The sequence below is a fragment of the Pseudophryne corroboree genome, chromosome 10 (genome assembly GCF_028390025.1).
Source record: "Pseudophryne corroboree isolate aPseCor3 chromosome 10, aPseCor3.hap2, whole genome shotgun sequence".
Taxonomy (NCBI): Eukaryota; Metazoa; Chordata; class Amphibia; order Anura; family Myobatrachidae; genus Pseudophryne; species Pseudophryne corroboree.
In genome coordinates this window covers 367,524,888-367,596,976 of record NC_086453.1, presented here as the reverse complement: position 1 = coordinate 367,596,976, position 72,089 = coordinate 367,524,888, and the positions used below count along the sequence as shown (strand labels likewise).

At 45.3% G+C, this 72,089-nt stretch overlaps 1 protein-coding gene across 1 annotated transcript; it reads left to right on the top strand.

Moving 5' to 3' along the window:
- Nucleotides 1–25,142: 25,142 nt before the first annotated feature.
- LOC134965682 (nicotinamide N-methyltransferase-like) lies at nucleotides 25,143–54,666 on the top strand. The gene is made up of 3 exons (XM_063942002.1): nucleotides 25,143–25,442; nucleotides 26,496–26,703; nucleotides 53,208–54,666. Exons 1-3 carry the CDS (start codon nucleotides 25,292–25,294, stop codon nucleotides 53,626–53,628), a joined length of 780 nt encoding a protein of 259 aa, XP_063798072.1. The 5' UTR covers nucleotides 25,143–25,291; the 3' UTR covers nucleotides 53,629–54,666.
- Nucleotides 54,667–72,089: the final 17,423 nt, after the last annotated feature.

Genomic DNA, 72,089 nt, shown 5'->3' with positions numbered 1-72,089 from the left:
AGGCTGTGGCGAGGGTGGTTAGGTGTAGGCACCCCCCAGGGAAGGTTAGAGTGAGGCTGCAGGGGAAAATTAGGTTTTGGCTGCAGGTAGGAGGGATAGGTTTAGGCACCACAGAGGAGGGTTAGGGTCAGAGCCGGCCATAGGCATAGACAAACCAGACAATTGCCTAGGGCATTTGATATGCCTAGGGGCATCAGCAGCTTCTGCTGATTAAAATGATATGCGGCATGCCTATATTCTGTGTGTAGCATTTCATATGCAGATACAGCCACAGTCTCACACAGTATATAGGCATGCTGCATATCAGTTTAATCAGCAGAAGCTGCTTGTGCATCCTAGCCACACAGCAATGCAAATAAGATGCATTTTCATAAAAAAAAGGTGCCCGCCATTAGCATTGAGGCAAGATTTATGAGGACACATCCATATCCAAGCAGAGGCAGAGGTCACAGTGTTAGTGGCAGTGTAAGTGCTGTGTACATGTGAGTGGGTTGGTTGTGCAGTAGTGTTCAGAATATGTGTAAGGAGCATTATGTGTGTCATGTAAAAATGCATTAATAACGTGCAACGTATGTGTAAGGGGCACTGTGTGTCATTATGTGTATAAGGGCATTAATAATGTGCGGCATAAGTGTAACAGGGTACTACTGTATGTGTGTCATTATGTGTATAGGGGCACTAATAATGTGTAGGGGTCACTATGTGTCATTATGTGTATAAGCGCATTAATAACGTGCCGCATATGTGTAAGGGGCACTATGTGTGTCATTATGTGTATAAGGGCATTAATAATGTGCGGCATATGTGTAACAGGGTACTACTGTATGTGTGTCATTATGTATATAGGGGCACTAATAATGTGCAGCAAATGTGTAGGGGGCACTGTGTGTGTCATTATGTGTATAAGGACATTAATAATGTGCGGCATATGTGTAAGGGACATTATGTGTAAAAGGGCATTAATAAAGGTTGTCATAATGTGTAAGGCGCATCATGTTTATAAGGACATTAATGTGTCTCATATGTATAAGGGGCATTACTGTGTGGAATTGTGTATAAATGCATTACTAATGTGTGGCATTATGTGTATAAGGTGCTCTACTATGTGGCGTTGCATATAGAAAGGTCACTACTGTGTCGTCTAATGTGAATAAAGAGCAATAGGGTGTGATGCAATGTGAATAAGGAGCAATTCATTGTGATGTAATGTGAATAAGGGGCTCTACTGTGAGGAGTAACATTTATAAGGTAAAGTGATACTGCTCTGGGATGTAATATGAATTATAGACACTATTACATGATAAAATGTGAATAAAGATGCAGTACTGTGTGGCATAATTGGAATTGGGGTTACTATTATGTGGCATGCCCCTTGCCAGCAAAAACACACCACTTTCTGGGTTGTGCACCAAATGTGCGAACTGCTCCTATTTAAAATATAGGGGGCACAAACACCAAAATAAGGACTGCTATGGGTAAGGGGTGATGGTGCTGGGAAAGAGGTGCAAGGTCAGAGGCGGAGCCAGCGGTGGTGCTAGGGGGCACCAGCCAAAATCTTGCCTAGGGCATCATATTGGGTTAGGGCCGGCTCTAGTTATGGTTAGGCTGCAGGAGTGGGAAGGTTTGGTTTATGCAGCTAGAAGGGTGGGTTAGGGTTAGTGGGCCAGAGGGGGAAGGTAAGTATACTTTTCTTCGCCTATCAGGAATCTGATCATAGGTATGCAGCAATCGGTATTATGACCGCTGGCATCTTAATCACTGGCATTTCAATCCCATCCCATGCATGAGAAGTGGAAGGAAGAACAAGTGAAGAAAGGCTATGGGACACACCAATTCCCCAGCACCAATCACAAGGGACCAACAGAGGACCAACAGGAGAAAATACTATAGGTGACAAAAATGATTTACAGGTGATCAGTCTTACTAGGATTGTGTTTACTCCTGGCCACATATCAGTCTTCCGAAAGGGACACATTTTCTCTCCTACTAATATATTTCATCGATTAGAAAGGGAAAAGGACCTACACCTGTTTGGAAGGAAATTCCTGCTTACTAAATTCTTTGTGAATCATAAGAAGGAATTTACAACCTCAGCACCTATGAACACTGACCCCCTCAAGGAGACAGACAGAACCCTGAAGTATCTGGGGACTATGGGGCAGATGTATTAAGCCTGGAGAAGTGATAAAGCAGTGATAATGCAGTGATAAGTGGAAGATGATAACACACCAGCCAATCATCACGGGTTGAAGAATGACAGAAGCTCATTGGCTGGTGCAGTATCACCTTCCACTTATCATCATTATTATTATTATTATTATTATTATTATTATTTATTTTTATTTCTATGGCGCCACATGGGATCTGCAGCGCCCAGTTACAGAGTACATAAACAAATAAGTCATCCAAGAAAACAGTTACTTATACAGGACAATATAGGACAAGTACAGGGTATATAAACATAGCTGCATCAGCAGACAATACTGAAATGAATATCAGGGCAGCAGAGAACTGGGGGAATTGGTGTCATCAAAGGGAGTATTGAAAAGAAGATAGGTTAAGTCAGAGATGGAAAAGCTGTTAGGAAAGAGGGCATTGCTCGTGAAAACTTACATTCTACAAAGGAGGGGCACACATACAGAGGTGATACAGATGGGGCCAAAAGTGAATGTGGGACAGAGGGCTTAGGATGAGAGAGATGGGTTTAGTGCAGAAGTGGGTTTTGAGATCCCGTTTGAAGTTTTGTCGAGAGGTGGAGAGTCTGAGGGAGAGAGGTAGATAATTCCAGAGAAAGGGAGCAGCACGTGAAAAATCTTGGCGGTAGAGAAGCATTACCAGAATGAAGAGGACAGGTGGGAGCAGTGCCAGATTAAGGTCCACATGGGCCTGGAGCTGAAATTTACAAAGGGCCTATTATATGGGGCCGCTGAGGGTGTGGCTAGTGATGTGGAGGGGCACTCACAGCAGCACACTAACAGCAGCACCTATTACTATACTCACACAGCTGCACCTGTTGCTACACTAACCCCGCAGAACCCGTTACTACACACATACAGAAGAACCAGTGACTACACTCACACAACAGCACTCGTTACTACACACACAGCAGCACCCCCTACTACACTCACACAGCAGCACCCTTTACTGCACACACACAGCAGCACCCCCTACTACACTCACACAGCAGCACCCTTTACTACACTCACACAGCAGCACCCGTTACGACACGCACACACCAGAACCTGTTACTACACTCACACACAACAGCACCCGTTACTACACACACAGCAGCACCCCTTACTACACAAACATGGCAGCACCCCTTACTACACACACATGGCTGTACGCCTTACTACACACACACGGCAGCAGCACCCCTTACTACACACACAGGCCGTACCCCTTACTACACACACATGGCAGCACCCGTTAACTACCCTCATCTAGCAGTCATAAGCCATTCATTTATCAATTTCAACATCACAGTGCCCACTAACACATTCACCTCCCCACATATACAAACACACAGTACACACACACACACACACACACACACACACACACACATATATATACACACACACACACACAGCATACACTAGACACACAAAGTACATACACCCACAGTACACACTATACACATAAGAAGTATACATGCCCCCACCACGTGTACACACTCAGTACACACACACCACCACATATACACACACAGTACAAACTACACACACACACACACACACACACACACAAAGTACACACACCTCCACCACCACATATACATACACACAGTACACATTACTTCCACACACAAAGTACACACAAACAACCCCACCACACCATATACACACAAACACAGTTTACTTTTAAAATCTGGTGTAATCCAGTTTATTTATTAGGATATAATGCAGAAAATCTCCATATTATTTAGTTTATATGGTTTATATAATGCTGATGGTCCTACTACCGGTATACATAGACAGTACAATACAATACACGACAAAAAAACAAGAAACATTTAAAATGACATTTGAATAATGCGATGACAAGAAGAAATATTTTTGCTGTCCTATTTGATTGGAGAAAAATCTGAATACAGGTAGATACGCTTTATGCGGTTTACTCTCCCTTCAGTGCTTTTGTATCTCTACAAACAGGTAAAAATGGGAAAAATGTATTCCTTAGGTTGAATTGCTTAGGAAAAATAGGGGAAAACAGGGATTTTTCTCCAATCAAATAGGTCAGCAGAAATATTACTTCTTGCCACTGCATTATTCAAATGGCATTTTAAATGTTTTCATGTTTCTTGTTTTTTGTCATGTATTGTACTGTCTATGTATGTATACCGGTATTAGGACCATCTACTCTGAGTCCCTACGCAACCACACGACACCCCTCCCCGCCCCCCCCTCGGACAACCAGAAGTGGACGGACGTTTAATAGCTCCAGGTAACGGGTCTATGAGCTGAGCCAGCAGCATGTGTAGACCAGGAGCATGTGCGGTGCCAGCAACCACTCCACAACACACCCGGTGACTCCTAGCCTGCACACCAAAGTCACAGCCTTCTCCCCAGATCCATCGGGCAGGTAGGAGGGGCGAGTCACCCGCTCCCCCGGCTCCTATAAACACTATCAGCTTGCTGCATCAATGGAATCTCAAATTAGAATTACACTGAATGGAAGGTCAGTTGAAAGTGCACATACTATTAGACCAGGACCTAAAGAGATTCCTGGTACCATTATTATGAGATATCTCAGTTCATAAAAGACTGCCTATATATCTTTATTTCATAACTTCATTATTTATTTCCCTGCCTGTGTATGAGTTATGTCCCTTCACCAAGAACGCCACGCCCCTTTTTTTGCATAATGTTCTTTGTTAGAAATGGGGGCGAGCACACCAACACACTTTCAACCACTACCCGTATATTAAGCGAACAGAAGATGTACAAATGTTGCTATTTATAATAAACACGGGGCGGATGTAATGACGCCTGAGTTTGGCGGCCGTGCAGGATACCGGCTGAACTCAGACTTTTATTTTTTAAAGGACAATCACTTGCAAGGCAAAACTATGCCTTGCAAGTTATTGCCCCTTTAAAAAGAGTCAGAGTTCAGCCAGTATTCCACACGCCCGCCAAACTCAGGCGTCATTATATCCGATCCATGATGTCAGTAAGGAAAGAGCCACTATATGATATGACCTTATCTATCTTGGTACATACAACGCAGGATGTCAGCTATGAATTATGCAAGCTTACATTTGATGTGCAGATTGAATCTTGTAGATTATCAATTTTCCATTGTGATCTGTTAAAATGGATACACACTATAAGAAAATTGATCACTATCCAAAAAAACACTCCAATACGACGAGTGATTATTGGAATTGAGCGCACCAATTTCTTACTCAGTGTGTACTCTACAATGGGATTGGGAGGTCGGGAAGGAGATAGCCTGTGCAACGCCCTATACTCCGCTCCCCTGATCTGACCATTGCAGGAGCGTTTGAAGCCATTTATCAGCTACTGCTTCTGCATACAAGCCATGCAATTATTGGGCCAATCAGACAATTATTAGCTGATCTGCTCGAATTGGATAACGTGTACTCGGCTTAGAAGCAGATTTCTTTATAATATCAAGTGTAACAATTACTAGTAGATTATTGCAAACACACATTGTTATATATTCTCCAAGCTGTACAAAACACTAAGAACACATTAAATTACCACAATAATTTGCATGTGATTCAGCGGCAGATTTATTAAGCCTAGCGAAGTGATAAATTGCACCGAGATAAAGTACCAGCCAATCAGCTCCTAACTGCCATGTTACAGGCTGGGTTTGAAAAATGACAGTTAGGAGCTGATTGGTTGGTGCTTTATCACCTTCCACTTTATCACTTCACCGAGCTTAATAAATCTGCCCTAGAGTTGCTAAATTACAGTTAGCCCAATAAATTTAACTAAAGCACTGACTTCAGAACCAGACTGTAAATCTGAATGTTCCCAATTATGATATATGCTAGATAATAACTGATTGACCACATTACTTGTCAGTATTCTCAATTATCTATACCATTACTCAGTTTTTTTTATGTTTTGCAGCTTTCTGGATATAACAAAAGTTACATAACCACATTGCTGCATGACAGGCCCTTTATACAATACTTTCCTTCTTCAGCTAAATATTTGCTTAAATTTCTGACTGCTGCTCAGTTGGTCATCCCCACAGCAAAGGATGAACAGAATGTAGGGCACTAAAGTAGTACTGTACTCGCATTCATGTATATTTAACTATAGCTTCCCATCCACTTTTTACCTTAATGGACAGACAGCTGCCAACAGAAGAAACACCCATACCACCACATATAAACACTACACACACACACCTCCACCACATATATATATATATATATATATATATATATACACACACACACACACACAGTACACACCCACCACCTCATATACACACACAAAGTACACACCTCCACCACCTCATATATACACACACACACACACACACTACACACACAGTACACTACACCACCCCCCCACCCTCACATATATATACACACACACAGTACACACCCACCACCACCTCATATACATACACACTACACACACTCACCATATACACACAGTACACTACACACACCTAATGTACACACACACCCCCACCACCACATATATACACACACACAGTACACACCCACCACCACATATACACACACACACCATATACAGAGTACACTACACACACCTAATGTACACACACACACCACCACATATACACACACTACACACACACACCCACCATATACACACAGTACACTACACACACCTAATGTACACACACACACACACACACCACACAAACTGTATACATACATTACTCAAGAAGCCATCACTACACTTGCCAGGCTTCCTGCAGCAGCAGCTCTCAGTCTCCGTGCAGTCTGGAGGGGCGGAGCTTGGGCCTGTGAGTGAGAGCAGGACCCCGGAGGAGAGACTGGAGAGGGAGGGTCGGCCAGCACACTGCCTGCACGGCTCCGTTACGTCTCTCAGGTGAGAGCGCTGGAGCCGGAGGAGGAGGGGGCATGGGAGAGAGGACGCTGCTGGCAGTCTGTGACAGGAAAAAGTTTTTTCCTGTCGATGCTGTCAGTTTGCTGTAGAGATGAGCGGGTTCGGTTTCTCTGAATCCGAACCCGCCCGAACTTCATGTTTTTTTTCACGGGTCCGAGCGACTCGGATCTTCCCGCCTTGCTCGGTTAAACCGAGCGCGCCCGAACGTCATCATGACGCTGTCGGATTCTCGCGAGGCTCGGATTCTATCGCGAGACTCGGATTCTATATAAGGAGCCGCGCGTCGCCGCCATTTTCACACGTGCATTGAGATTGATAGGGAGAGGACGTGGCTGGCGTCCTCTCCATTTAGATTAGGGTTGAGAGAGAGAGAGAGAGATTGACCTGAGGCTGTGATACTGTAGAAGAGAGTGCAGAGTTTAGTGACTGACGACCACAGTGACCACCAGACAGTGCAGTTGTTTGTTTTATTTAATATATCCGTTCTCTGCCTGAAAAAAACGATACACACAGTGACTCAGTCACATACCATATCTGTGTGCACTGCTCAGCCCAGTGTGCTGCATCAATGTATATATATATCTGACTGTGCTCAGCTCACACAGCTTATAATTGTGGGGGAGACTGGGTAGCACTGCAGTGCCAGTTATAGGTTATAGCAGGAGCCAGGAGTACATAATATTATATTAAAATTAAACAGTGCACACTTTTGCTGCAGGAGTGCCACTGCCAGTGTGACTAGTGACCAGTGACCTGACCACCAGTATATATAATATTAGTAGTATACTATCTCTTTATCAACCAGTCTATATTAGCAGCAGACACAGTACAGTGCGGTAGTTCACGGCTGTGGCTACCTCTGTGTCGGCACTCGGCAGCCCGTCCATAATTGTATATACCACCTAACCGTGTTTTTTTTTTCTTTCTTTATAGTCATACTAGTTACGAGTATACTATCTCTTTATCAACCAGTCTATATTAGCAGCAGACACAGTACAGTGCGGTAGTTCACGGCTGTGGCTACCTCTGTGTCGGCACTCGGCAGCCCGTCCATAATTGTATATACCACCTAACCGTGGTTTTTTTTTCTTTCTTTATACATACATACTAGTTACGAGTATACTATCTCTTTATCAACCAGTCTATATTAGCAGCAGACACAGTACAGTGCGGTAGTTCACGGCTGTGGCTACCTCTGTGTCGGCACTCGGCAGCCCGTCCATAATTGTATATACCACCTAACCGTGGTTTTTTTTTCTTTCTTTATACATACATACTAGTTACGAGTATACTATCTCTTTATCAACCAGTCTATATATTAGCAGCAGACACAGTACAGTGCGGTAGTTCACGGCTGTGGCTACCTCTGTGTCGGCACTCGGCAGCCCGTCCATAATTGTATATACCACCTAACCGTGGTTTTTTTTTCTTTCTTTATACATACATACTAGTTACGAGTATACTATCTCTTTATCAACCAGTCTATATATTAGCAGCAGACACAGTACAGTGCGGTAGTTCACGGCTGTGGCTACCTCTGTGTCGGCACTCGGCAGCCCGTCCATAATTGTATATACCACCTAACCGTGGTTTTTTTTTCTTTCTTTATACATACATACTAGTTACGAGTATACTATCTCTTTATCAACCAGTCTATATATTAGCAGCAGACACAGTACAGTGCGGTAGTTCACGGCTGTGGCTACCTCTGTGTCGGCACTCGGCAGCCCGTCCATAATTGTATATACCACCTAACCGTGGTTTTTTTTTCTTTCTTTATACATACATACTAGTTACGAGTATACTATCTCTTTATCAACCAGTCTATATTAGCAGCAGACACAGTACAGTGCGGTAGTTCACGGCTGTGGCTACCTCTGTGTCGGCACTCGGCAGCCCGTCCATAATTGTATATACCACCTAACCGTGGTTTTTTTTTCTTTCTTTATACATACATACTAGTTACGAGTATACTATCTCTTTATCAACCAGTCTATATATTAGCAGCAGACACAGTACAGTGCGGTAGTTCACGGCTGTGGCTACCTCTGTGTCGGCACTCGGCGGCCCGTCCATAATTGTATATACCACCTAACCGTGGTTTTTTTTTCTTTCTTTATAGTCATACTAGTTACGAGTATACTATCTCTTTATCAACCAGTCTATATTAGCAGCAGACACAGTACAGTGCGGTAGTTCACGGCTGTGGCTACCTCTGTGTCGGCACTCGGCAGCCCGTCCATAATTGTATATACCACCTAACCGTGGTTTTTTTTTCTTTCTTTATACATACATACTAGTTACGAGTATACTATCTCTTTATCAACCAGTCTATATTAGCAGCAGACACAGTACAGTGCGGTAGTTCACGGCTGTGGCTACCTCTGTGTCGGCACTCGGCAGCCCGTCCATAATTGTATATACCACCTAACCGTGGTTTTTTTTTCTTTCTTTATACATACATACTAGTTACGAGTATACTATCTCTTTATCAACCAGTCTATATATTAGCAGCAGACACAGTACAGTGCGGTAGTTCACGGCTGTGGCTACCTCTGTGTCGGCACTCGGCAGCCCGTCCATAATTGTATATACCACCTAACCGTGGTTTTTTTTTCTTTCTTTATACATACATACTAGTTACGAGTATACTATCTCTTTATCAACCAGTCTATATATTAGCAGCAGACACAGTACAGTGCGGTAGTTCACGGCTGTGGCTACCTCTGTGTCGGCACTCGGCAGCCCGTCCATAATTGTATATACCACCTAACCGTGTTTTTTTTTTCTTTCTTTATACATACATACTAGTTACGAGTATACTATCTCTTTATCAACCAGTCTATATATTAGCAGCAGACACAGTACAGTGCGGTAGTTCACGGCTGTGGCTACCTCTGTGTCGGCACTCGGCAGCCCGTCCATAATTGTATATACCACCTAACCGTGGTTTTTTTTTCTTTCTTTATACATACATACTAGTTACGAGTATACTATCTCTTTATCAACCAGTCTATATATTAGCAGCAGACACAGTACAGTGCGGTAGTTCACGGCTGTGGCTACCTCTGTGTCGGCACTCGGCAGCCCGTCCATAATTGTATATACCACCTAACCGTGGTTTTTTTTCCTTTCTTTATACATACATACTAGTTACGAGTATACTATCTCTTTATCAACCAGTCTATATATTAGCAGCAGACACAGTACAGTGCGGTAGTTCACGGCTGTGGCTACCTCTGTGTCGGCACTCGGCAGCCCGTCCATAATTGTATATACCACCTAACCGTGGTTTTTTTGTCTTTCTTTATACATACATACTAGTTACGAGTATACTATCTCTTTATCAACCAGTCTATATTAGCAGCAGACACAGTACAGTGCGGTAGTTCACGGCTGTGGCTACCTCTGTGTCGGCACTCGGCAGCCCGTCCATAATTGTATATACCACCTAACCGTGGTTTTTTTTTCTTTCTTTATACATACATACTAGTTACGAGTATACTATCTCTTTATCAACCAGTCTATATATTAGCAGCAGACACAGTACAGTGCGGTAGTTCACGGCTGTGGCTACCTCTGTGTCGGCACTCGGCGGCCCGTCCATAATTGTATATACCACCTAACCGTGGTTTTTTTTTCTTTCTTTATAGTCATACTAGTTACGAGTATACTATCTCTTTATCAACCAGTCTATATTAGCAGCAGACACAGTACAGTGCGGTAGTTCACGGCTGTGGCTACCTCTGTGTCGGCACTCGGCAGCCCGTCCATAATTGTATATACCACCTAACCGTGGTTTTTTTTTCTTTCTTTATACATACATACTAGTTACGAGTATACTATCTCTTTATCAACCAGTCTATATTAGCAGCAGACACAGTACAGTGCGGTAGTTCACGGCTGTGGCTACCTCTGTGTCGGCACTCGGCAGCCCGTCCATAATTGTATATACCACCTAACCGTGGTTTTTTTTTCTTTCTTTATACATACATACTAGTTACGAGTATACTATCTCTTTATTAACCAGTCTATATATTAGCAGCAGACACAGTACAGTGCGGTAGTTCACGGCTGTGGCTACCTCTGTGTCGGCACTCGGCAGCCCGTCCATAATTGTATATACCACCTAACCGTGGTTTTTTTTTCTTTCTTTATACATACATACTAGTTACGAGTATACTATCTCTTTATCAACCAGTCTATATATTAGCAGCAGACACAGTACAGTGCGGTAGTTCACGGCTGTGGCTACCTCTGTGTCGGCACTCGGCAGCCCGTCCATTATTGTATATACCACCTAACCGTGTTTTTTTTTTCTTTCTTTATACATACATACTAGTTACGAGTATACTATCTCTTTATCAACCAGTCTATATATTAGCAGCAGACACAGTACAGTGCGGTAGTTCACGGCTGTGGCTACCTCTGTGTCGGCACTCGGCAGCCCGTCCATAATTGTATATACCACCTAACCGTGGTTTTTTTTTCTTTCTTTATACATACATACTAATTACGAGTATACTATCTCTTTATCAACCAGTCTATATATTAGCAGCAGACACAGTACAGTGCGGTAGTTCACGGCTGTGGCTACCTCTGTGTCGGCACTCGGCAGCCCGTCCATAATTGTATATACCACCTAACCGTGGTTTTTTTTTCTTTCTTCTTTATACATACATAGTTACATAGACATCTCTTTATCAACCAGTCTATATTAGCAGCAGACACAGTACAGTACGGTAGTTCACGGCTGTGGCTACCTCTGTGTCTGCACTCGGCAGGCAGTCCGTCCATAATTGTATACCACCTAACCGTGGTTTTTTTTTCTTTCTTCTTTATACATACATAGTTACATAGACATCTCTTTATCAACCAGTCTATATTAGCAGCAGACACAGTACAGTACGGTAGTTCACGGCTGTGGCTACCTCTGTGTCTGCACTCGGCAGGCAGTCCGTCCATAATTGTATACCACCTAACCGTGGTTTTTTTTTCTTTCTTCTTTATACATACATAGTTACATAGACATCTCTTTATCAACCAGTCTATATTAGCAGCAGACACAGTACAGTACGGTAGTTCACGGCTGTGGCTACCTCTGTGTCTGCACTCGGCAGGCAGTCCATAATTGTATACTAGTATCCATCTCCATTGTTTACCTGAGGTGCCTTTTAGTTGTGCCTATTAAAATATGGAGAACAAAAATGTTGAGGTTCCAAAATTAGGGAAAGATCAAGATCCACTTCCACCTCGTGCTGAAGCTGCTGCCACTAGTCATGGCCGAGACGATGAAATGCCAGCAACGTCGTCTGCCAAGGCCGATGCCCAATGTCATAGTACAGAGCATGTCAAATCCAAAACACCAAATATCAGAAAAAAAAGGACTCCAAAACCTAAAATAAAATTGTCGGAGGAGAAGCGTAAACTTGCCAATATGCCATTTACGACACGGAGTGGCAAGGAACGGCTGAGGCCCTGGCCTATGTTCATGGCTAGTGGTTCAGCTTCACATGAGGATGGAAGCACTCAGCCTCTCGCTAGAAAAATGAAAAGACTCAAGCTGGCAAAAGCAGCACAGCAAAGAACTGTGCATTCTTCGAAATCCCAAATCCACAAGGAGAGTCCAATTGTGTCGGTTGCGATGCCTGACCTTCCCAACACTGGACGTGAAGAGCATGCGCCTTCCACCATTTGCACGCCCCCTGCAAGTGCTGGAAGGAGCACCCGCAGTCCAGTTCCTGATAGTCAGATTGAAGATGTCAGTGTTGAAGTACACCAGGATGAGGAGGATATGGGTGTTGCTGGCGCTGGGGAGGAAATTGACCAGGAGGATTCTGATGGTGAGGTGGTTTGTTTAAGTCAGGCACCCGGGGAGACACCTGTTGTCCGTGGGAGGAATATGGCCGTTGACATGCCAGGTGAAAATACCAAAAAAATCAGCTCTTCGGTGTGGAGGTATTTCACCAGAAATGCGGACAACAGGTGTCAAGCCGTGTGTTCCCTTTGTCAAGCTGTAATAAGTAGGGGTAAGGACGTTAACCACCTCGGAACATCCTCCCTTATACGTCACCTGCAGCGCATTCATAATAAGTCAGTGACAAGTTCAAAAACTTTGGGTGACAGCGGAAGCAGTCCACTGACCAGTAAATCCCTTCCTCTTGTAACCAAGCTCACGCAAACCACCCCACCAACTCCCTCAGTGTCAATTTCCTCCTTCCCCAGGAATGCCAATAGTCCTGCAGGCCATGTCACTGGCAATTCTGACGAGTCCTCTCCTGCCTGGGATTCCTCTGATGCATCCTTGCGTGTAACGCCTACTGCTGCTGGCGCTGCTGTTGTTGCCGCTGGGAGTCGATGGTCATCCCAGAGGGGAAGTCGTAAGCCCACTTGTACTACTTCCAGTAAGCAATTGACTGTTCAACAGTCCTTTGCGAGGAAGATGAAATATCACAGCAGTCATCCTACTGCAAAGCGGATAACTGAGGCCTTGGCATCCTGGGTGGTGAGAAACGTGGTTCCGGTATCCATCATTACTGCAGAGCCAACTAGAGACTTGTTGGAGGTACTGTGTCCCCGGTACCAAATACCATCTAGGTTCCATTTCTCTAGGCAGGCGATACCGAAAATGTACACAGACCTCAGAAAAAGAGTCACCAGTGTCCTAAAAAATGCAGCTGTACCCAATGTCCTCTTAACCACGGACATGTGGACAAGTGGAGCAGGGCAGGGTCAGGACTATATGACTGTGACAGCCCACTGGGTAGATGTATGGACTCCCGCCGCAAGAACAGCAGCGGCTGCACCAGTAGCAGCATCTCGCAAACGCCAACTCTTTCCTAGGCAGGCTACGCTTTGTATCACCGGTTTCCAGAATACGCACACAGCTGAAAACCTCTTACGGCAACTGAGGAAGATCATCGCGGAATGGCTTACCCCAATTGGACTCTCCTGTGGATTTGTGGCATCGGACAACGCCAGCAATATTGTGTGTGCATTAAATATGGGCAAATTCCAGTACGTCCCATGTTTTGCACATACCTTGAATTTGGTGGTGCAGAATTTTTTTAAAAACGACAGGGGCGTGCAAGAGATGCTGTCGGTGGCCAGAAGAATTGCGGGACACTTTCGGCGTACAGGCACCACGTACAGAAGACTGGAGCACCACCAAAAACTACTGAACCTGCCCTGCCATCATCTGAAGCAAGAAGTGGTAACGAGGTGGAATTCAACCCTCTATATGCTTCAGAGGTTGGAGGAGCAGCAAAAGGCCATTCAAGCCTATACAATTGAGCACGATATAGTAGGTGGAATGCACCTGTCTCAAGCGCAGTGGAGAATGATTTCAACGTTGTGCAAGGTTCTGATGCCCTTTGAACTTGCCACACGTGAAGTCAGTTCAGACACTGCCAGCCTGAGTCAGGTCATTCCCCTCATCAGGCTTTTGCAGAAGAAGCTGGAGACATTGAAGGAGGAGCTAACACGGAGCGATTCCGCTAGGCATGTGGGACTTGTGGATGGAGCCCTTAATTCGCTTAACAAGGATTCACGGGTGGTCAATCTGTTGAAATCAGAGCACTACATTTTGGCCACCGTGCTCGATCCTAGATTTAAAGCCTACCTTGGATCTCTCTTTCCGGCAGACACAAGTCTGCTGGGGTTGAAAGACCTGCTGGTGACAAAATTGTCAAGTCAAGCGGAATGCGACCTGTCAACATCTCCTCCTTCACATTCTCCCGCAACTGGGGGTGCGAGGAAAAGGCTCAGAATTCCGAGCCCACCCGCTGGCGGTGATGCAGGGCAGTCTGGAGCGACTGCTGATGCTGACATCTGGTCCGGACTGAAGGACCTGACAACGATTACGGACATGTCGTCTACTGTCACTGCATATGATTCTCTCAACATTGATAGAATGGTGGAGGATTATATGAGTGACCGCATCCAAGTAGGCACGTCACACAGTCCGTACTTATACTGGCAGGAAAAAGAGGCAATTTGGAGGCCCTTGCACAAACTGGCTTTATTCTACCTAAGTTGCCCTCCCACAAGTGTGTACTCCGAAAGAGTGTTTAGTGCCGCCGCTCACCTTGTCAGCAATCGGCGTACGAGGTTACATCCAGAAAATGTGGAGAAGATGATGTTCATTAAAATGAATTATAATCAATTCCTCCGCGGAGACATTGACCAGCAGCAATTGCCTCCACAAAGTACACAGGGAGCTGAGATGGTGGATTCCAGTGGGGACGAATTGATAATCTGTGAGGAGGGGGATGTACACGGTGATATATCGGAGGGTGAAGATGAGGTGGACATCTTGCCTCTGTAGAGCCAGTTTGTGCAAGGAGAGATTAATTGCTTCTTTTTTGGGGGGGGTCCAAACCAACCCGTCATATCAGTCACAGTCGTGTGGCAGACCCTGTCACTGAAATGATGGGTTGGTTAAAGTGTGCATGTCCTGTTTATACAACATAAGGGTGGGTGGGAGGGCCCAAGGACAATTCCATCTTGCACCTCTTTTTTCTTTTTCTTTGCATCATGTGCTGATTGGGGAGGGTTTTTTGGAAGGGACATCCTGCGTGACACTGCAGTGCCACTCCTAAATGGGCCCGGTGTTTGTGTCGGCCACTAGGGTCGCTAATCTTACTCACACAGTCAGCTACCTCATTGCGCCTCTTTTTTTCTTTGCGTCATGTGCTGTTTGGGGAGGGTTTTTTGGAAGGGACATCCTGCGTGACACTGCAGTGCCACTCCTAGATGGGCCCGGTGTTTGTGTCGGCCACTAGGGTCGCTAATCTTACTCACACAGCTACCTCATTGCGCCTCTTTTTTTCTTTGCGTCATGTGCTGTTTGGGGAGGGTTTTTTGGAAGGGCCATCCTGCGTGACACTGCAGTGCCACTCCTAGATGGGCCCGGTGTTTGTGTCGGCCACTAGGGTCGCTTATCTTACTCACACAGCGACCTCGGTGCAAATTTTAGGACTAAAAATAATATTGTGAGGTGTGAGGTATTCAGAATAGACTGAAAATGAGTGTAAATTATGGTTTTTGAGGTTAATAATACTTTGGGATCAAAATGACCCCCAAATTCTATGATTTAAGCTGTTTTTTAGTGTTTTTTGAAAAAAAACACCCGAATCCAAAACACACCCGAATCCGACAAAAAAAATTCGGTGAGGTTTTGCCAAAACGCGTTCGAACCCAAAACACGGCCGCGGAACCGAACCCAAAACCAAAACACAAAACCCGAAAAATTTCAGGCGCTCATCTCTAGTTTGCTGTGGGCCTATTTTCAATGGGGGGCCTGGAGCTGCAGCTCCATCCGCCCCATTGTTAATCCGGCCCTGGGTGGGAGTGTAAAGGGAGATAAGGTCAGAGATGTAAATGGGAGAGGAGTGGGTGAGGGCTTTGTAGGCGAGTGAGAAAAGATTGAAATGGATTCTGAAGGGCTTGTAAGAGAGGGGGGGAGGTGCATGCAGTACGTTTGGTGAGGAAGATGAGCCGGGCAGCAGCACTGAGAATAGATTGGAGTGGAGAGAGGCATTTGTCAGGGATGCCAGATAGGAGAAGATTACACTAGTCTAGTATGGAGATTATCAGTGAGTGGATAAGGGTCTTAGTGGTATCCTGGGTGAGAAAGGGTCTGATTCTGGAAATATTTCTGAGATAAAAACAACAGGTTTGAGAGATGTGCTGAATGTGTGGTTTGCATGTGTGCGAGGAGTCAAGGATTACTCCAAGAAAACATACTTAGGGGCTAGAGGAGATAGTAGTGCCATCAATAGATAATGAAATTGTGGGAGGTGTAGATAGTGCGAGAGGGTGGGAAGATGAGTATTAGATATGTTAAGTTTAAGAAAGCACTGTGATATCCAGGAAGATATAGTAGAGAAACAGTTGGATACACAAGTGAGAAGAGCAGAGTAGAGGTCAGCGGAGGAAAGTAAGATTTGAGTATCATCAGCATAGAGATGATATGGTAAGTCAAAAGAGGTAATGAGCTCAGCTAAAGACATATATAGAGAGAAAAGGAGCGGACCAAGAACAGACCCTTGGGGAAACCTACAGTCAGAGGTGTAGCTAGGCCCCATGGTGCCCGGAGCAAGTGTATGTTTTGGCACCCCCTCCCCTGTGCTGTATTGTGGGCTTAGCCAACATGTGTTGACATGTTACATCTGAAAAAAACAATATTTAAAAATCCTAAATTGGTGACAATGCCGGTTCTAGACCTTGTGAAGCTCAGGGCGAAAGTTCCCTTTTGGTGCCTCCAACAATATAGAGGAATGACAGTATAGCTGATGTAATGGTTAGCATTACTGCCTCACAGCACTAAGGTCATGGGTTCAATTCCCACCATTGCTCTAACTGTGTGCATTTTGTATATTCTCCTCATGCTTGCAGGGGTTTCCTCCGGGTACTCCGGTTTCCTCCCACAATACAAAAATATACTGGTAGGTTAATTGGCTCCCAATAAAAATTAACCCTGGTGTGTGTGTGTGTGTGTGTGTGTGTGTGTGTGTGTGTGTGTGTGTGTGTGTGTGTGTGTGTGTGTGTGTGTGGTAAGCTCCCATGAGGCAGAGACTGATGTGAATGGAAAAAATACTCTCTGAAATAATAGTGATAATAAATAAATAAAGGATTATTTGGGAAGGTGCGTGTCCACAGAATAGTACTAATTCACATAACACCACACAGTAGTGTCTGTTATCTCCTATATATTTGGCTAAATATGTGACTCTGTGCCCGTAACGTTGGGCAGAGTCACAGTCACAGATCTACCAGGAACAGTCCCCTCCCTCAGCCCGCCCAGTCTCCTCCCCGTCTACGCCCACTCCCCTGTCTCTCTCCTCCACGTACACTCACTGCAGCAGTGCTGCCACCTCCTGGTTACTACTCTGCGGGGCGGCTACCACATGGTGACACGCTGTCCCGCTGCTAACACTACCCCAGCCGCAGCACTGTATATATCCAGCCAGTACCCGGGGCTCCCGCGGCAGTACCTGCTGTCACACACGTGCTCGGGGCGGCTGCAGCCAAGATGATAATATTATTGCAGTCAGCAGTGTCAGCAGCGGTGAATAGACGCTGTGCGCATGCGCTCAGCGTCTATTCACTGCAGTCAGAGGGAGAGGGGACATGCCAGCGGCTCACAGAGCGCTGGGCATGCCCCTTCAGTGACGAAAACGGGGACGTGGCTCGCGATCGCGGGTCCTCCCGTGAAGCCACGCCCCCTTTTCGTAGGTCACGCCCCTTTTCGGGAGAGAAAAGTTGGGAGGTATGCTGGCAGTGACATGGACGGGTTTCCTATCTCACCCTGCCTCCCGCCCCTCACCTATTGCGGATCATTAAATTGAATAGCCAGTGACTACTCCTAGCCCCACCACTGCGTTACACAGGCGCCCACGGGATCGGGAAGATATTCTATCTCCCTCCTATGTCACAACACCGCGGCCATAGGGATCTGCTTTGTGGTGCAGTACTGTAAGTCCAGGATGTGACTGTTCCTGTCACTGTCAGCCGCACGGGCGACGTCCCTGTGTGATGCAATGCTGCAGCAGTATTAATGTATTATTGTCCGGGTGACGTCACTGTTCTACCAGCTGCTGCAGTGTTGCTGTATTGTGCCCGGGTGACGTCACGGTGTGACGTTGCTGCTGCTGGCCACGTGCCTGGGTATAGTAGCTGTGCGAGAGACGTGTCTCCCAGGGAGTCGGGTGACACTGCAGCCGCTGACTGTAAGCGGGACTCTTACTAACCGCCTCAGTCTTGCAGCTGCCTGCATAGTTCAGGGGAAAATGCTACTATACAGTAGAAGGCTACTGCCAGCCGCACTCGCCCCCCATCCACCCGTAACACTAACACCCGCGGCCCCCCGCCCGCTCCTCCACCAGTAGCAACAACACCCACGGCACTACTGCATGCTCCCCCACCAGTAGCACCAACACCCGCGGCCCCCCACCTGCGGCACCCACCGCATCCGCCCCCCACCCCTTGCACCAACACCTGCAGCCCCCCCCCCCCCCCGCGGCACTCCCGCCCCCAACCGTAGCTCCCACACCTGCAGCACTCCCCACCCGCGGCACCCCCGGCCCTCCCCCACCCCCATACCCACCTCTCCCCCCGCTACATCCCAGCACCCTCCACCCCACCCGCACCACCACCGCATCTGCCCCTCCTGCACCCACCCCTCCCCCATCCGCAGCACCCCTGCTGCTGCTCCCCCAACTACGGCACCCACGGCACTCCCACACCAGCCTCTCCCCCAGCCCCCCCGCCCCTCCCACACCCGCATCACCCCTGCTCCAAACCCCCCACCCATGTCACCCCCTCCCCTCCCCTCCCCTATGCACAGCACCCCCTCCCCTACCTGCAGAACCCACCCAACCGCACACGCAAAAGTGGCACCCTCGCACCCACCCAACCACACCACCCCTCCCCTCCCCCCCAACACCCACCCACCTGCCCCTCCACCACCCCCAACACCACCACAGCTGGACCTCTCCAACTGCGGTAACCAAACACCCACCCCTCACCCACCCACAGCGCCCTTGGATCCCCTCCCCATCCGCCCCTCTCCTGCCCGCGCCGCATCTGTACCCCCATCACACCCCCGCAGCCGCTACTCCCCCACCCACAGCACCTCTGGCCCCTCCCCCACCCCATCATCTATAGACACCTTGTGTGTATTAGCGGCTCTGCTACCACACGTAGCACCTCGGACACCATCTGTAGCCGCTACAAGGGATTCCCATGAATCGGGGTGATCAGCGGCACGGATAGGCACCTCACTGAACCCACCCCCTTTCCAAACCCCCCCCCCACACACTGAACTTCTGTGAGTATAGTTGCTACCAATGGACATTGGATTAATAAGAAACACTAATGCTGTGGCCATTCTGTGTCTAAGCGACACTGATACCTGTGGCCATTGTGTATAAGTGGCGCTGCTACCTGTGGCCATTGTGTATAAGTGGCGCTGCTACCTGTGGCCACTGTGTGTATAAACGCAGCTACTACCTGTGGCCACTGTGTGTAGAACCAACTCTGCTACCTGTGGGCACTGTGTGTATAAGCGGCTCTGCTACCTGTGCCCATTGTGTGTATTAGCGGCTCTGCTACCTGTGGGCATTGTGTATAAGTGGCGCTACTACCTGTGACCACTGTGTGTATAAACGCAGATACTACCTGTGGCCACTGTGTGTAAAAACCAACTCTGCTACCTGTGGGCACTGTGTGTATAAGCGGCTCTGCTACCTGTGCCCATTGTGTGTATAAGCAACACTGCTACCTGTGGCCATTGTGTATAAGTGGCGCTGCTACCTGTGGCCATTGTGTGTAGAACCAACTCTGTTACCTGTGGGTATTGTGTGTATACGCGGCTCTGCTACCTGTGGGTATTGTGTGTATACGCGGCTTTGCTACCTGTGTCCATTGTGTGTATAAGCGCCTCTGCTACCTGTCGTCACTGTGTGTATAAGCGCCTCTACTACCTGTGGGGGGTGGTATTCATGTGACCGCCGGTCAGCTGACCGACAGTCACATGACCTCCTCCATGAGCCTGACGGCTCACTATCCCGATGGTCGGCATGCCGACCAACAGGGACTATTTCCACTCGTGGGTGTCCACGACACCCATAGAGTGGGAACAGAACCTGTGGCGACCGCAGCGCACCTGCAAGGGGCTTGCTGCACTTGGCCCTCCCCGCCGGGATCCCGGCGTCGGTATGCTGCCGGGATCCCGGCTTCGGTAAGGTGACCGGCGGTCAGGAGACCGCCGGTCACCAGTACTACACCCCCTGTTGGCACTGTGTATATAAGCGCCTCTGCTACCTGTGGGTATTGTGTGTATAAGCGCCTCTGCTACCTGTGGCCATTGTGTGTATAAGCGGCTCTGCTACCTGCGGGTATTGTGTGTATAAGCGACTCTGCAGCCTGTGGGCACTGTGTGTATAAGCGCCTCTGCTACCTGCGGGTATTGTGTGTATAAGCGACTCTGCTGCCTGTGGGTATTGTGTGTATAAGCGGCTCTGCTGCCTGTGGGTATTGTGTGTATAAGCGGCTCTGCTACCTGTGGCCATTGTGTGTATAAGCGCCTCTGCTACCTGCGGGTATTGTGTGTATAAGCGACTCTGCTACCTGTGGCCATTGTGTGTATAAGCGGCTCTGCTACCTGCGGGTATTGTGTGTATAAGCGACTCTGCTGCCTGTGGGTATTGTGTGTATAAGCGACTCTGCTACCTGTGGCCACTGTGTGTATAAGCGGCTCTGCTACCTGCGGGTATTGTGTGTATAAGCGACTCTGCTACCTGTGGGCACTGTGTGTATAAGCACCTCTGCTACCTGCGGGTATTGTGTGTATAAGCGACTCTGCTGCCTGTGGGTTTTGTTTGTATAAGCAGCTCTGCTACCTGTGGCCACAGCACCTTGGTGTCTTATCTACAGTGCATTGCTGTTACTCATCTGGTACTTCATGATGCAGACACTAGCAGTATAAACTACACTATGTTATTCATTGTGCCCTGCGGCCACTCTGCACGCCCTCACGAAGGGCTACGCCCCCTTGACAATCGCACGCCCTTCCCCCTTGCAATATTTACCCACTGGCATAAAAAAAAAAATCTCGCAACGGTATTTTCTCTCTAACACCTTCCCTCTCTTTATCCTCTACCTACCACCCTGACTCTCCCTATCCTTTACCGATCGCACAGCATTTCTGTACATTCCCTCCCCCCTGACATCTCTCTATCTTTTCTCAACCGGATACCATTTCTGTATGCCCTCTATACTGCCCTGAATTTCTGGATCTATTATCTACCGGGCTGCGTATGTTTAAAGGCCTGCAGGGGTTAACGGGGCGTAGCCCCTAACGACGGTGTGAAGAGCGCCCGTAGGGCGCGATGAATCACCTAGTTCACATTATATTACACAGTAGTACACCTTATACATGTTACACCACACAGGAGAGCCCCTTATACACATTACACCATGGCAGAGCCGCTATGGAAGTAGCTGTACTTAACCATTTACTTGTTTAAATCAAATACAGCATCTCAGATAAATTAAAAAGGGAAGGGGGGTGGCGGCAGTGCACCCTCTAACTTTTTTGGCACCCGGAGCTCAAGCTCTACTGAAGCCACCTCGCTACACACCTGCCTACAGATAGTAGAAGTGGGGGGAAGGTGGAGTCATGAGAGGAGACAGAGAAAGAACAGTCAGAGAGGAAGGAGAGTTGCTAGGAGAGGGTAGTATCATGCAGACCAAGGGAGTCAAGGATTTGCAGAAGGAGTGCGTAGTCCACAGTGTCAAAAGCAGCAGAGAGGTCAAGGAGAACAAGCAGAGAGTAGTAGCTTTTGGATTTAGCATAAATGAGGACATTGCAGACTTTCGAGAGGGTAGTTTCAGTTGAGTGGAGAGGATAGAAGCCAGACTGGAATGGGTCAAGCAGTGAGTGCAGTGGCAAACGCAGGATTTGCATGGGGGGGTTTCCAGAACTGGGCGGAGCCAATCACGGGGGTGGGGAATGAGGTGACCCAGTATATGCTGGGTCCATAAAACTAGTGTGTGTGTGTGTGTGTGTGTGTGTGTGTGTGTATGTGTATATATATATATCTACACCTATATATATATATATATATATATATATATATATATACATACACACACACATACATATACACATATACATAGCATATTAATAATAATAATAATATTATTTATATAGCGCTCTTTCTCCAACAGGACTGAAGGCGCTTTACAGACATCAAAAACAATACACATGATACAGAGGATTTAAGTAATACAGCAATAGATAAGCCACACAGACATAAAAGAAAACCTTAAGCACACAGAAAGCATAATGCAGGATTGGTGTAGGCATTTTGAGTAATTAAACATGCATACATGTATATATATATATATATATATATATATATATGTACACACACATATAGTACACATATATATATATACACATGTATATATATATATATCGTGTGTGTGTGTGTGTGTGTGTGTGTGTGTGTGTGTGTGTGTGTGTGTGTGTGTGTTTTTATATGTATGTATGTATGTATATACATGTGTATATATGTATGCACATGGCTATATATGTACTATAATTAACATAAAGTAAACTTTTATTGCACTTGCAAGTGCCACCAGGAAGACAGCAGGCTGCAGAGGACGCTAGACAGTCATTAATAATACTCATGCAGCTAAAAAAAAACAAAAAAAAAAAACTTTTTTTGTGGAGGGGGGTTTCTGGGTACTCGGAAACCCCCCTGGGTGCGCCACTGGAGTGGGAAGAAAAAAAGGCAGAAAGGTGGTTGTAGACAATATGTTCAAGGAGTTTGAAGGCAAAAGGGAAGATTGAGGGGGGAGAGAGATGGGTCAGTAGTTGGAGAGAGTGTGTGGATCAAGAGTAGGTTTTTTTAAGAATAGGGGAGATGAGTCATGCTTGAAGCAGAGGGGGCAGAGCCTGGAACAGGCAGAAAGAGAGAGGTAGCGGAGGAGGTAGGAGAGGATAGGGTCAAATGGGGAGGTGGAGGGAGGGAAACAGATAAGGGCCATGACTTCCTCACCAGATACATGGGAGAAAGATGTCAGAGTTGGTAATAGGGATGGGGAGGAGTGGTATAGGAGAGGAGGTGGCTGGTTGCTGATGGTCTTGTTGGATGTGATGTCCTAACATATGGAGTGATATTTGGAAGTAAAGTAAGTGGCAAAGTCAAGAGCAGAGATTGAGGAAGGGAGCAGGAGCGGTTCTTGGTGCGGGCAAGCAGTGCCCTGCAGGCGCCCACCACCTACCCGCACCCCGCTCCCTGGCTGCAGAAGATGCCGTGAGCTGTGTGGGCATCCGCTGCAGCCAGCGCACCTGTCAGACGCTAGAGGTCATTAGTGACCTCTAGTGTCTGTGCGGCGCTGCTGTGGGAGAGACATCATGACGTCTCTCCCATAGAGAGGAGCCGCAGGCAGCCAGATGGAGCAGTAACAGCAGAGGTCGGGAAGCAGAAGCGGGGCAGTGGTAGGTATTGTTTTGTTTTTTTGTGTGTGTTTGTAAGCGGCTACTAAGGGGCACAGCAAGAAGGGGCACAACTACTGGGAGCACAGTGACAGGGGGCACAACTACTGGGGGCATAGCTACAGGGGGCAAATCTACACAGCTACTGGGACAAATCTACTGGGGGCAAATCAACTAGGGCACAATTACTTGTTGCAAATCTATTGGGGGCACAGCTACTGCGGGCATAACTGTGGCCACTCCCCTCCGCTATGAAGCAACACCCCCTATTTTTTGTCACGCACCTTTGGTGCGCACTGTTTTACCACTGGAAGGGGCGCCAGTGGAAACTTTTGCACTGTGTGCTACAAGGTGTAGAACCAGCCCAGGAGGGGAGACAAGGTAGGGGTGGTGGGTAGAGAAGGGAGTTGAGGGTAGCAAAGAGGCTCCTAGGGGGTGGAAGACTGGAAGGAGATGAGGTTCTTGAAGTATGACTTTAATGAGGGAAAGTGCAGCACTGAAGGATGAGAGCATAAGTTTATCATGGAGGAAGTCTGCCTTAGAGCGCGATTTCCTCCACTGTCCCTCAGCAGTACGTGAGCATTTTTGCAGATATCTGGAGCATTTAGTGTACCAGGGTTCAGGTGTTGACCTGTGATGGTGAATGGTGGTATGTGGAGTAACAGAGTTAAGAGCAGAAGTAAGGGAAGCATTGTATAGGAAGTGGCTTGTTCAGGGCATGAGAGAGACAGTATAGGAGAGAGAAGTGAGTTGAGCAGGGAGTATAGGGAAGTTATATTGATAGCCTCAATGTCACTTCTTTTTTACTATTTTATCACTTGTCCAGGCGTACATCTACCTCTATATTAGCCAACCAACAGCTGATTACTTCTGCTGAGGAATTTGAAGCCCTGGAGGAATTTAAAGGAGCTTCACTGAATTTTGATTCCACAATGACAGTCCCAATATCTGTATACAGTATGTGTATTGAAAAATAATTAGTATAATGATTTATTCTGCTTTAGGAGATGATCACGCTGTCTCCTGCATTCCCATGACATCTCCAGAGGCTGATAAACCATCATGTGATAACACTGACATCCTGGTTACTGGTGAATATAAATAACTGGATCCTAGTGTATATAAACAGAATTCCTGAGCCAGTAAATTAATAGATGTGAGCGGCAGACAGCCTGTGACACAGTAATAGAAGATGGATTCCAGCACCCATAAATTCTATCCTAAACATGGCTTTGATTCTAGAGACTATCTGGAATCATATTTTTCTAACAAACCAGACAAGGGCTTTGAAGACGATTCACTTAGATTTCCAATGGAATGTTTACACCGTGCATTCAGTGAGGGTATGTATATTATACTGACAGTATATATAATATACTGACCAACTTATCCTAGTGTGAGTGATTACATGTATATGATTGTGTGTTGGGGAATTTACACTGTATTCTCTAATGGAGCAGGGACTGATGTGCATGACAAATATATTCTCTGTACAGCGCTGAATAAAATGCTTGGACTATATAAATATATTGTAATAATGATTCTTTATGATTGATCTAAGACTATATATTTCTATGCATTTGTTAAAGTGAATAATTACTTTTTTATTTCCTAAATGCAATGCCTATGAGTCTGTCTTTGATGACGGAACATGACTGTGTACAGTACATAGTGATTGCCATTGAGTGTTAGGAATATGCATTACATCATTATATCTGTCACTGACATACTGTTGTTACTGTATAATGAGTGTGGATGAAAGAATCCTGTGTAATCACACTGACAGATGACAAGGACTAGTAGATGCAACAGTTTGTTTCCATGCCAAGTTCTGTTGTGCTTCATATACAGTCACACAGATATACAGTGTTACATATCATATTAATCAGCACACTCTCCTGGTACGTGCTAGGTGCATTGCATTGTAATAGACACTAGCAGAGGGTACTGGTAACTCACACACACCAAGCATCAGTGATATCTAAGTGTGCATGATTCCTAAGAGTTTAGATTATGGCACATGATGACACTACTGAGGTGTGTAAATGTTGGTGTGTATATGCTGGAAAGATGTCTCCAGTTACTGGAAATGCTGATCAAAGAAGTACTTACAGTATATACCTCATACATTACCATGAACCAGCAACAGGTGTGTTGTGAGGAAGTGACTTACCTGTATCTAGGGATGTGCGGGTTCTCACTTGTGTTGGATAACCAATAAGATAAATCTGGATAAATCCAAACTTGCAATAAATTTGGCAAAACATACTGAGTAAATACGAACCGCACATCTCTACCTGTAACAGGACATTACAGAATGATATATAGTAGAGTACTGTAGATGCTACATATTACAGTATATTACACTCTGTAATCACTGGGATTTTTACCTGCAGGTCACATTAAGGGAGACCTTTTGATTGACATCAGTAGTGGATCCCTCATTCATCATCTCTATACAGCCAGCGGATATTTCAAAGAGATCCTTGTGCTGAAGTGCTCTGAGCAATGTATTATGGAGCTGAACAAATGGATTAACACACATACCGGAGCATTTGATTGGTCTCACATAATGGAATATATTAAATGTACAGAAGGAAACAGGTAAGAAAACATATTTTCCACAACATCTATTACTGTAAATCCAGTGTCAGTACTCAGTAACCTATTCCAAATGCTTTACACTGGGCGTCATTTAGTTTGGGCTGAAAGAAATATCCCTGTTGTACAGCTCATCAAATGGGGAGTCATTCCGAGTTGTTCGCTCGCTAGCCGATTTTAGCAGTCGTGCAAACACTAAGCCACCGCCCTCTCATATCTTAGCTTAGCAGACGTGCGAACGAAAGGATCTCAGAGCGACTACAAAAAACAATTGTGCAGTTTCAGAGGAGCTCCAGACCTACTCAGCGCTTGCGATCACCTCAGACTGTTCAGTTCTGGATTTGACGTCGTGAACACGCCCTGCGTTCGCCCAGCCATGCCTCGGTTTTTCCTAGCACGCCTGTGTTTTTTCAAACACTCCTTGAAAACGGTCAGTTGACACCCAGAAACGCCCACTTCCTGTCAATCACTCTGTGACCAGCAGTGCAGCAGAAAAGCTTCGCTAGATCTTGTGTAAAACTACATCAGCTGTTGTGAAAGTACGCATGCGCAGAAATGCAGTTTTTTTGCATCATCGCTGCGCAACGAACATTTTTAGCTAGCGATCAACCCCCATGGTCTCTTGTTACATGTAGTTCAGCAGACTTAGCTAATATTACTAAACCCCTTACTGTTTAAATCTTTTATTTTAAATAAACAACATGTCCAAATCCCTGGGTTTCAATTTCATTCATCCCCTAGATCCATATGGAGCAATAGGTAAAAATAAAAAAAAAAACTTTAGTGAGGGACATTAAGTTGCACCTTGTATTGTATAGACATGAATTAATCAAAAGGAGCCTTGTAGCACATAACCATTGTGAGTCTGGCTGCAGTAAGAGAAACCATTCTGTTGGCTGTTCGTTATTAATCTCTTGTAGTCATTGAATGAGCATATTATTATGTCAGATTGATTAATTGCTGGCATCTACTTTTATAGGTGTGATGCAGCCAGTGGCGGGCTGGGATGGGGAGGCATGGTGCCATAGATTTTGAGCTCCTGGGCCACCCGCAGCCACACTCTGCTTGCACAAAGCTGGTTGTGGGAGGCAGAAAGGAGGTAGGCAGAGAGGATGCTCCCCACCTGGCCGCTCTGCCCTATAACACAATAAGAGAAGCTGGCCGGGCATCTCCGCCTCCCTGAGCTCCTCTCTCACTGACAGTCAGGTGTCACTATGCATGTGCATTGGGCTGCTGTGTGCCGCTGCTGGGGAGCTTGCCATCATCGGACAAGAAGAGCTGAGCAGACACTGGAGACTAGGCAAAAGTAGAGCAGGTAAGTTTGTTTGTGCTGCTGAGGGATGGTTATTGGAGGAGCCAGGGAGATTGCTTTGCACTGGGTGGGGAGAGCGAGTGCAGTGGGGAGGACACTGAGGGGGCCTGAGTAGGGGTTTGATATGTGGTGGTTGTTGAAGGGGGGGGGGTGCATTGAAGGGAGATGATGTGAGGTGGACATTGAAAGGGTTAGGGAGTGATGTGAGATTGACATTGTAGGGTGGTTCTGTGTGGGGTAGATAGAGAAGGGGGAGTTCGGTGATAGCTGGACAGAAAAAGGGGGGGGAGTGCATTGAAGGGAGATGATGTGAGGTGGACATTGAAAGGGTTAGGGAGGGATGTGAGATGGACATTGTAGGGTGGTGCTGTGTGGGGTGGATAGTGAAGGGGGAGTTCTGTGATAGCTGGACAGAAAAAGGGGGAGGGGTGCTTTGACATGGACATGAAAGGAGGGTGAGTGCCAGGAGGTGTGCATTAGAGGGGCAAGGGGGGCTGTAAGGTAGTTATTAAATGTGGGGAGTGCTTGGGATGGACAGTGAAGGCTCTGGTGGGAGTGCTGTGATATGGATGTTGAGGGTCCGGATTACTGTAGGGTGGATGTTAGAAGGGGCTGGGGAAGGGGGGAGGTGCTGTGAAGTGAATAGTAGGGGGAAGGGGAGGGCTGTGAGGAGAACTTTGACATGGAGAAGGGTGACAGAAGAAAGTGAATGCTGTAAGGGGGCAGTGAGGGTGTCTCTGAGGTGGACAATGAGTGCAGTTTTTGGTACAGTGAGGTCAGTGTGTGCTGTACAGTCAGTGAGTGGACTGTGGGGGAGGGGTCAGTGGGTGAGCTCTGAGGTCAGTGAGTGCTGAGTGGTCAGTGAGTGAACTGTGGGGGAGGGGTCAGTGGGTGAGCTGTGAGGCCAGTGTGTGTTGTGTGGTCAGTGAGTGGACTGTGGGGGAGGGGTCAGTGGGTGAGCTGTGAGGTCAGTGAGTGCTGCAAGGGGCTCATGTTATATGGAAGGAACTGACTGAGACTGAGAGCTATAGAGGGGGTAATGAGAGACAGCTTTGGAGGAGAAAATTGAGGATATACTGTACGCAGGGAGAACTAAATGAGGCAGCTATGGAGGGGACAGTCAGGGAAATATGCCGGTAAGTGCTCATAGGAAAGTAGGGGCCAATTGGTTGCATTTGCTCCCCAGGTTGAAATTTGCCAACCAGCAACTTGGTGGTGGTAGGGGGCACCATCCAAAATCTTACATAGGGTGTCAAATTAGTTAGGGTTGGTTCAGCAGTTGTGTATTGATAAATCTGAAAGGTGTGTCATAAAAATGACTTACATCCACATGTAAATGATCTCCTCAGTTAGTAAGATCTACATGTTGAAGAAAAGACACTGTTATTTTACAGGATTTGTTTGTGTATTGTATTTTACAAGAGGCTCCATATACTGTAAGTGGCCACATTATTTAAAATGCATGTAGCCATAGGGATCATTTAGATAAATGTATGAACCGTCGATATGGGTGGAAGCGGTCGCAGCGCATGTTATGTGTGCTATACCGCTTCCCTCCCATATATGATAGCCGTGGTGATTGTACAGTGACAATAGCAAGTTAATAAGTGCGGGTAATGTATGAATGGTCAGCATCGATTTCGACAGCTGCATGGTGTTGATGCCCATACACTACAGCAGGGACAGAGGTGTCCCTGGCTGTGGCAGGTGCCAGCTCCGGACTGCGCTGGGGATCTCGTGTGAGTAGCGAGATCCCGCGCATGCACGGAGGAGTCGGCTTGGAAAGAGACACATTGCGTCAGCACTAAGCTGATGGGTTGTGTGCTCAAGGGGACATCACCGGAGGGGGGAAGCTTTTGCTCCCCTGCTTCGGCAGACAATATGTTCTTACATCTTGTCAATGTCCCTTCCAGCTTCACCTTGGTGCTGCTATAATACATTTACCCCAATGTGTCTTATAACCAGTGCAGGGAAATGGCACTGATGAGCCAACTTTAATGTGTGTATCTCTGATTTCTCTTTTTCCCCAAGAATGTAACAGCTGCAGCATAATGGAGATAAGGTGCAATCAGGGAGATTGCTGGTCTATTCAGGGAGTCTCCTGCAGAATGCGGGAAGGTAGGAAACTATGGTCTTAGGCATAATTTGTGGCTTCAAAGTACCGGGAAAGCATTCTGCTTCCATTCCGGGGGTGTAGTACGGTATGCCAGGGGCTGGCTCCCGGCGACCAGCATACCGGCGACGCATTCCCGACCGCCGGCATACTGACAGCGTGGTGAGTTTAAATGAGCCCCTTGCGGGCTTGCTGCACTCGCCGCGCTGCGTGCCACACTATTTATTCTCCCTTCAGGGGGGTCGTGGACCCCCAATAGGGAGAAAAAGTGTCCGTATGCCGGCTGTCGGGATTTTGGCGCTGGTATACTGTGCGTCGGGATCCCGACAGCCGGCAAACTGAAGACCACCACAGTCCGGACTCACATCTTCTGTCCTCACCATAGGGACCTTCTTCATCCTGAAGCATGCCAACTCTCAGTCTTGTCAGTACTGTAGAATATATTGAAATCTCTCAGATACTGTTATCATATATACAATTTATTGAGGCACACTGTTTGTTGTGATCTACTGTAAATGTTGACACCTCATATAATTTCCTGTTTTCTGCATTGAGCAGTAACAGATGTAGCCACACTCATTGTGGCTGGCGCTGAGGAGGAAGATGATGATGAGGATTCTGATGGTGATGTGGTTTGTTTGAATAAGGCAACAGTGGAGACAGTTGTAGGCCATGGGATGAGAAAGCCGATTGTCATGCCTGGGCAAAATATCAAAAAAGCACTCTCTTCGGTATGGAATTATTTCTCCACAAATATGGACAACAAGTGTCAATGCGTATGTTGCCTTTGTCAATCCGTAATAAGTAGGGTTAAGGATGTTAACAACCTAGGAGCATCCTCCCTGATACGTCACCTGCAGTGCATTCATCAGAAGTCATTGTCAAGTTCAGAAACTTTGGGTATGAGCGAAAGCAGTCCACTGACACCAGGGGCATAGCCCGAACTTTGTGGGCCCCATAGCAACATTTTGAAGGGGCCCCCCATCCCAATGCTTCTTTAGAGAAACTTCCCTGCAGCAGTTGTTTGTTTTATGCCCTATAATAGGGCATAAAACATCGCAGAACTGCTTAGGTTCACCCAATGTCACATTTCAGAGCTGCCAGAACACATTATGCCACACAGTATGCTCAATTTACATTATTATCAGATATATGGTGCTCCCAGTTCACATTGTGCCTCATTACAGTGCCCTGGTTCATATTACGTAACATTAAAATGCACTCCAGTTAATTCTAAACCACACTACAATAAGCAGGTCCAGGGACATACCTAGATTTATTGCAGGCCTTTAGAAAAAAGTATGAAAGGACCCCTACATACCACCCAATGGCAAAACATTTATATAACACATGTAACTTTGGAAGGAAAGGTGGGCCCCTCTCAGTTCTGGGCCCCATAGCAGTTACACTGACTGCATTTATGGTAGCTATGCCCTTGACTGACACCTAAATCTCTTGTTCCTGCTGTAACCAAGCTCCGGTAAGTCACACTATCAACTCCCTCAATGTCAATTTCCTCCTCAGTCAGGAACGGAAGTATTATTTATTTATTTATTACCAGTTATTTACATAGCGCACACATATTCTGCCGCACTTTACAGATACTATTTTCCCATTTACATCGGTTCCTGCCCCAGTGGAGCTTACAATCTATATTCCCTACCACATGTACACAAGCACACATTCATACTACGGTTAATATGTGGTGAGATCCAATTGACCTAACAGTATATTTTTGGATTGTGGGAGGAATCCGGAGTACCCAGAGGAAACCCATGCAAGTACGGGGAGAATATACAAATTCCGCATAGGTAGAGCCATGGTCAAACCCATGACCTCGGTGCTGTGAGGCAGTAATGCTAACCATTACACAATCCGTACTGCCCGTAGTGCCCGGAAGTAATACTGCAGGCCATGTCACTGGCATGACTGACGAGTCCTCTCCTAACCGGGAATCCTCCGGAGGATCCTTGAGTGGTACGCCTACTGCTGCTGCTGTTGTTGCTGCTGGGAGTTGATCATCATCCCAGAGAGGAAGTCGGAAGACCACTTGTACTACTTCAACTAAGCAATTGACTGTCCAACAGTCCGTTGGTGGAAGATGAACAATTACAGCAGTCACCCTGTTACAAAGCAGATTACTGAGGCCATAACAACTATGCGGGTGTTAGACATGCACCCAGTATCCGCCATTAGTGCATTTAGACAGACATACTGTGTCCCCGGTACCAAATCCCATCTAGATTCCACTTCACTAGGCATGTGATTCCCAGACTGTACAGGGACAATAAGAAAAATGTCCCCAGTGTCCTGAAAAATGTGTTTGTACCCAGTGTTCACTTAACCACGGACATGTGGACAAGTGGAGCAGGGCAAACTAAGGACTACATGAATATGACAGCAAACTGGGTAGATGTATTGCCTCCCGCAGCAACTACAGCAGCAGCACCAGTAGCAACATCTCACAAACGCCAGCTCATTCCTAGGCAGGCTATGCTGTGTATCACCGGTTTCCATAAGAGGGACACCGCTGACAACCTCTTATGGAAACTGAAGGACATCATCGCACAATGGCTTACCCTTCTTAGACTCCTGGGGATTTGTGATATCTGACAATGCCACCAATATTATGCCAGCATTACATCTGGGCAAATTCCAGCACATCCCATGTTTTGCACACACAATTAATTTGGTGATGCAGATTTTTTTTTTAAATGACAGGGGCGTGCAGGAGATGCTGTTGGTGGCCCTGAAAAATTGCTGCCCACTTTCAACATCCAGTGACTGTGTGCCAAAGAATAGAGCATCAGCAAACACTCCTGTACCTGCTCTGCCATCACCTGAAGCAAGAGGTGGTAACGAGGTACAATTGAACACTCTATATGCTTCAGAGGATGGAGGAGCAGCAAAAGGCCATTCAAGCCTATACATCCACCTATGAAATAGACAACGGAGGGGGAATGCACTTGACTCAAGCACAGTGGAGAATGATTTCCATCTTGTGCAAGGTTCTCCAACCCTTCGAACTTGCCACACGTGAAGTCAGTTCAGACACTGCCAGCTTGAGTCAGGTCATTCCCCTCATCAGGCTTTTGCAGAAACAGCTGGAAAAATTGAAGGAGGAACTAAGACAGAGTGATTCCGCTAAGAATGTGGGACTTGTGGATAGAGCCCTTCATTCGCTTTACCAGGATTCAAGTATGGTCAATCTGTTGAAATCAGAGCACTACATTTTGGCCACCGTGCTCGATCCCAAGTTTAAAGCCTACGTTGTATCTCTCTTTCCGGCAGACACAAGTTTGCAGAGGTTCAAAGACCTGCTGGTGAGAAAATGGTCAACTCAAGCGGAACGTGACCCGTCAACAGCTCCTCCTTCACATTCTCCCGCAACTGGAGCTGCGAGGAAAAGGATAAAATTTCCTATCCCACCCGCTGGCGGTGATGCAGGGCAGTCAGAAGCAAGTGTTGACATCTGGTCTGGACTGAAGGACCTGCCATCAGTTACTGATATGCCTACTTTCACTGCATAGGATTCTGTCACCATTGGAAGAATGGTGGATTACATGGGTGACAGCATCACTGTAGGCATGTCAGACAGTCCGTACGTATACTGGCAGGAAAAAGAGGCAATTTGGAGGCCCTTGCACAAACTGGCTTTATTTTACCTAAGTTGCCCCCCCTCCAGTGTGTACTCTGAAAGAGCGTTTAGTGCAGCCGGTAACCTTGTCAGCAATCGGCGCAGGAGGTTACTTCCAGAAAATGTGGAGAAGATGATGTTCATCAAAATGCATTATACATTTGTCAATGAAGACCTTTAGCAGCAATTGCTTCCAGAAAGTACACAGGGACCTGTGATGGTGGATTCCTGGGGTGACGAATTAAGTCTCTGTGAGGATGAGAATGTACACACTGAAAGGGGTGAGGAATTGAAGGATGAGGATGACATCTTGCCTCTGTTGAGCCAGTTTGTGCAAGGAGAAATTAATTGTATTTTTTGGTGGGGGAATGATTGCTTCTTTTTTGTGTATGCCCAAACAAACCAGTAATTTCAGCCACGGTCGTGTGGCAGACCCTTTCGTTGAAATGATTGGTTTGTTAAAGTGTGCATGTCCTGTTTATACAACATAAGTGTGGGTGGGAGGGCCCGGGTAGGAGGGCCCAAGGATGTTCCATCTTGCACATCTTTTTTTTCTTTGCATTATGTGCTCTTTGGGGCCTAGCTTTTAAAACTTCCATCCTGTCTGACACTGCAGTGCCACTCTTAGATGGGCCAGGTGTTTGAGCTGCCCACTTGTGTCGCGTAGCTTAGTCATCCAGCTACCTCGGTGCAACCTTTTGGCCTAAAAACAATATTGTGAGGTGTGAGGTGTTAAGAAAAGATGGGAAATGAGTGTAAATGAATGTTATTGAGGTTATTAATACCGTAGTATCAAAATTTCTCCCAAATTCTGTGATTTTAGCTGTTTTTATGTTTCAAATAAAATAGTCCAGATCCAAAACCAAAACCCGAAAGGGAGGTTTTGGCAAAATCAATCCACATCCAAAACACAAAACCCGAAAAGTGTCCGCCGCACATCTCTACTTTTCAGGTGCATGAAAGGGAGGGGTTATTCTAAAGAAGATAAAGATTCTCCCAGCACACCAAGGGGGATCAGCAATAACTTGAACACTACATGATAATAGCAAATTTAGAGATTATAAAGCTATGATTAAGCCACCAGACCTCGGTAGGCTTCTCTGTAGTATTCAACTCTTATTGCTGATTAGAGAGTAAAATAGGGAGTACAATATACCGTCCTCTATGTCACGGTTCTCGGATGGCAACATGGACTTTCCTGTACTAGGAGTTGGCTTTACCCAGTGTAGAGGCGCCGCATCTAATGTGCTGGTGGTGATCGCCAGGACTCCTGCAACAAGGTGTTGACTACGCTGTGCCCAGCACACAGGTTGCCGTCCTCTGCCTGGGTTCCTAATACGGGAGCTGGTATACACTGGAAAATGAAGAGAACACTTGGACCAGACTGAAACCAGCCTCTCAGGATACCGGACTGGGACTGGAATGCGCAAAACCCAGGCTGGAACCAGATCAGTTTGATGCTGGGTATTGCTGGGTGTAGTGATGTAATGGGTCAGGTAACTCTAAACTAGAATCAGAATTGCTGAAACAGTCTAAGTGCTGCGAGGTTGAACTGAACTGGGAACTGAGTAATAGACAGGGACTGGAATATCTTGTATTAATCTGCAGGGAAATCCTGGAATAATCAGACACAGAGAAATATGAACACAGCACTGAGCTAATAAAGTCCTCTAGTGTGAGCTTACTGTAACTGGGACTTGTACACAAACAAATAAATTACTTGGTTTAAGAAGTGCAGGAGACAAAGAAGTGTCCACTGACATCTTGTCTCCCTGCATGTTAATGAGCCTTTCTAGTCACACCACGCCGTGGTGTGACTCGTAGCGCCGTGTGTCTTTAGGTGTAACTTTTCCATTAAAATGCATCGTATTTAAAACAATGTGAATAGGACACACAAGCCGCTTATGCTGAGAAAAATGATATACAGCATGCCTATATTCTGTGTACAACTGCGGCTGTATCTGCACATGAAATGCTACATTACAGTGTTTTCCTAGTAAAAACTGTAACATACCATTTTGTATGCAGATACAGCTGCAGACACACACATATCATTCTAATCAGCAGAGTCTGCTTATGCATCCTATTCACACCGTGATGCAAATAAGATGCATTTCAGCAAAAATAGATGCCCGATGCAATCAGAGTTGCATGGGACCTGTCATCTCACTCATGCTAGGGATCTCCCACTACATGGCATATTGAGACAAGGGCCAATATTTACTAAAAAATCGAGTTTGTCCGATTTGTGTTTTTTTTTGCTAAGTCCCAACACGGGAATTCACTAAACACAAATCTCGGCAGTGTTTGGACTATTCTTAATGGTTTAAATGACAAAGTTAAGAAATACGAATGAATAGACCATCGGTCAAACGCGGCTGTTATTACATAGAATACGGGAATTCACTATTCATTCGTATTTGGGTGTTAGTCTCTGAGTGCTCAAATGCGGTCGGATTTTTTTGCGATTCGTAAAAAAAAGCGGCAAAAAAATAGACCTGCTTTTTTCAGTCGTGTTTACATGTGTTGCAAATAAAAAATCTCTCACACCTGAATTAGGATGCCTATAAAAGGATGTTAGGCCCATTTCAATACACCTACACTCAGAAATGGCAGCAGGACTGTGGGCCAGTGATCTTTTGTGTGCTGTGGGATTCCTCAGACTCAGACATCAGCCTGTAAGTACCCAGGGCCAAGAAACTGAACATGGTCAGCAGGTTGTACAGGTTCCGCTGAGGCTGCGCAGGCCTCGTTTTTTTAGGGGGCGTTTAAACTTGAACACATTGTCCGATGATAAGGTCATACAGATGTTCTGTCTAAATCGTAACAACATTTTCCGTCTGTATGACCTTGTCAAACTGGGCCTAGACCCTGAGACAGCATGCTCTCGCTCTGTCTCAGGCCTGCACAAACTCCTGGCTGTGTTGCACTTTCTGGCTACTGGCAGCTTTCAGGCTGTGTCTGGGGATGTCATAGGAATCTCACAGCCCTCATTTTCCAGAATATTAACACAGGTGATGTATACCTAACAATCTCTTCTGTTTTTTGTTTGTTTTAATTTCTCGGTGGCCAGTTCTGTCCTAAAATCTAATGTTTATTGTTCTTTTAAATATACACACAGGTGTTGGCTGTTTTGCAGCCCCACATCGAGGCCTCAATCTGCTTCCCTACCCAGGAGTCTCAGTGGCATGCCATCAGGGTATATTTCTATGAGCTGGCTGGCATGCCCAATGTGCTTGCAGCCATAGATTGCACACACATTCAGCTGAGACCACCTAGTGGCAGGCAGCACATATATACAAACCGCCATTTCGAACACTCCACAAATGTGCAGGTGGTTTGTGATGCAAATCTCAAAATAATGAGTGTTGTTGCTGGTTCCCCTGGGGGCTGCCATGACTCCTTCATCCTCAGTCAGTCATCCCTCTTTGATAAGTTTGAGGATGGACAAATACCAGATGGATGGCTGCTGGGTATGTAATTTGATATGTGTAGGCCTGCGTATACTTTGTACAAATACAGGTGCAGATGTATTAACCTGTAGAAGGCATAAGGAAGTAAGAAACCAGTGATCTGTGCAAGGTGAGAAAGGCACCAGCCAATCAGCTCCAATATGTAAATGAACATTTAGGAACAGATTGTCTGCTGCCTTTATTACCTTGCTGTTAGGGTCTCCTGCCCTGTGCTGCCATGTCGTCATGGCAACCGGGAGGCAAGTGCTAGCGGAGTAACCTGAGCGCAGCTGATACTCCGGTTCGGGTCTTTTGCTGTGCAGTGGTTACAGGCTCTGTGCACGGCAGGGGATCCGGTGCTGGTTTTTGTGCTCACAGTCTGTGAGGTCTGAGTGGGGCGTGGACAGCACCTGCTATATAAACCCTCTTCTCAGGTTAGGCAGATGCTGCTGAATCTTTGTTGGTTAGTCAGTTCCTGAAAGTTAGCTAGTACTGTGTAACTTTGTATTTGCTTGTTGCTTACTGCAAATAGGCCTTGGGATTTGGTACTACACTCTGCCAATCCAGACCTAGCAGTAAGACTGGAGTCAGTCATTTAACCTGCTGGGGTTCTTTTGCTACTCTGTGAACCTAGCAAGTTTGCGGCTGTATTCTCAGACTTGTCTGCCAAAATCCTTTCTCAATGTGCAAGGTGTCCAGGTGTCAGTTTAGTGGCAGTAAGCTGAACCGGTGCACTACAAGTGAGGACTAGGATTGTGGAGACTCTCCTTGTGTCTATTATTCCATCTCTGACCAAGGAGTTTACTGCCACACCCGTTGGTAACCCTTTAGGGTTTTGCTGTTGCCCTTAGCAACAGCATTTCGGGTTCTCTACGTATTAAATCACAACATCTCGCTTCTTTCCATCTGAGCATTCCTAATACTAAGGAGACACCCAGTTTCTTAGCCTTTGGGCTTCTCTGTTCACTTTGTGTTTATTTTGTTACTCTATCACCTTCTGTGTATGTAATGTCATATTCCCCAGTCTGTCTGTGAGTTCATTTGTTTTGCATCCCTCTCCGTTCAGACACTAGTACATTCCTGCTGGCACTGGTGTGCATAACATATTCAGCAGCCCAATACTCCTGTTGAAATTTTGTGGGAATATGGAGCATACCCCTCAAAATACTTTTAAACAGGTGGTCGGTGCAGGTCCTGACTCGCCAATTTAATGATTTGTCCATTAAAATGCACACCTCGCAGGCCGCTGGCGGAGCTCCCGCAGCAGCAGCAGCAGCAACTTCAGGGGTTAAGGAGCCGAAAGTAAATCTCCCGGATCGTTTTTCTGGAGATCGCTCGCAGTTCTTTTGTTTCAAGGAGAGCTGCAAACTGTATTTCCGGCTTAGGCCTCAGTCTTCTGGGTCGGAGATTCAGCGGGTGGGCATAATGATTTCCTTGCTACAAGGAGACCCACAGGTCTGGGCATATGGGTTGCAGCATGACTGTCCGTCGCTTAAAAGTGTTGATGCTTTTTTTACGGCACTGGGCATGTTGTATGATGACCCTGACAAGACGGCCTCAGCCGAGACTCAGATTTCGATCCTTAAGCAAGGGCGACGGCCAGTTGAGGTTTATTGTACAGAGTTTCGGAGGTTGGCCCATGATACCCAGTGGAATGACCAAGCCCTGAGACACCAGTACCGAAGAGGTCTTTCTAACCAGATAAAAGACCAACTGGTACAATATCCCTTGCCTGATAGCTTGGATCAGCTCATGCAGTTATCCATCCGGGTGGATAGACGGCTGAGAGAGCGTAGGCTTGAAAGGGAGACCGAGGTTTCCTTCTTTCCCAAGGGAACCTCAGACTCTGAGGAATTTTCCGAGGAGCCTATGCAGATTGGGGCTACCTGCCTCTCCTCGCGTGAGAAGACGCGGAGGAGACAGCAGGGTTTGTGTTTGTACTGTGGGAATAAAGGTCATGTGGTAGTATCATGCCAGAAAAGCCGGAAAACTTCAGGGCCTGAGGGTGATGGGAAATATCCTGTCAGGCCAGAAGTCAGAATTTCCCAAGAAGACTTTTATCATTCTGGTGACCTTGAAGATCCTCGGTCAAACTGTCAAGACTGAGGCCTTTGTGGACAGTGGGGCCGACGGGGTTTTTATGGACCGCCAATTTGCCCTGGAACACTCTGTTCCCTTAGTACCCTTGGCATCAGAAATTGAGATCTGTGGGTTAAACGGGGAACCATTATCCCAGGGTAAAATTACCTCTTGCACTAGTCAGATTTCTTTGTTTATTGGAGCCACACACTCTGAAAAGTTGTCCTTTTATGTGACTGTCTGTACTTTTGCCCCATTGGTGTTGGGGTTACCCTGGTTAAGGGCCCACAATCCTTAATTTGACTGGGTCTCTGGGGAGATTCTTAGTTGGGGTACTGATTGTTTCAGGAGTTGCTTGAGCCTTCCAGTCAGGCTTTCGCAGCTAAGTTTGCCAGGATTGCCAGGATGTTATGCAGATTTTGCGGATGTGTTCTCCAAAAAAATTGCAGAGGTACTACCTCCCCATCGCCCCTATGACTGTGCCATTGATTTTTGCCGAATGCTAAGCTTCCCAAGAGCAGGTTGTACTCCCTGTCACGTCCTGAGTCTCAGGCTATGGCAGAGTACATTCAGGAGAACTTGGCTAAGGGATTTATCAGACCTTCACAGTCCCCAGTTGGGTCGGGGTTCTTCTTCGTGGGTAAAAAGGACGGTTCATTGCGACCCTGCATCGACTTCAGGGAATTGAACCGTATCACGATTAAAAACTCATACCCACTCCCTCTCATTTCGGTCTTGTTTGACCAGCTTCGTACTGCCACCATTTTTTCTAAGATTGACCTACGCGGTGCGTACAATCTAATCCGAATAAGAGAGGGGGATGAATGGAAGACTGCCTTTAATACCCACTCAGGGCATTATGAATATTTGGTGATGCCTTTTGGGCTCTGTAATGCCCGGCAGTCTTCCAGGACTTCATGAACAATGTGCTCAGGGAATATTTGGATAGATTCTTAGTTGTATGCTTAGATGACATCCTAATCTTCTCCCATTCCCTGGAGGAACATCGGAAGCATGTACGCTTAGTCCTCCAGAAACTCAGAGACCACCGGCTTGGGGCGAAGCTGGAGAAGTGCGAATTTGAAGTTCAGCAAATCGCATTTCTAGGATATATTATATCCCCAGAAGGTTTCCAAATGGAGGGTTCCAAGGTACAGGCAGTCCTGGATTGGGTGCAGCCCACTAGTTTGAAGGCGCTTCAGCGTTTCCTGGGCTTTGCGAATTTTTATAGATGATTTATCGCTGGATTTTCGTCTATAGTGGCGCCCTTGGTGGCACTCACTAAGAAAGGGGCGGATGTTGCTCACTGGTCTTGTGAGGCCAAAGCGGCTTTTGCCCGTCTCAAAAGGGCATTTGTCTCAGCCAAGGTGCTGCGACACCCAGATCCAGAGCATCCTTTTGTGGTGGAGGTGGATGCCTCTGAGATGGGTATTGGGGCAGTGCTCTCTCAGATGGGGGTGTCTGATAATCGCCTTCATCCCTGTGCTTACTTTTCCCGTAAATTTTCGCCTGCCGAGATGAATTATGACGTGGGTAACCGGGAATTGTTGGCTATTAAGGATGCACTCGAGGAGTGGAGACACTGGCTTGAGGGGGCTAAGTTTGTGGTCTCAATTCTCACCGACCATAAGAATTTGGCATATTTAGAGTTAGCGAAGCGCCTCAATGCCAGGCAGGCACGATGGGCTTTGTTTTTTGCTCGCTTTAATTTTTTGATAACATATCGCCCTGGGTCAAAAAACATCAAGGCTGATGCGCTCTCGTGGAGTTTTGCTCCAATCCAGGAGACCACAGAGGAGCCGTTGCCCATTGTGTCCCCATCATGTATTAAAGTGGGCATTACCCAGGACCTCTTGTCATTAGTCCTTAGAGCACAGGAGCAGGCTCCTCCAGACCTTCCAGTAGGTCTTTTGTTTGTGCCTCCTAGGTTAAGACAGCGAGTGTTCCTGGAATTCCATGCCAAGAAGTCGGCAGGTCACCCGGGTATTGCCAGAACTCGGGAGTTACTATCTAGGGCGGTGTGGTGGCCCTCGGTGGCTAAGGATGTGGATCAGTGGGTTCGAGCATGTGACATCTGTGCCCGAAATAAGACTCCTAGAGGGGTTCCTGTTGGCCCATTACATCCACTCTCTATTCCATCTAAGCCATGGACCCACATTTCAATGGATTTTGTGGTTGGACTTGCCCAAATCCTCGGGGATGACAGCCATCTGGGTTGTCGTTGACAGGTTTTCGAAGATGGCGCACTTCGTTCCATTGGTTGGGCTGCCATCGGCCAGACGCCTGTCTGAATTATTTATGCTGCATGTTGTGCGTCTCCACGGGTTGCCACTTGATGTGGTTTCTGACCGCGGATCCCAGTTTGTGGCCAAATTCTGGAGGGCATTTTGTTCAGATCTCCAGATTTCTGTCAGCTTGTCGTCAGGCTACCATCCGCAGTCTAATGGGCAGACTGAAAGGGTGAACCAGTCCTTGGAGCAGTTCCTCAGGTGTTATGTCTCCAAGTGTCAGACTGACTGGGTTGCTCATCTGTCCATGGCGGAGTTTGCCTATAACAACGCGGATCACTCTGCTACAGGGATCTCTCCCTTCCTTTGTGTGTATGGGCATCATCCTAAGGCCAATTCTTTTGACCCCCTGGACTCCACGCCTGGTGGTTCCTCTGTGGTTTCGGTCCTTAGAGGTATTTGGAGGAAAGTGAAGAAAGCCCTTGTGTCTGTGTCATTAGTGACCAAAAGGGTTTTTGATAAGTGGAAAAGACCCTGCAGCTTCAAATTAGGAGACTTCGTCTGGTTGTCTACCAAGAATTTGAAGTTGAGACAGCCATCTCATAAGTTAGGCCCCCGGTTCATCGGCCCTTATAAGATCACCAGGGTTATCAATCCGGTGGCATTTCAGTTAGGTCTGCCCTGTTCTTTGGGTATCAATAAAACATTTCATTGTTCCCTTTTAAAACGGGCGATGAGTAATCCTTCTTCCAGTGGAAGACCTTCCCCTCTTCTGATACGTGGCCAGAGGGAGTTTGTTGTTGAAAGGATTCTTGACTCCAAGATGGTGCAGGGTCGGCTGTCATTTTTGGTGCACTGGAAGGGGTATGGCCCGGAGGAGCGGTCGTGGGTGCGCAGTTGTGATCTTCATGCCCCCAGACTGATACGCTTTTTCTTCTCGCAGTTCCCCGATAAACCCGGTGGTAGGGGTTCTTTGACCCCTCGTCAGAGGGGGGGTACTGTTAGGGTCTCCTGCCCTGTGCTGCCACGTCGTCATGGCAACCGGGAGACAAGTGCTAGCGGAGTAACCTGAGTGCAGCTGATACTCCGGTTCGGGTCTTTTGCTGTGCAGTGGTTACAGGCTCTGTGCACGGCAGGGGATCCGGTGATGGTTTTTGTGCTCACAGTCTGTGAGGTCTGAGTGGGGCGTGGACAGCACCTGCTTTATAAACCCTCTTCTCAGGTTAAGCAGATGCTGCTGAATCTTTGTTGGTTAGTTAGTTCCTGAAAGTTAGCCAGTACTGTTTAGCTTTGTATTTGTTGTTGCTTACTGCAAATAGGCCTTGGGATTTGGTATTACACTCTGCCAATCCAGACCTAGCAGTAAGACTGGAGTCAGTCATTTAACTTGCTGGGGTTCTTTTGCTACTCTGTGAACTTAGCAAGTTTGCGGCTGTATTCTCAGACTTGCCTGCCTAAATCCTTTCTCACTGTGCAAGATATTCAGGTGTCAGTTTAGTGGCAGTAAACTGAACCTGTGCACTGCAAGTGAGGATTAGGATTGTGGAGACTCTCCTTGTGTCTATCATTCCATCTCTGACCAAGGAGTTTACTGCCACACCCGTTGGTAACCCTTTAGGGTTTTGCTGTTGCCCTTAGCAACAGCATTTCGTGTTCTCTACGTATTAAAACACAACATCTTGCTTTTTCCATCTGAGCATTCCTAATACTAAGGAGACACCAGTTTCTTAGCCTTTGGGCTTCTCTGTTCACTTTGTGTTTATTTTGTTACCCTATCACCTTCTATGTACGTAATGTCATATTCCCCAGTCTGTCTGTGAGTTCATTTGTTTTGCATCCCTATCCGTTCAGACACCAGTACATTCCTGCATGCACTGGTGTGCATAACAGTTTAGACACCAGTACATTCCTGCAGGCACTGGTGTGCATAACAGTTCAGACACCAGTACATTCCTGTAGGCACTGGTGTGCATAACAAGAATTTGGGGATATGTTATTGATTAAAACCTTGTGACTAAATCACTGAGATATCACAACCTCCCCAACCCGCAGGCTGTGACATGTGGCTGATAGTGATCATAAATTCACCAATAACTGGATTCTTTATTTGGAACAATTAACTGTCCCTCCTGTCTAATAGTGACACTTTGTCAGAAATATATTGGCATGTGATATTACTAGAGATGTGCGGCAGACACTTTTTGGGTTTTGAGTTTTGGTTTTGGATTTGGATCTCCTTTTGTGTTTTGGTTCTGGATTGGTTTTTACCAAAACCAACCTTTCGGGTTTTGGTTTTGGATCTGGAATATTTTGGGAAAAAAACATAAAAACAGCTAAATTCAAAGAATTTTGGGGTGTTTTTGATTACAGAGGCACACGCAATCAGGAACAACACAAAAGCTTTCACCTCCACTCATATTGATGTGGAACTGAAAGATCTTCAACCAAGCAAATACAGTATATAACTACCACATTACTGGGCAAACTGAAAACTAGGGACCAAAGCCTCAGAATTTGTACCCCCTTCTCCATTTTCAGGGATTAATATAATCTCAGATTTAATGCTGGGATGCAAATAAACAGGTGTCTACCACAGGATCAAGATTGGATATTTTCCCCACCATGGAGTCTGGAGACATATTTTGTGAAAATCTTGTGGGTTTCTTTCTTTCCATTTTTATTTACATATTTTGTGGCAGATGCCTTATTTTCGTTTTTCTCTGCTCCCAGTTACATACATGTGAGAATACCTGTTACATGCATGTGAGCATACCTGTGTGTCTTGTTTATTTTATTATTTTTTATTTTTAAATAAACCAGCCTCTTAGATGTTTTAGCAGCCCCTCCTGAGCCCCCATAGTAGCCCCGGATGGGGCAAGTTGAGTTCAGGTGGGTTTAGTAAAGTACTAAGCAGGACTGTGCAGTGAATTGTTTTGTTATTGAGCCCCTGCCCTAGTGGAACTTACCACTCTACAGTCCAAACTCATTTCATATTACAAGTAGGACTGTGGGAGGAAGCAATGCTAACCTCTGTGTCACCATCATGCCTCAGCCTGGCAAGACAGATATCTTCCTGGCTTTAAACCACCATGAGACTCCATACTGGGCCATATTCAGTAACTGTTTGTGCCTCACAGGATCTCCTTACCCATCTAGTGCTGAAGTGCAATAGAAAGCTAATGCAATGCAAAATTAGAGCTATGCACCAGACATTTTTTGTGTTTTGTGTTTTGGTTTTGGTTTCGGTTTTGCGGTCGTGCTTTGGATTCGGATGCATTTTGGCAAAACCTCTCTTAAGATTTTTTTGTCAGATTCAGGTGCGTTTTGGATTCGGGTGGTTTTTTATTAACCCCCCCCCCTCCCAAAAAAAACCCCCAGCTTAAATCATAGAATTTGGGGGTCATTTTTATCCTATAGTATTATTAACCTCAATAACCATAGTTTCCACTCATTTCCAGTCTATTCTGAACACATCACACCTCACAATATTATTTTTAGCGCTAAAGTTTGCATGGAGGTCGCTGGATGACTAAGCTAAGCGACCCAAGTGGGTGGCACAAACACTTGGCCCATCTAGGAGTGGCACTGCAGTGTCAGACAGCAGAGGCGTCACCAGGTGTGGTGACACCCGGTGCGCACCCCTGATGTACTGCCGCGATCGCAGCAAAAAGGGGCGTGGTCTTACAGCTAGTGGGCGTGACTTCGCGGATACCGGGATCGTCACTCTGGGGGCGTGCCCAGCATCTCCGGAGATGCTGGGCTTCCCCCAGAGACGGTCTCAGTGTGCTGTCGGCTCCTCTGCTATGACAGGAGCCGGGTGCTGTAGTGGAATTTCACACTGCACCAGACAGGATGGCACTTGAAAAAATAGTCCACAAACAGCACATGATGCAAAGTGAAAAAGAGGTGCACCAAGGTCGCTGGATGGCTAAGCTAAGCGAAAGAAACACCTCAATATCACAGGAATTATTCATTCTAATCTATGGAATTATTTATTGGTCCAAATCACTGGAAGAAAATGACAAAATCACTAGTATTAAAATCCAGTATCACAGGAATTATTTGTTCCTATCAATGGTATTATTGGTCCAAATCACTGGAAGAAAATGACAAAATCACTGGACTTAAATGGCAGTAATGTCGGAAATTATATCAAATGGCAGTACCACTGGACATATACGGAAGTGTCAGACTTGATGGCACTTTAAAAAAAACTTATTTTTTATATGACAGGGACAAACCCACTGTCCTAACAACTGGCAGTGCTGATTAAACAAACAGCCATGGGGAAACTCCTGAATTCAGTTTCTAACCCTTGGTAATAAATTTTATTACCCGGGATATAATAATAATCACTAAGGCTTCCCTGTAATGATGTAGATGAGATCCCCCCCAGTGGACCCCCACATGGAAGTCCTTCCGCTTCACACTGAGGATGCTAAGGGAGTAGAATCCAACCTCTGAACCCGTGCACCTGTAGAGGGTGCAGATTTTCTGCTCTTTCTATGGCCTAGCCTCATGCAGAAGTAGGCCCTCCCAAAATTTCTCGATCTGGCAGCCCAAGGGGACTGCATCAGAGAAGCAGAGTTACGTCTTCTCATTGGTGGTGCTGCGGAAGGATTTGTATTCAGAGTGTCCCCAAGTGGTGTCTCACCTGCGATGGGGAGGTACCTCTTGGATTCGGTGTCTGCGTTACATTGGCGGATCCAGAGACCTTTTCGAGCCGCTACTGTCATGGAGGATGCTCTAGAATTCATCAGCCCGATGTCCCTCATGGCTTTCACCATGAATTTAGCCAAGTCCTTTATGTGACCTAGAATCAAGACAACATCATCCCTATGGATTGTATCAAGGTCTTCTATTAAATTGTCTGGCCATTTCAACATAGCCCTAGCTACCCAAGTGCATGCAATAGTGGGCCTAAGGGTGGCTCCAGTAGCTTTGTAAATGGATTTTAGAGTTGTCTCTATCTTGTGGCCAGTCAGCTCCGTTAACGAGGCCAAGCCTGGTACAGGTAATGTAATTACCCCTGATGGCCTGGACACCAAAATGTCCATTATGGGAGGAATCTCCCATCTCCTTCTATCCTCCTCAGGAAAGGGATATGTCTTAAGTACTTTATTGGGAATGTGAACATCCTCTTCTGGGTTTAACCAGGATCTTTCAAATAGAGTATTCAACTCTTTCGAAACCGGGAATGTCATTAATGATTTTGCAGTTAGCAATCAAGAATTTTCCTCTATTTGTATAGGTATTTCTAACACATCCCTAATGGCATTGATAGATTGGAATATAAAATTCATCAATTTATCATAGTGCCCCCCTCTAACTTCTGTGTTGATCCCTGTGTCGGCATCGATGTCCGCGTTGGCCTTCAAGACCTGTGTATCAGGAGCTGAGGGGGTCCTAGATGAAATGGACTGATCCATATCTAGAGCATTTTTTGTAGCTTTTTCCCAGCAACTTAATAGAGTATGCCCTAATGAACTCTGAGGAATCTTATTTCCTAGGCTATCCAGCCATTCTGTCTCCATCCTAATGGGATGAAAACACTCCAGGCAATCCTGAGTACCTGGTACAGACTCCTCTGAGGAAGAAACCTCCACAACCTCCAAAACATTTTGTTCTGACATGACACTGACCAGTGATACTGAGCACTATTCAGGATACTAGAACTGACACTGGGCAGCGAGAACAGCACTAGACTACTGTACTGTACCAGAATATACTGGTCAGTGGTTACCACAATGCAGCAATGATAACAATGAGCACAGATATTGAGCACTGTTCAGGATACTAGAACTGACACGGAGCAGCAAAATACAGCAATGGACTACTGTACTGTACTACCATATACTGGTCACCACAATGCAGCAATGATAATAATGAGCACAGATATTGAGCACTGTTCAGGATAATAGAACTGACACTGGGCAGCGAGAACAGCACTGGACTACTGTACTTTACTACTATATACTGGTCAGTGGTCACCACAATGCAGCAATGATAAAAATGAGCACAGATATTAAGCAGTGTTCAGGATAATAGAACTGACACTGGGCAGCGAGAACAGCACTGGACTACTGTACTGTACTACTATATACTGGTGAGTGGTAACCACAATGCAGCAATAATAATAATAATAATGAGCACAGATATTGAGCACTGTTCAGGATAATGGAACTGACACGGAGCAGCAAAAAACAGCAATGGACTACTGTACTGTACTACTATATACTGGTTACCACAATGCAGGAATGATACTGAGCACAGATATTGAGCTGATATTGGGCTATTCAGGCAGAGCACATAGCCACGTCCTCTCCGCTCAATCTACAATGCACGAGTGAAAACGCGCGGCTCTTTATATGGAATCCGAATCTCGCGAGAATCCGACAGTGGCATGATGACGTTTTGCCTCGATCGGGTTAACCGAGTAAGGCGGCAAGAACCGAGGCTGCCTCGGACCCGTGTAAATCACGTGAAGTTCGGGGGAAGGGGGGGGGCAGATCTCCACGAACTTTACCTGCTCATCTCTATGCAAAATCACTGAAACTCTGTTCTTCTAATACCATGAAGTCTTGCGATAACCCTATGCAGCCCTTAGGAAAAGAACCTTGTACAACAAATTCGCATTTTGCAAATAAATAATCCCAAAATGTGGAACATTACTAATAAATAAAAATTAAGGTTGACTAGTTGGAGTCATTCATTTGAGTGAGTCCCTAACATGAAAAAATTGAGAAGAACTTCTCTATATTGCTCCTGCAAAAAATCTCTCTTTTACCTCTCTAGTATTTGCTCTGGATTATGATTCTGTCTCTTCTGAGACTGACTGACTTTGGCTACAAATGTGGTCTCATTGGAAAACTATCCGTCAAAATTTCCATCTTTGCAGCTATGTTTTCTCTAATCTGTTTGTGCTGTTGCAGCTTGTTTCAAATTCTGCTCTAGGCTTAAATTTAAACTCAGGATCAATTACAGTAGCAACCGTGGAATTATACGGCAGCACCCCTGGACTTATACAGTATAGTCAGCACCCCCGAAGAATTACACATTACAGCAGACAGACAACAGCACACCTGGACTTAAATGGCAGTAGGACAGCACCCCTGGACTGATAGGGTGAATGGGCAGTGCTCCATATAGGAAGCACCCCTGAAATTATGTGGCAAAGAAAAGACATGCAAGATGGAATTGTCCTTGGGCCCTCCCAGCCACCCGCATGTTGTATAAACAAGACATGCACACTTTAACAAACCAATCATTTCAGCGACAGGGTCTGCCACACGACTGTGGCCCCCACAAAAAAAGAAGCAATTAATCTCTCCTTTCACAAAATGGTGCTAGAGAGGCAAGATGTTATCCTCATCCTCAGATTCTCCCTTCAGTGTTTACATCCTTATCCTCACAGAGAAATAATATTTAAACAGACTGTGTCATTTAAGTGTCAGTGGACTGCTTACACTATTACCTAAAGTTTCTGAACTTGGCAATCACTTGATTGGCAATGATGAAAGCACTGCAGGTGACGTATAAGGGAGGATGTTCCTCGGTGGATAACATCCTTAGCCCTACTTATTATGGATTGACAAAGGCAACACATGCTTTGACACTTGTCCATATTTGTGGAGAAATAATTCCACACCGAAGAGAGTGCTTTATTGGTATTTTCTCAGGCATGACAAATGGGCTTTTTCATCCCATGGCCAAAAACTGTCTCCACTGGTGCCTTATTCAAACAAACCACATCACCTTCAGAATCTTCATCTTCAACTTCTTCCTCTGCGCCAGCTATACCCATGTCCTCCTCATCCTGGTGTAGTTCTACAGTGACATCCTCAATCTCAATATCAGCAACTGGACTGATGGTGCTCCTCCCAGCACTTGCAGAGGGCGTGCAAATGGTGGTATTGAAGGTCAGGCCTACACATTGCAACCGTGGACACTCTTGGACTCTCTTTGGGGATTTGTGTTATATCTGAACGCACAGTAATTTTTTTTCCTGTAACATAGTAACATAGTAACATAGTATCTGAGGTTGAAAAAAGACGATTGTCCATCGAGTTCAACCTATTTGTGGTGTCCTATGCATGATGATTTGACTAAAATTTCTGACTGATGCTGCTGTCAGCCATTGCATTTTATCCCTATTTATAGTAACTATAATGCATGACTATGCACCATACCCCTGGATATCCTTATCCAATAGGAATTTATCTAACCCATTCTTAAAGGTGTTGACAGATTCCGCCATTACAACTCCCTCGGGCAGGGAATTCCAAACACGTATTGTCCTTACCATGAAAAAGCCTTTACGCCGTATTGTGCGGAATCTCCTCTCCTCTAACCTGAGCGAGTGTCCACGAGTCCTCTGTGTTGATCTAACCAAAAACAGGTCCCGCGCAAGCTCTGTGTATTGTTCCCTTATATATTTGCAGATGTTGATCATATCCCCTCTTAGTCTCCGCTTTTCCAATGTAAACATGCCTAGTCTTTCAAGCCTTTCCTTGTATTCCATCGTCTCCATGCCCTTAATTAGTTTGGTCGCCCTCCTCTGTAATTTTTCAAGCTCCAGGATATCCTTTTTGTAGTACAGTGCCCAGAATTGTACACAGTATTCAAGGTGTGGCCTCACTAGTGATTTATATAACGGGAGTATAATACTCTCATCCCTAGCATCAATACCCCGTTTTATGCATGCTAATATCTTATTAGCCTTCTTTGCTGTAGTACTGCTTTGGGTATTACTGCTTAGCTTGCTATCTATGAGGACACCTAAGTCCTTTTCCAGTACAGAATCCCCTAATTTTACCACATCTAGTAGGTAGGTGTCATTTTTGTTCTTGTTACCACAGTGCATTACCTTACACTTGTCTGTGTTGAAGCGCATTCTCCATTTGGCTGCCCATGCTTCTAATTTAACTAAGTCGTTCTGAAGAGACTCGACATCCTCCTCTGTATTTATAGCCTTACACAATTTGGTATCATCTGCAAAAATTGACACCATGCTCTCTAGACCTTCTAGTCCTAATACTGAGCCTTGCGGCACACCACTTAGCACTTCAGTCCAAGTTGAAAAAGATCCATTAACCACAACGCGCTGCTTCCTATTATCTAACCAGTTTTTGACCCAAGTGCATATTGTGCTTCCAAGCCCTGATTCTTGTAGCTTGTAGATAAGTCTCATGTGTGGTACAGTATCGAACACTTTGGCAAAGTCTAAAAAGATTACATCCACGTCTTTACTCTGATCTAGGTTTGCGCTTACTGTTTCATAAAAGCCAAGTAAGTTGGTTTGACAGGATCTGTCCTTCATAAACCCATGTTGATTCCTTTTAATGACATTATTGGTTTCAAGGAACTTCTGAATACTATCTCTTAGAATACCTTCCAATACTTTCCCCACTATAGATGTAAGACTAACTGGTCTATAATTACCTGGTTCAGCTTTACTTCCCTTTTTGAATATAGGCACTACTTCCGCTATACGCCAGTCTTTGGGAACCATACCTGATAAAACTGAATCCTCAAAGATCAAAGATAGCGGTTTTGCCAGTTCAGAGTGAAGCTCCATTAGAACCCTTGGATGAATACCATCGGGCCCTGGTGATTTATTAATCTTTAAATGTTTTAATCGGTCACAGACTACTTCCTCGCTTAAATAAGTACCAAGTAACAAGCTTTATTTTTTTATATTTTTGAGAGGGAGGAGGGCTTCCATCTTCATGAGAAGCTGAACCACCAGTCATGAACATAGGCCATGAACATAGGCTATTTTTAATATTAATTTTTGCTTCTTGGGATTTACATGCCCTCTGACATTGGGTATTGGACTTAGTAGACGACGTTGATGGAATTGCATCGTCAATGTTATGACTGATGGCAGCAGCAGCTTAAACACTAGTACTAGGAAATGGAAGTGGTTCCTGATCTTTCACTATTTTTTACTCCAAACTTTTGTTCTCCATTTTATGGGACAGCAACCCTTTATTATTTCATTTATTTTCACAGCACTCCTGTATTTATACAGCATACAGGACAGTGCCAGCACACCTATATTTTCACAACACCCCTTTAATTTTGCAGCATACAAGACAGGGCCATCACCCCTTTATATTCACAGCACCCCAGTATATTTACAGCATACGGGACAGTGCAAGCACCCCTGTATTTTCACAACACCACTGTAATTTTACAACATACAAGACAGGGCCAGCACTCCTTTAAATTCACAGCGCCCCTGTATTTTTACAGCATATGGGACAGTGCCAGTGTTCTTTTTTTAATAACAGCACCCCTGTATTTGGTCAGTGTTCTTTTATTTTAAAAACAGCACCCCTTTGTTTTTACAGCATACTGTACATGACAGGGCCAGTGTACTTTTATTTTAACAACAGCACCCCTGAATTTTTACAGCATGCAGCACAGGGCCAGTGTACTTTTATTTTAAAAACAGCACCCCTGTATTTTTACAGCATACAGGACAGACCTGTGTACTTTTATTTTAACAACAGCACCCCTGTATATGTCAAGTGTACTTTTATTTTAACAGCAGCACCCCTGTTTTTTTACAGCATACATGACAGGGCCAGTGTACTTTTATTTTAACAACACCACCCCTGTATTTGGGCCAGTGTACTCTTATTTTAACAACAGCACCCCTGTATTTTTACAGCATACAGGACAGGGCCAGTGTATTTTTATTTGAACAATAGCACCACTGTATTTGGACCAGTGTGCTTTTTTTAAATAACAGCACCCCTGTATTTTTACAGCAAAAAATACAGCACCCCTGTATTTGGGCCAGTGTACTTATATTTTAACAACAGTATCCCTGTATATTTACAGCATACAAGACACGGCCAGTGTACATTTTTTTTTCATTGCACCCCTGTAATTTTACAGCATACAAAACAGGGCCAGTGTACATTTATTTTCTTTGCACCTCTGAATTTTTACAGCATGCTGGACAGGGACAGTGTACATTTATTTTCACTGCACCCCTGAATTTTTATAGCATACAAGACAGGGACAGTGTACATTTATTTTCACTGCACCACTGAATTTTTGCAGCATACAAGACAGGGCCAGTGTACATTTATTTTCACTGCACCACTGAATTTTTACAGCATACAAGACAAGGCCAGCTCCCCTGTATTTTCACAGCATACAGAAGGACAGTGACCCTGCCCCTGTACAACACAGTGACAGCCAGGACAGCAACACCCATGTACAGCTGCAGCAACCCTAACAGTACATGAAACACCAGTGATAGCCAGGACAGTACCCCTAACATCACAGGGACACAACAGTGACAGTACAGCACCCCTAGAAAGCACACACTGACACTTCCCAATGCCACCACCCACAGAGAGACAGAGGTCCGTATCCCTCATTCTCCAAGTCTGGAGTTAAAATCAGGTGATGCGCGGCTGTTTATATGGGATCCAAAACTCGCGAGAATCCGAGTACACCTGGAAGATGAAAGGGTGCCTCATTGAAAGTATAGAATACTGCCCAATCTCTACCAGTTTCGAGGAACCCTTCCAAAAAACAAACAATGCCTCTCTAAATTATACCTTCCCACCTCTTGGATCTCCATATAAAATGACATCTTATTTCTCATTTGGTAGTATGGCTAGTCCTAGATCCCAATGAACCTTATTGTGTTTGTATATTTCAGTGACCAGTGTCAGGACAAAGACATAATGTTGAAGACGGCAATAACAAAGATCATGAAATGTGACATTGACAATGAGAATCTCACAGACCCGGAGGTGCTCCCACCAGCAGACTGTGTCATCAGTACATTGATGTTGGATTTCATCAGCAAAGACCAAGATGATTATATAAGTAATTTCAGGAAATTTGTGAAACTGCTAAAACCTGAAGGATACCTAATATTGTTTGGGTCTTTAAATACAACTTATGGGATGATTGGGCAGGAAAAGGTACATGTGTGCAAATATGATGAGAAATTTGCAAGAAAAGTTCTCATTGATGAAGGGTTTGTTATTGATCACTGTGCAGTCCAGAAAAGAACATCTGTGAGTGACCTTTCTGACTATGAGGAAATTCTGTTTATTACAGCTCACAGAGAGTAATAAGGGCCTGATTCTGAGTCACATGTTACACTATGTCGGGCGCATTTGAATTTTTTTATACTATGCAAGTGTCTTATGCATCTTTATTGTGTTTGTATAGAGTTGAAGAAGTGATTTTTGACATAAGCACTTAGAAGTGTATTGAAAATGCATTGGCTTTTCCCAGGGGTGGTTACAGAGAGGAGGGGGCCATGTGCAGGTCCTGTGTGGGCCTCCTCCTCTCCTATGGTTTAGTAGACTCTTGATTTGTGCCATAGTTTACTCTGCATGCACAGGTCTCTGGGAACATGGCACCTGTGCCTTGTTTCCAGCATTGTCTCTTCTGAATGTGCACAAATCACAAGGATAATGGTCACGGCGAGCACTTTCCGTGTGATTTCTGCAGCCAACGCCAGGACAATAGAGTGATAAGTATAATTATATGGGTGCAGGGTGTGCGGTGTGTGGGCTTGAAAACAGGGGGCGTGGCTCATAATCACATAATTCTCATGAAGCCATGCCCCCTTTTGTGAGTCTATATCCCCTTTTTGGGCTCAGGAGTCCCTAATTCACCATGGAGCATGTTGGGTGGTATGTACAGTATGTGAGTGTCATGGAAGTTTTGTAGTCATGTTACTGAAGTGACTGCGTACACGGACGTTTAGACACTCACATTGGAGGTCACACTCAGATAGAAACTCTGCACCTAGCATGGGGCTGGAGTAAGTGTCTATGATGTGACTGATGGTGACATGTAATGATGTACTGAGCGGTGTTACAGTGTCTACAGATGCTGGAGGTCAGTGTCTCAGTCCTGGCACAGTCAGTCACAGCTTGTACACCAGGGGAAGGGCTTCTACCCTCATTATCATATAGTCGCAGATACAACTACACCAACAGAAGCGGCCGCAGCGTGTGACTCAGATCAGCCCCTACTGTAAGTCTGAGATGCAAATAGACATAAATACACCAGATCTTCCTGACAATGTGTAAATGATAAACCTTATTAATAAATAATCACATATATTACTGTACATTTATATTGAGCTGATGTTAAAACCTGATCAACAAATAAAGTAATTGTCATTTCTTGCAGGTTACTGTTTGATTAAAGAGTGTGAGATTCATGTGTGATCTGTGAGTAGTTCTGTCACCCACCAGGGATCATTGTTGTCATTCGCTCAGCAGACTTATACTTACTACAATAACCCACATATCATTTTATTATCCCACTGATATCTGACATAGAGACAAGGAATAGATGAGGATTCATGTCACAGAGAAAAAGAGACTATAAATGACTTTAGAACTTAGAGGGTCATTCAGATCTGATCACATGCCAGGTTTTTTCACTGCGCTGCAATCAAGTCAGAACTGCGCATGTGAATGTACTGCAATATGCAAGTGCGTCGTACGGGTACAAAGTGAATCGTTGCTGAGCAATAGATTTAATGAGGAATCCACTTGCACAGCCGATCGCAAGGTGATTGACAGGAAGAAGGCGTTTGTGGGTGTCAACTGACCGTTTTCTGGGAGTGTTTGGGAAAAACGCAGGCGTGTCCAGGCATTTGCAGGGCAGGTGTCTTATGTCAATTCCGGGCCAAACAGGCTGAAGTGATCGCAGCGGCTGAGTAAGTTCTGGGCAACTCAGAAACTGCACAAAACTTTTTTGTACCGCTCGGCTGCACATGCGATCGCACACCTGCAAAGCTAAAATACACTCCCCTATAGGCGGTGACTATATGATCGCATCGCTGCACAAAATAGCTAGCGAGCAATCAGGTCCGAATGACTATTCTTCCAACCAACATACATTTACAGCAAGACCCCACATCTTTCTAATACGTTCCACCCTGCTAGGCAGATGGAATCAAGACTGTTTAATGAGACATGGGTCTGTCAAGGGCAGGGCCAGCAACATATATATACAGTATATATATATGTATATATATATATATATATATATATATATATACTGTGTATATATATACACTGCTCAAACAAATAAAGGGAACACTAAAATAACACATCCTAGATCTGAATGAATGAAATAATAAGATTTTACTTACCGATAAATCTATTTCTCGTAGTCCGTAGTGGATGCTGGGGACTCCGTCAGGACCATGGGGAATAGCGGCTCCGCAGGAGACAGGGCACAAAAGTAAAAGCTTTAGGATAAGGTGGTGTGCACTGGCTCCTCCCCCTATGACCCTCCTCCAAGCCTCAGTTAGGATACTGTGCCCGGACGAGCGTACACAATAAGGAAGGATTTTGAATCCCGGGTAAGACTCATACCAGCCACACCAATCACACTGTACAACCTGTGATCTGAACCTAGTTAACAGCATGATAACAGCGGAGCCTCTGAAAAGATGGCTCACAACAATAATAACCCGATTTTTGTAACAATAACTATGTACAAGTATTGCAGACAATCCGCACTTGGGATGGGCGCCCAGCATCCACTACGGACTACGAGAAATAGATTTATCGGTAAGTAAAATCTTATTTTCTCTGACGTCCTAGTGGATGCTGGGGACTCCGTCAGGACCATGGGGATTATACCAAAGCTCCCAAACGGGCGGGAGAGTGCGGATGACTCTGCAGCACCGAATGAGAGAACTCCAGGTCCTCTTTAGCCAGGGTATCAAATTTGTAGAATTTTACAAACGTGTTCTCCCCCGACCACGTAGCTGCTAGGCAGAGTTGTAATGCCGAGACCCCTCGGGCAGCCGCCCAGGATGAGCCCACCTTCCTTGTGGAATGGGCCTTGACAGATTTAGGCTGTGGCAGGCCTGCCACAGAATGTGCAAGTTGAAATGTGCTACAAATCCAACGAGCAATCGTCTGCTTAGAAGCAAGAGCACCCAGTTTGTTGGGTGCATACAGGATAACAGCGAGTCAGTTTTCCTGACTCCAGCCGTCCTGGAAACCTATATTTTCAGGGCCCTGACAACATCTAGCAACTTGGAGTCCTCCAAGTCCCTAGTAGCCGCAGGTACCACAATAAGCTGGTTCAGGTGAAACGCTGACACCACCTTAGGAAGAAACTGGGGACGAGTCCGCAGCTCTGCCCTGTCCGAATGGACAATCAGATATGGCTTTTGTGAGACAAAGCCGCCAATTCTGACACTCGCCTGGCCGAGGCCAGGGCCAACAGCATGGTCACTTTTCATGTGAGATATTTCAAATCCACAGATTTGAGCGGTTTAAAATGTGATTTGAGGAATCCCAGAACTACGTTGAGATCCCACAGTGCCACTGGAGGCACAAAAAGGGGGTTGTATATGCAATACTCCCTTGACAAACTTCTGGACTTCAGGAAATGAAGCCAATTCTTTCTGGAAGAAAATTGACAGGGCCGAAATTTGAACCTTAATGGACCCCAATTTGAGGCCCATAGACACTCCTGTTTGCAGGAAATGCAGGAATCGACCGAGTTGAAATTTCTTCGTGGGGCCTTCCTGGCCTCACACCACGCAACATATTTTCGCCACATGTGGTGATAATGTTTTGCGGTCACCTCCTTCCTGGCTTTGACCAGGGTAGGAATGACCTCTTCCGGAATGCCTTTTTCCCTTAGGATCTGGCGTTCCACCGCCATGCCGTCAAACGCAGCCGCGGTAAGTCTTGGAACAGACCTGGTACTTGCTGAAGCAAGTCCCTTCTTAGCGGCAGAGGCCATGAGTCCTCTGTGAGCATTTCTTGAAGTTCCGGGTGCCACGTCCTTCTTGGCCAATCCGGAGCCACGAGTATAGTTCTTACTCCTCTACGTCTTATAATTCTCAGTACCTTGGTTATGAGAAGCAGAGGAGGGAACACATACACCGACTGGTACACCCACGGTGTTACCAGAACGTCCACAGATATTGCTTGAGGGTCTCTTGACCTGGCGCAATACCTGTCCAGTTTTTTGTTCAGGCGGGACGCCATCATGTCCACCTTTGGTCTTTCCCAACGGTTCACAATCATGTGGAATACTTCCCGATGAAGTCCCCACTCTCCCGGGTGGAGGTCGTGCCTGCTGAGGAAGTCTGCTTCCCAGTTGTCCACTCCCGGAATGAACACTGCTGACAGTGCTATCACATGATTTTTCGCCCAGCGAAGAATCCTTGCAGTTTCTGCCATTGCCCTCCTGCTTCTTGTGCCGCCCTGTCTGTTTACGTGGGCGACTGCCGTGATGTTGTCCCACTGGATCAATACCGGCTGACCTTGAAGCAGAGGTCTTGCTAAGCTTAGAACATTGTAAATTGCCCTTAGCTCCAGTATATTTATGTGGAGAGATGTCTCCAGACTTGATCACACTCCCTGGAAATTTTTTCCCTGTGTGACTGCTCCCCAGCCTCTCAGGCTGGCATCCGTGGTCACCAGGACCCAGTCCTGAATGCCGAGTCTGCGGCCCTTTAGTAGATGAGCACTCTGCAGCCACCGCAGAAGAAACACCCTTGTCCTTGGAGACAGGGTTATCCGCTGATGCATCTGAAGATGCGATCCGGACCATTTTTCCAGCAGATCCCACTGAAAAGTTCTTGCGTGAAATCTACCGAATGGAATCGCTTCGTAAGAAGCCACCATTTTTCCCAGGACCCTTGTGCAATGATGCACTGACACTTTTCCTGGTTTTAGGAGGTTCCTGACTAGCTCGGATAACTCCCTGGCTTTCTTCTCCGGGAGAAACACCTTTTTCTGGACTGTGTCCAGAATCATCCCTAGGAACAGCAGACGTGTCGTCGGAAACAGCTGCGGTTTTGGAATATTTAGAATCCACCCGTGCTGTCGTAGAACTACTTGAGATAGTGCTACTCCGACCTCCAACTGTTCTCTGGACCTTGCCCCTATCAGGAGATTGTCCATTTTCTTTGAAGAAGAATCATCATTTCGGCCATTACCTTGGTAAGGACCCGGGGTGCCGTGGACAATCCAACCGGCAGCGTCTGAAACTGATAGTGACAGTTCTGTACCACGAACCTGAGGTACCCTTGGTGAGAAGGGCAAATTGGGACATGGAGGTAAGCATCCCTGATGTCCCGGGACACCATATAGTCCCCTTCTTCCTGGTTCGCTATTACTGCTCTGAGTGACTCCATCTTGATTTGAACCTTTGTATGTAAGTGTTCAACTATTTCAGATTTAGAATAGGTCTCACCGAGCCGTCTGGCTTCAGTACCACAATATAGTGTGGAATAATACCCCTTTCCTTGTTGTAGGAGGGGTACTTTGATTATCACCTGCTGGGAATACAGCTTGTGAATTGTTTCCACTACTGCCTCCCTGTCGGAGGGAGACGTTGGTAAAGCAGACTTCAGGAACCTGCGAGGGGGAGACGTCTCGAATTTCCAATCTGTACCCCTGGGATACTACTTGTAGGATCCAGGGGTCCACTTGCGAGTGAGCCCACTGCGTGCTGAAACTCTTGAGACGACCCCCCCCACCGCACCTGAGTCCGCTTGTACGGCCCCAGCGTCATGCTGAGGACTTGGCAGAAGCGGTGGAGGGCTTCTGTTTCTGGGAATGGGCTGCCTGCTGCAGTCTTCTTCCCTTTCCTCTATCCCATGGCAGATATGACTGGCCTTTTGCCCGCTTGCCCTTATGGGGACGAAAGGACTGAGGCTGAAAAGACGTTGTCTTTTTCTCCTTTATACGGCAATACTTCCATGTGCCGTTTGGAATCTGCATCACCTGACCACTGTCGTGTCCATAAACAACTTCTGGCAGATATGGACATCGCACTTACTCTTGATGCCAGAGTGCAAATATCCCTCTGTGCATCTCGCATATATAGAAATGCATCCTTTAAATGCTCTATAGTCAATAAAATACTGTCCCTGTCAAGGGTATCAATATTTTCAGTCAGGGAATCCGACCAAGCCACCCCAGCGCTGCACATCCAGGCTGAGGCGATCGCTGGTCGCAGTATAACACCAGTATGTGTGTATATACTTTTTAGGATATTTTCCAGCCTCCTATCAGCTGGCTCCTTGAGGGCGGCCCTATCTGGAGACGGTACCGCCACTTGTTTTGATAAGCGTGTGAGCGCCTTATCCACCCTAAGGGGTGTTTCCCAACGCGCCCTAACTTCTGGCGGGAAAGGGTATACCGCCAATAATTTTCTATCGGGGGAAACCCACGCATCAACACACACTTCATTTAATTTATCTGATTCAGGAAAAACTACAGGTAGTTTTTTCACACTCCACATAATACCCTTTTTTGTGGTACTTGTAGTATCAGAAATATGTAACACCTCCTTCATTGCCCTTAACAAGTAACGTGTGGCCCTAAAGGAAAATACGTTTGTTTCTTCACCGTCGACACTGGAGTCAGTGTCCGTGTCTGTGTCTGTGTCGACCGACTGAGGTAAAAGGACGTTTTAACGCCCCTGACGGTGTTTGAGACGCCTGGACAGGTACTAATTGGTTTGCCGGCCGTCTCATGTCGTCAACCGACCTTGCAGCGTGTTGACATTGGCCCTCATTCCGAGTTGTTCGCTCGGTATTTTTCATCGCATCGCAGTGAAAATCCGCTTAGTACGCATGCGCAATGTTCGCACTGCGACTGCGCCAAGTAACTTTACTATGAAGATAGTATTTTTACTCACGGCTTTTTCTTCGCTCCGGCGATCGTAATGTGATTGACAGGAAATGGGTGTTACTGGGCGGAAACACGGCGTTTCAGGGGCGTGTGGCTGAAAACGCTACCGTTTCCGGAAAAAACGCAGGAGTGGCCGGGGAAACGGTGGGAGTGCCTGGGCGAACGCTGGGTGTGTTTGTGACGTCAACCAGGAACGACAAGCACTGAACTGATCGCACAGGCAGAGTAAGTCTGGAGCTACTCTGAAACTGCTAAGTAGTTAGTAATCGCAATATTGCGAATACATCGGTCGCAATTTTAAGAAGCTAAGATTCACTCCCAGTAGGCGGCGGCTTAGCGTGTGTAACTCTGCTAAATTCGCCTTGCGACCGATCAACTCGGAATGAGGGCCATTATCACGTAATTCCTTAAATAAGCCATCCATTCCGGTGTCGACTCCCTAGAGAGTGACATCACCATTACAGGCAATTGCTCCGCCTCCTCACGAACATCGTCCTCATACATGTCGACACACACGTACCGACACACAGCACACACACAGGGAATGCTCTGATAGAGGACAGGACCCCACTAGCCCTTTGGGGAGACAGAGGGAGAGTTTGCCAGCACACACCAAAAACGCTATAATTATACAGGGACAACCTTTATATAAGTGTTTTTCCCTTATAGCATTTTAATATATATAGTCATATCGCCAAATAAGTGCCCCCCCTCTCTGTTTTAACCCTGTTTCTGTAGTGCAGTGCAGGGGAGAGCCTGGGAGCCTTCCCACCAGCATTTCTGTGAGGGAAAATGGCGCTGTGTGCTGAGGAGAATAGGCCCCGCCCCCTTTTCGGCGGGCTTCTTCTCCCGTTTTTCTGAGACCTGGCAGGGGTTAAATACATCCATATAGCCCCCAGGGGCTATATGTGATGTATTTTTAGCCAGAATAAGGTACTATCATTGCTGCTCAGGGCGCCCCCCCCAGCGCCCTGCACCCTCAGTGACCGCTGCTATGAAGTGTGCTGACAACAATGGTGCACAGCTGCAGTGCTGTGCGCTACCTTATGAAGACTGAAAAGTCTTCTGCCGCCGGTTTCTGGACCTCTTCACTTTTCGGCATCTGCAAGGGGGTCGGCGGCGCGGCTCCGGGACGAACCCCAGGGTGAGACCTGTGTTCCGACTCCCTCTGGAGCTAATGGTGTCCAGTAGCCTAAGAAGCCAATCCATCCTGCACGCAGGTGAGTTCACTTCTCTCCCCTAAGTCCCTCGATGCAGTGAGCCTGTTGCCAGCAGGACTCACTGAAAATAAAAAACCTAACAAAACTTTTACTCTAAGCAGCTCTTTAGGAGAGCCACCTAGATTGCACCCTTCTCGGCCGGGCACAAAAATCTAACTGAGGCTTGGAGGAGGGTCATAGGGGGAGGAGCCAGTGCACACCACCTGATCCTAAAGCTTTTACTTTTGTGCCCTGTCTCCTGCGGAGCCGCTATTCCCCATGGTCCTGACGGAGTCCCCAGCATCCACTAGGACGTCAGAGAAATTCTTATTAAATACTTTGTTCTTTACATAGTTGAATGTGCTGACAAAAAAATCACACAAAAATGATCAATGGAAATCAAATTTATTAACCCATGGAGGTCTAGATTTGGAGTCACACTCAAAATTAAAGTGGAAAAACACACTACAGGCTGATCCAACTTTGATGTAATGTCCTTAAAACAAGTCAAAATGAGGCTCAGTAGTGTGTGTGGCCTCCACGTGCCTGTATGACCTCCATACAACGCATGGGCATGCTCCTGATGAGGTGGCGGATGGTCTCCTGAGGGATCTCCTCCCAGACCTGGACTAAAGCATCCGCCAACTCCTGGACAGTCTGTGGTGCAACGTGGCGTTGGTGGATGGAGCAAGACATGATGTCCCAGATGTGCTCAATTGGATTCAGGTCTGGGGAACGAGCAGGCCTGTCCATAGTATCAATGCCTTCGTCTTGCAGGAACTGCTGACATACTCCAGCCACATGAGGTCTAGCATTGTCTTGCATTAGGAGGAACCCAGGGCCAACCGCACCAGCATATGGTCTCAGAAAGGGTCTGATGATCTCATCTCAGTACCTAATGGCAGTCAGGGTACCTCTGGTGAGCACATGGAGGGCTGTGCGGCCCCCCAAAGAAATGCCACCCCACACCATTACTGACCCACTGCCAAACCGGTCATGCTGTAGGATGTTGCAGGCAGCAGAATGTTCTCCTTGGCATCTCCAGACTCTGTCACGTCTGTCACATGTGCTCAGTGAGAATCTGCTTTCATCTGTGAAGAGCACAGGGCGCCAGTGGCGAATTTGCCGATTTTGGTGTTCTCTGGCAAATGGCAAACGTCCTGCACGCTGTTGGGCTGCAAGCACAACCCCCACGTGTGGACGTCGGGACCTCATACCACCCTCATGGAGTCTGTTTCTGATCGTTTGAGTAGACACATATACATTTGTGGCTTGCTGGAGGTCATTTTGCAGGGCTCTGGCAGTTCTCCTCCTCTTCCTCCTTGCACAAAGGCGGAGGTAGCGGTCCTGCTGCTGGGCTGTTGCCCTCCTATGGCCTCCTCCATGTCTCCTGATGTACTGGCCTGTCTCCTGGTAGCGCCTCCACTACGCTGACAGACACAGCAAACCTTCTTGCCACAGCTCGCATTGATGTGCCATCCTGGATGAGCTGCACTACCTGAGCCACTTGTGTGGGTTGTAGACTCCGTCTCATGCTACCACTAGAGTGAAAGCACCGCCAGCTTTCAAAAGTGACCAAACATCAACCAGAAAGCATAGGAGCTGAGAAGTGGTCTCTGGTCACCACCTGCAGAACAACTCCTTTATTGGGGGTGTCTTGCTAATTGCCTATAATTTTCACCTGTTGTCTATACCATTTGCACAACAGCATGCGAAATTGATTGTCAATCAGTGTTGCTTCCTAAGTGGACAGTTTGATTTCACAGAAGTGTGATTGACTTGGAGTTACATTGTGTTGTTTAAGTGTTCCCTTTATTTTTTTGAGCAGTGTGTATATATATATATATATATATATAATGTAGTAGAGTTCCACACTCACATCTCAAGTCCATCAGAAGGGTGCACTAAGCCAGTTAACACCATCTGTGTGAATCCAGCGTAATTTACAGTCTCCAATAAATAGGCACTCACCAGTTACTTTTTATATTTGCATATATAATTTTATACGGGTTTTCAAAGTTCAAAAGAAACAGCAAGGTTCCAAATAATTTGCATTAGCATAGAATTGTAATGTTTCAGTCCATAGTGACCTTTGTCAAGCATTACATCATACCAAGCCTTTAACGATATACACCAACAGTCTTCCGCTGCGATGGTTCTGCTGTTGTATATTTTAGAAGGCTTGGTAGCCTTGCATGTTCTCTTGAACTTTGAAAACCCTTATAAAATTATATACTGTATGCAAATCTAAAGGGTTAATGTCTATTCATTGGAGACTACATATATATATATATATTTATGTATATTTACTGTATGGGTGGCTCTTAAGGGTCTGAGAAACGACACATCTCTTGTGATTCGGAATGCCGACAAAGGTGGTGCAGTTGTTTTACAGAACTTTTCCGATTATGATGCTGAAATTAGGTCACAATTATCTGACCATGTAACTTTTGTTGATTACAATCCCATCCCCAGAATTAAATGTGTTGTTGATGCCTCCCTACACTCTGCTTTCCAAAATGCATGGATTACCGAGGATACTCTTGAATATCTTACAGTCAAATTTCCAGTTTGTACTGTTTTATACACGCCCCCTAAAGTCCACAAATTTACCGTTAAGCCCCCCGGGCGCCCCATTATATCAGCTCATGGTATGGTTCTGCAACCACTGGCTACATTTGTTGATCATTTTTTACAGCCCTGTGTGAAATCCATGACTAGCTACATTAGAGACACCAGTGACTTTTTAAAGGGAATAACCTTTCCTCTGACTGTTACCTTGCCACTCTCGACGTAAGTTCACTTTATACTGTCATACCTCATGAGGAGGGTTTAGCAGCTGTGACGGTGGAATTAGTGAATGGCCCTTATCATGGACCACCCATTGAGTTCATGTCAGATCTGATTAGTCTTGTTCTATCACACAATCATTTTCAGTACCAGGATGAGTACTATATTCAGCGGACCGGGACCGCGATGGGTTCGTATTTGTCTCCGGGGTTCGCCAATTTTGTTCATGGCCTAATATGAAATTGAGTACATTCAGGCCAAGTTTGCACATCACCTGATTTATTACAAAAGGTATATTGACGACCTGTTCATGGTTTGGAAGGGCACCATTGAGTCTTTTGAAGACATGGTCAGTGAGCTCAACGGACTGGACACCCCAATTCGATTTACTGCAGCTATAGACGACGTTTCTATTAATTTTTTGGACGTTTCCATTTTTAAAAATCCTCCATGCTTGGAGTATACTCTGTTCAGGAAACCCACGGACCATAATACCTTGCTATGTGCTACTAATCACCATCCAGAGAGGTTCAGGTCCAACTTATCTGTCTCGCAGTTTTTAAGAGTTCTTAGAAACAACTCTGATGGGAGTGTGGAAGAACAACAACTCGAGGAGTGTGCCGAGCGTTTTGTGGAACGTGGTTATAAAAAGATAGTTATCTCTGACTGTCTGGTTAAAGCTCATAAACTGCATAACACAGGAGATACTACTGCTCACAGAGCTACTGGGTCCGAACGCATCATCTTTAAAACTAGTTGCAACACTAAATTACCAATTGTGCAAAAATCGGTAAAGAGGAACTGGCATATCATTATAAGTGATCCCAAATTCAAGACCATCGGTTTGGCGCCACCCCTATTAAGTATACAGCGTGGGAGCAATTTGAAGGATATGCTCCTCAGACCAACAATGAAACCCGCTGTGTCCAATAAGGACCAATGGCTGAAAAAACTATATGGCTGCTACAGGTGCTTGCAATGTACCACTTGCAGATCTATGACAACTGGGCAGTTCTTCAGCCACCCGCTTTATGGCACGAAGATAAAACTCTGACACCACCTGACATGTATGATGGATCACGTCATCAATTTTCTGACTTGTCCCTGTGGTAAGATGTATGTCGGTAAGACTATCAGACCATTCTGTGAGAGAATGAACCAACACAGATACTCAATTCATTTGGCATACTCAAACGGCAAAACCGACAAACCTGTTGCAGCACATTTTTTGCAACTTCAATATCAACTTTCAACTCTAAGATGCATGATGATTGACTGGGTTCCACCATTAACCTGGGGTGGTGAAAGGGGCAGGCTCCTATTAAAGAGAGAAGCCTACTGGATCGACTTCCTCGGGACAATGTCCCCTAAAGGACTCAATGAACAGAATCCACTCCATATAGATCTACGTCCATGTTCAATAAATTTTTACTCTATTTTTTCTATTTTTCTATTTTTCTGTTATCTTGACAGTGCTGGCGTGTTCTGGTACCGTTGAGCTTGCTGGCCGTGGCTACTCGGCACCCCTTGACCCACAGGCTTTAATATTTAGTATTTATTATTTGATTTTTTTATCCTAAGATAATTGAGTCTTTGTGTTTTTATATCTTTGAACACAAGCAGTCATCTGTGTGGTGTTTATATGTACTCACTTGACAGTATTTCTTCTCTGAATTTGAGCTCTTGGAATGCTTTGAAATTATGGAGCTATAAATATTGCGATGAGTTCCACCGCCGGGAACAGCTTTCATTTATCTTGTTTATGGTTATTTCATTATTGCCTCTTTTATTTCTTTATGCTGCTTGTAGTTATTAACCTACACACACTGGCCTTGGCTTTTTGGTTGACACTATACTAGTATTTTGATGCAAATAGTAGATACGAGCTCCCTATTGGTTTGGAATTAATTGGTGGGCTGTCCCTTATGGTATTTATGGCTCCACAAGCAGGATGTGTGCAGGGGAGATGGCAGCCTATAATTTTGGTCTTGACAAAGGTTCCATAGAGGACCGAAATGTTGACCTGGACCCTGTAAATTATGTGAGCTGAATTAAAGAAATCTTATTTTTACTATTGAAGAAGACTGGTGAGTGCATTCCTTGTCACTTTTTCTGTTTGAGACAGCTTCTGGAGGGGACTGATCTCTGGCTATTACACCCCAGCAGTTGTGACAGTTCAGTATGCGAGTGCACCTTCTCTGGATCTATATATATATATATATTAATGCACAACGGAATTTGCTGCGCCATGTAAAATCTGTTAATAAATAAATATATATGTTTATTTATTTATGCACATATATAAATATACGTATATCTCTCCACCCTCCCCCACGCACACCACAGTCTGTGTCTCCCTCTTTCCTTACACCCACACACCCTACAGCCTGTCTCTCCCCAATGACTCCATGCTGCATTCCCAGCTCCCCAACCCTATTCCTGTATCCCCTGACCAATCAACTCTAAACCCACGGAGAGACTCACCTGCACTGCACTCCTCAGTGTCCAGACCTAAACACCAAACAGCAGTTGCCATGTGGCCCTCACACTCCACTAGAAGATGCCATCACAGGGCATGGGAATGCTGGCCATCAGATCTGCTGCCATGTCCCATAACTACCTGCAACAGAGCAGGAACTGGAAGAGCAGTCGCACACTCATGCCACACAGTCAGTGTGTGAGAGGCTCCTGATATTTCGTACAGCTCGCTGCACTATTTGGACAAGACAGCTGACATCCCTGCCAGGCAATAAGTAGCATATTCTTGGGTCCCCTCTGATCCATGGTGCCAGGTACAAGTGTCCCCTTTGACCCCCCCCCTGTCACTGGCCCTGGTCAGGGTAGTATGACATTAACTAAATCTTGGCTGTTAATTTACCACAGTTCTGTATGTCAGCCAACAGTAAATTTACTGGCACATGTTGTGTTAATTTAAAGAATAATCAGCTCCCAATCATCTACATGCTGTGTTCCATGTTACTGATAGTGACAGGGAATCCCTGGGAATGGTGAAGTGAGCACACTCAGGTTACACAGGGACAAGTAAACACCCTTTATTCCAAGTCAGTAGATACAAATTTATAATATATGGATGAGCGAGGTCATTAGGTCACACCTTCTGGGAAAGAAGAAGAACCAATGTTATTCAATTAAATAACTTGATTCCTAGAGAAAAGTCTATAAGCAGGCCCGTGGGGACGTTTGTGCAAGTGAAGCATCACATAGAGTTTAGGGCCCCTCAGCCCCTGCATCTGGCTATCAGGGTGCCTGGGATAGGACAAAATAAGGAATTAAGGGAGGAATAACCTCTGGAAGTATGATTATTAATTAGAGTAAACATCACTTATTAATTGTCTCAGATATACAGTAATTGTGTTTTAATACTGGTGGTGCTGTATGTGACAACCTATATAAATAAGAACACAAGAAAAGAAGGAATGATTGTCATGTGTTGATGCACAAAAAGAGGATAGTAATTAAAAAATTACTTACTATTTATCAATAAAATATATACATTACCAGCAAAATATAGGGGTTAATTCCAAGTTGATCGCAGTAGGAATTTTGTTAGCAGTTGGGCAAAACCATGTGCACTGCAGTGGAGGCATATATAACATATGCACAAAGAGTTAGATTTGGGTGGGTCATTTTGTTTGTGTGCTGGCCTGCTGGGTAAATACTGGCTGTTTTATTTTTACATTGCATTTAGATTGCAGATTGAACACACGACACCCAAATCTAAATCTCTCTACACATGTTATATCTGCCTCCCCTGCAGTGCACATGGTTCTGCCCAACTGCTAACAAAATTCCTGCTGCGATCAACTTGGAATTACTCCCATAGTGAACAAAATACAATGTGTAGAGATTCTAAAAAAAGATAGCAAAGTGATTAAAACAATTGTCTCATTGGGGGTCATTCCGAATCGTTCGCTCTGTAAATTTCTTCGCATCGCAGCGATTTTCCGCTTAGTGCGCATGCGCAATGTTCGCACTGCGACTGCGCCAAGTAAATTTGCTAAGAAGTTAGGTATTTTACTCACGGTTTTTTCATCGTTCTGGTGATCGTAATGTGATTGAAAGGAAGTGGGTGTTACTGGGCGGAAACTGCCCGTTTTATGGGTGTGTGCGGAAAAACGCTACTGTTTATGGGAAAAACGCAGGAGTGGCTGGAGAAACGGGGGAGTGTCTGGGCGAACGCTGGGTGTGTTTGTGACGTCAAACCATGAACGACAAGCACTGAACTGATCGCAGATGCCGAGTAAGTCTGAAGCTACACAGAAACTGTTAAGAGAGGTATAATCGCAATATTGCGAATACGTCGTTCGCAATTTTAGGATGCTAAAATTCACTCCCAGTAGGCGGCGGCTTAGCGTGAGTAAATCTGCTAAAATCTGCTTGCGAGCGAACAACTCGGAATGAGGGCCATTGTTTGTTACTTTTATGCTTTTATCTTATATTGAACTATAAAATCTCAATTATTAATAAGTAAATGTAACTCCAATATGTGTGTGTATGGTATATAATAAATAATATCAATGGACACAGTTGACTGACTCAATAATAATGATTAAATGTGTCCAAATGCCCCACTATATTTATATACCAGGTTCTCAGTACTAAGTACCTAAAGCATGAGGTTAGCCCAAGTGTATATATTTACTGGGTAATATGTAATTTATTGCTTCATTTATCTGTCTCCATTGGCCATACACAATCATAATGAATCAGTTATAGTAAATACCACTTCTGAATATAGTATAATCTCCATTACATGTATCAGAATGTACAGTAAGTGCAGTTTAAGTGAAAGCAAGTTCTCAATGGGAAGATTTATTGTGTGGAGAGAACCATTTTTGTAATTTTGTGTTCCATAGAGCGTTGGTAATTGAATCCAGCACATAGTTATTCAGAACCTTTTTTGCTGTCTTGAAGGTTGACATATTTTTACCACAACACATATTCAATATTTCAACATAATAGTACAATAATGAGTGATCCGTCAATGTACGTTTCACTATATAAGCTTTATCAAGCCTAACCCGATTGTGTTACTGGAATGTATTTTATAGGCTTTACAGATCCACTCCCTCTACTTTTTGGTGATCACTTGACATATTAATTCAATCATGAGTGGGTCCTATTCAGAACATGGGGCTCAAGTACTCACTCAAATAGCATTAATGAAAATAAAAGTAACTGTAGTGATTTAAACTGTGGTAACTTTTTACCATTTACAATAGTGTGATATGAATTCAATATTGTGTGATATATAAAAGTGATTGTGTTGAGCAATATTAAAGTTGGTTACACTATTAATATAATAATGTTATATTGTCCACAGTACAAAAAATATAAGAAATTAAAAGAAAATAAAGTAAACTAAAGAATTGTTATTAAGTAATAAAAATGGGAATAGGCATTATACTTAGAGCATGAGGAAAGTCTCCATTTCAGATATCAACATGTAAAAACTAGCTTGAAAAAAATACAGAAATTATATAGTGCACACATAATCCGCAGTGCTTTACAGAAATAATATTTGCCCATTCACATCAGTCCCTGCCCCAGTGGAACGTATATTCCCCACCACAATTACAACACACACATACATTTATGCTGGGGTAATTTTGTTGGAAGTCAATTACTACACCAGTATATTTGTGGACTATGGGAGGAAACCGGAACATTCCACGCAAGTACGGGGAAAACATTCAAACTCCAAACAGTTAGGGTCATGGTAGGAATTGAACCCATGACCTTAGTGCTGTGAGTCAGTAATGCTAACCATTACACTATCCGTGCTGCCCTAATGGCAGATACTGCCTGTTTTGTCAGTCCCATGCCCCACAATTTCTGATGGCAGCCCTGCTGGTATTTATAGCAGGGTGAACTTGAGAGTGGCAGATTTACCTGGATAGTAACATAATCCTGTATCAGACCAAAGCCAGGAACAAACACAAAAGCAGCAAACTTATTCCAAGAAACAAAACAAATATGGATGTGTCCTCAAATAATGTTGTTGTAATAAGAACATTATGAGTCACCTGGCTATGTATGCATGAAGTTAAACAGTAGACAGAAAAGTAAATTCTCTTTGTTGGGGCACTCTTTTTTATAATAAAATATAGCCTTTATTCAAAGTTGCATTAAAATAATATATATGCCATATATTTATACTGTGTATCCTTCATGAATTTTTAGTTGCCTTGAAATATATCCTTGTTGTAACAGTATATATGAATACAGTCAGTCTATGTATACAGTAGATACAGTTTCTTAAATAAAGGAGTGTTACAGCCAGAGATCTCTATGATTTCATTCCTTGGATATCATGTTATCCTCAATCATGTAAGTGTCACGGCTGTGTTTGCTCAACACTACATACATATATATATATATATATATATATATATATGTAGACAGGCAGCAGAAGTGGCACTCCTGATTACTTTAACAATAAGAACTCTCAGACAGGCAGAATATAGAATACGACGTTTCAATTTTGATTTTATTCAGGCATTTTCCTCAGGTATGCCTGAATAAAATCGGCATTGAAACGTCGTATTCTATATTCTGCCTGTCTGAGAGTTCTTATTGTTAAAGTCATCAGGAGTGCCACGTCTGCTGCCTGTCTATCTACACCATTAAGGAGGCACCCGGTGCAGGAACTATCTTAAAGGATATATATATATATATATATATATATATACACAGTATTATTTCAACATGGTCTTAGCTTCATAATTTACAGGTGAATATATACATGTATACATAACATGTTGTCTATCGTACCTGGGTGATCAAGGGTATGAACCTCAGGTTTCCATGGCACTGACACAAATTAATTAATTCTGTGTATTGAAAAAAACTTTTTCTAAAGCATGAAGAAATAACAATTTAACAATTTACAGCTGAAAAAAAGAAAGTAAGAGCTCATATTATCTCTCCGTTGCTCCTGCTGCCTCCCTGGGTGTCGGGTTAAGATATTGGAAAGGTAGGTGAGGGTGCACGGGGGAAGATCAGGGATGAGGGATTTGATAGATTCAGAGAGAGGAATCTGCTTTTGCTCAGCAATCCCCCTCCAACCCTGTTGGATGTCCAAGCGCAGAGAAGGGGAGGAGAGAGCCGAGCAATGAGAGCTCCTCAGATTATGTAGCAAGTGTTTAATAGAAAGAATCATACTGTAGCAAAGAATATAAACTCTCTTTCTGAAACAAAATGCTATTAAGCTATATAGCCTAGTAAGCGTCTATACAATAAAGCCTCTAAGAAATAACTAACATCTTAGGGGGTCATTCAGATCTGATCGATGGGCTGATAATTTTGCTGTCCTGCGTTTAGATAGTCATTGCCCCCAGGAGGAGTGTATATTTACTGTGTAAGTGTGTGATCCTATGTGTACACCGCGCTGCTAAAATCCACTTTGTGCAGTCTCTGTGCAGCACAGGACTAACTCCTCCAAGCTGATCGGGGCCGGCGCTGACGTCAGGCACACTCTCTGAAAAAGCTTGAGAGCGCCTGTTTTATTCCGGACACACCCAGTAAATGGTCAGTTACCACCCACAAACGGCTTCCTCCTGTCAATCACCTTGTGAACGCCCGTGTGATTAAAATTTTTGCAGCCTCCTGTCACTGGCCAGTGAAGCCCTTAGTTGCTGTTCGATGTGTGTGCGCATTGCGGTCCATAAGCCCGCGCTGATAGTATCTGATTGCCCGCGGTGTGAGCAGCGATCAGATCTGAATGATCCCCTTAATTTGTGTCTCTAATGAGATATACTATATGAGGCAATTACTAGTTAATTATTTTAGATAATGGTAATACTGTTCCCATACAATATGATATTGGTATAGGCCAGGAGCTAATATAAAAATCAGATTGAATTTTACTGTATTTTATTG

Bases quoted from the DNA above. Each gene is read 5' to 3' on its own strand.
- LOC134965682 (XM_063942002.1), top strand. From the start codon at position 25,292: ATGGATTCCAGCACCCATAAATTCTATCCTAAACATGGCTTTGATTCT. The intron at 25,443-26,495 runs GTATGTATATTA...TTTTACCTGCAG, and splicing joins ACACCGTGCATTCAGTGAGG to GTCACATTAAGGGAGACCTT. The intron at 26,704-53,207 runs GTAAGAAAACAT...TGTATATTTCAG, and splicing joins AAATGTACAGAAGGAAACAG to TGACCAGTGTCAGGACAAAG.